Genomic DNA, 72,089 nt, shown 5'->3' with positions numbered 1-72,089 from the left:
TGTCTGCCCAAGTCTAAGGAGTTGAGAGTTTCTATGGATTTAAACAAGGGGGGATGGAGATGTTACCATGAAGTAAGTATGAAGAGGGCCAAGACTAGGCCACAACAACCACTACAACAGTGTGTATAAACCAGAGGGAGAGCAGCTGAGGGTCAGTAATTCCAGGTATTAACTTCTGCCTATTCTGCAACATAGAAAGAGAAAAACATTGATATTATGATTCTGTAATAATCATTAGTAAATTCTTAATTTCTCAGTTATATGAAGACCTCAACTTCAACAATATGATTTTAGCCTCAAAATAAGCCTTCTTCCTGGCAACAGAGCCCTACCCTGAGAGCTACACCCCAGAGGGACCCTTCCCTCACCTTCCACGGTGCCCCTCTGCCATATCACTGTTCACACTCACCACATGCCCCACTCCCATCCCCAAGACCACAGAACTCCCACTTCTGGGGCCTGCATGGGCCCTCTCATGGGTCCACCCTCACTCTCTGTATTAGTTTATTCAGCTGCTGGAATGAAATATACCAGAGATGAAATGGCTTTTTAAAAGGAGATTTAATGAGTTACCAGTTTACAGTTCTAGTGCCTAGAAAATGTCCAAACTGAGGCACCAACAAGAGGTTACCTTCAATCAAGACAGTTCTGTTGCTTTCACCTTCTGATGCCACCAGTTTTCTCTAAGTATCTGTGGGCCTACACTTAGCTCCTCTGAGACACAACTCTGGGTTCTGGCTTGCTTAGCACTTCATGGGAAGACACATGGTGATGTGTGCTGGGCTTGGGTTCCTGACTAGCTTCTGTCAACTCTCTCAGCTCTGGATCTCCTGGGGCTTCTGCATTTCCAAACGTCTCTATGGGTACTCCAAGCTTAGAACTTAGGAACATATGCTAATAGCTAAGTAGATCATGATAAAAGCATTCCTGTTGAAGAAAGACCAAGGATCTGAGGATTAGAATATACAAGCCCAAGTCATTGCTCTTCATTTACTGTGTGACCTCAGCCAAGTTGTTAGATTTGTCTGAACTTCAATTTTGTTATTTATTAATTAGAGGTCTTCACACCTGCCAAGCTTATTTCATAGTATGAGACCAAATAAAATACATATGAACATAAATAAAACATATGAATTAAAAAATCTGACAGTTATGAAGGAGGAAAAGGAAGAGAGGAGAAAGAGATGCACAATTAGGAGTGGAAGAGGAGGGAAGGGGAAAGCATAGAATGGGCTTTCTTCTTACTCATTTTTATACAAATTAGAGTGATAGTAGACCAGAAGAGTTTGAGTAGTGATGGGAACCAAGGCTTACATTCTCTCTTCAGCATGTCTAATACAATTTCTAGAGTTGCACATGTTTCTTGGGTTTATTTACTATCCTTTTCATGTCTACTTTTAAGGGATAAATAATCCTCAGAAGAGTTGGGTTACATTGATATTAGTTATCATTCAAGCTGTACAAAGCCCCACCATCTAAAGAATAAAGGCCAGATTTCTCTAGAAATGTAGGGAACTCCTGACTTGCCTCTAATCTCTCTGACAAATATGATTTCGCTTTCTCTAATCCTTCTTAACTACATTCAACTTCACCCCAGTTGATCTAAACTCAGAAGAGATGTTGAGAATTGCTATGGATGGAACTGGACTCTGAAATCTTGATATAGTCAGAGAGGAATGTGGATACAAGCTGGGAAGTTAATGCTGGAAGTTTGAGTAAAGATATTTAGGCCCACAGTCATTCTGTGGTAGATCATACCTGAAATGCTGCCGATCACCCTAGGAGATAGGTATTGCTTTATCTGAAGTTCAGAACATTGAATTGGTTCATAACTGCTAGAGGTGGACCTAGGATCCATACTTTCAGACACTGAAGATTGTTCTTTGTCTTTTATAGGTAGTTGGTGGTCAAATCATAGAGGTTCTTGAAATCCAAGCTAAGGAGCATGGACCTCTCCTACAGAATACGGAGTTCAATGGACATTTTAGTGCAGGGTCATGATTTGATGAAAGTTGTAACCTGGAGGTCTGATTCAGTGGTAAGAAAATGTTCACGGGAAAGCAGGTTGGAAGCAGCCAGGATCTGATTCACAAGGACAGCAGTAGGAAGAGAAGGAAGCAAGGCACATTTAGAAGAAGGAGAATTTTCAAAAGCAGAAGACCAAGGAGATGGGGATTGCTGGAAATTTCATATGCAGGAAGAAAAATTAAGACAAAATGGGACAGATCAGCAAGAGTTGTGAGCTTGTGTATGGTGAAGGAAGCTGGGATTGACCAGATATTTAGTTCTTCCTGGATATCACAATAAGGTGCTCCCTAACACTTTCCTCTGAATATTTAAGTCATCAAGTCTACAAACAAGAGACAGATTATCCATCTGTGGGCAAAATCTCAGCCACAATCTGTGAATTACATTGAAACTTGGGTACAGCTCAAATCCCAATCAAAGGGACCCACTATAATGTCTGAAAGGAAAGACCAGAAGGAGGTAATAATTTAGGAAGTGGGTTCCTGGTGGGTTGTGTCATACTCAGCAAAACAAAAGCAAACTTTTGAGATCAACTGAGAGGATGAGCAGAGCCTGGGACACAGAAATGGGAAGTCCAGAAATACAGACCAGGTAGGCACTGTAAAGAAACTTTCCCACCAAGATCACTCTTTAGCATGGAGTTTCCCCTGGTGGTGATGTGGGCATGAGGCTGTCCTAACCCAATGTCATAAACTCCAGCTCATTTCCTGGGCCACTGACACCATGCTCACTGAGCAGCCTTTTAGCCTCACATTATCTACCTATGGAGAATGAACATTTTTGTCAACATGTGCATTTTGTCACTGACAGGTCAATTTGTCACTGAAACTGAATCAATTAACATTTTGGCAGATGTCCATCTGACTTTTTGAGCTTAGCATGAATCCAGATATGAGGATCCTTTCCACTGACCTGATAGGGTTTTCAGATGTACAAGGGTGAATGGCAAGTTCTGGCACTGGACCATAATCTGATGCTTCTAGAAACATTCTACTGTAACCACATGTTCTCCTTTCAGATGATATCAGTCCATAATCTCTTGACTGCTTAGGGATGGTTCTCCTCCATGTGAGTTTCTTGATAGCTGAACTTGATCATATGTCTTATTCTATGCTTTTCACACACAAAGAACCTGATGAATTAGAAAACAAATAAATGACTGACTAAATGAACATTTGCTCATCTCCAGCCTATTCATTTCCCAAAAGTGTTCTAATTTTGATATCATATTGTTTTGTGGGTGAAATACTTTCTTTGAAGCTTTGCTCACACCAAAACAAGCACTGGTAAAAGCAATTTCTATAAACTTTTCACTGTGCTCCAACCACACACAGCCCTTTATTAATGACACTTCCAAGCTCTGTTACTGTGCTCAAACTGGCAAAAGGGAGTTCTGTGCTCACAGAATGTAATTCAAGAACCAATAAAAGTTGATTACATACATATGACATGTATGGGCTGGGGGTAGGAATCCTGGATGGCTTACAAAGTGACTGTCATGTTTCATCTTCTGCCTGCGGTTTTACGGGAGGCCTGCATGAAGCCACAAACATTCACATCATCCCTTTCACTAAACATCATGTAAAACAGAATCATGTTCTCATTCAAAAATACATCTGCAAGACCATAGTTCAGAGAGAGATTTAGGCTCGGTATCAACTTAAGCTTTATGGTAAGCTCACTAGAAACTCAGCAATTAATCAGAAGGTAAAATAGATCATCTTTAACTATGAACAAATAAAAGAAAATAGACTGTCAGTTCCTTGATTGGAATTGTAGCAGCTGGAGGTCCATGATCTTATGCAATGAATTAGTTTATTTTACTGTAAAATACATGCAAAAATAAAGCCACATTTTTTTTGCTTCCAAATCATAGCATTGACTGATTAGTATTAGTGAGAAGACTTTTTTTTACATGGGCAAGCACCAGGAAATGAACCGGGTCTCTCAGAAGACTTTTTTCATGGCAAAAGAAGATGCCTGGACATGTGGCCATTTTCCTCTGAGCCATGGCTGCAGTGATACCCAAAGCCTTACTCCAACCAGTGTTGAAATGCAACTACCTTTGGGTAGCGACAGGGCAACTGTCTGCCAGCCCCATAGCACAGCTGGGTTTGAACAGGAAATGAGGGAGACCTTCTCCAGGGAAAACTACAGGGAGTTTTTGGTAAGCAGAATGCAATTACCCTGGCTGGAAATTTGCCAGATTATGAGGTAAACACTAAACTGTTGGCAAAAGCATCATGGGACTTTCTCCAATATAGACTGTGTCTTAAAAGGAAGACAGAATGAGAACATAATTATGATCATATAATTATGTTGATGTTAGTAACTATAATATTTTTCAATAAAGATGCTTTAATTTCCCAGAGTTGAGAGTGAAAAGTGGTGGCTTCAACAATTAAAACAAAGGATTCACAATAAATGCTATATCAGCAGATTCATCTCGATGATTTCCTTCAAAATCAATGACATATATGTTTATAATTCCTTACTAAGTTCTGGTGACTGCTCTTTCTACAGGACAATTCCTTAATAAGTTCTGGTGACTGCTGTTTCTACGGGACAACTGCAAATCTAACCCACAACAGCATGAGATCTCTCTAGATCTTGCCTTGACTTTAGTTTTACAAGCCCTTTTTGCAGCCATTTCTTTTCTCTGTGTCCTCACAGCAATTTGAAAATATGTGTTTTGATGATCTCCAATTTTACAGATGAGAAAACTGAGTCTTAAGGAGAATAATCGATTTGTCACAACTGCATATTGAGAAAATCTCAGTGCTCTGCTTCATTGTGCTTCCAGAGCAAATTTGAATAATACATATCATCCTTTCCTTCTAGAAATGCTAATTTATGTTTCTTTGTGTATTTTTAGTGCCAGATTTTAAAATTACATAAGACATAGTTTTGAACTTGAAGTCATGAAAAAGTTCAATCATGACTAGTTGACTAGAAAATATATTTGATAATAAAATTTCAGTTAAAAAAAATGGGTTACATAATCCATTTTGCTAAACGTAGTCTGCAAGAATCTAATGAGAGTCAACCCTGAAATCAATCACTCAAGAAACTAAATTGTTAAAGTTCTTTTGAAGTACTTTCCTGATAAATGGCATTCTTTAACAGAGTGCCTGGGTAAATGCCATGCACTCATGATTGATCGTCAAGAATCTTGAGTTATTTTAAAAAGGATGTTTCATTTTTATATTGATATGCACTTGCAATACATGACACACAGGGATTCAAATTCCAGTTCTACCACAGTCTGAATGACCTTGGGTAAAGACCGTCATACTGCAGTGAGATGTCTGGAGGTGTAATGGGATTGATATTAAACACATAGCTGGGGGTGATTAAATGATACCTATGAAAATGCCCAGGATGACATCTGCCTCACAGCATGTCCTCCAAAGCTAAAAAAAAATAATTCCAACTGTATTTACAGTTACCTACCTTCAATCAGAATAAAATACTAAACGAATTCGCCAAACATACTTCTCAATAAATGTACTAATGTTTATCACAGTCCTTTGAAATTTAATTTGGGCATTGAAATCAAATGACTGAAAGAACTAAACCACAATCAGGATTTGTGAATACAAAAAACACTTAAAAAATTGGAATAGAAACATAGTAGAAAATTGTTTCAAATGAGCAGAGGCCCAAAGCACCTAAATTCCATAAAGACTAGTCCTTTCCATTTGACTGATTTTTACTCTATTCATTTATTTATCTAATATTTGTAAATGCCCATTAAATGTCAGGCAGTGTGCTATATAATTGAGAATGCAAAAAAGGACAAAAAATCTATATTTGCTGATCTCAAGAGACTCACAAAATAGCCATTAAACACCTATGAAGACATTATTTTCCTATGATAATTATGCTTATTGATAAATGACGGTTACTTAAGAACAAAGTCACTTGGAGATGCTTTTAAAGTTTCAAGATAGTTCCCAATACCTTGAAGTATCACAGATTTTTGGTTAAGAATCAATGAGTTAGAAAGGCAAAGATGGTACTAGATCGTAGATCTGTTTTACTCTTATGTTATAGGTATTTTTATTGCCTTGTTCCAGGGCTCCTCTTGTTCAGCTAGTGGGATTCCTGCATAAGAGAACCCTGGTCTTGGGTATAAATGAGGCAAAGCCATTTTCTGGTATAAACTTTGCATAACAGGGCTTGGTTCACATGGTATCTGAGAGAAATAAGTGGGACAACTCGATTCAAGTGCTCAACACAGTGCAAGCTCCAAAGTAGTTGTTGTAAACCTATTTGTTTCTCTTCTCTTATGGACCCAATCACTTTATGCTTTTAACCAGAGTTTCAGTTAATCTCATGAATTCATAATTGCACCTGCATAGATATTCAGAGTTCCATATTAAGACTAGAGGAGAAAAATCTTCAGGGCACTGTCAAATCAGAATTGTCATCTCAAGCATCTTGTCTCTTTCTCATAGTGGCAGATAAATGAAATTGAGAAAGAACAATAGAAAAATGAGGGAGGGAGAAACTGAAGAATAAAAATTTCAAATCTGGAAGGTTCCCAAACACCAACTGAAACTTTGTCTGCAATTAGACAATGCTATTTTCAGCTTTCTGATCCCAGTCCTCCTTTCCAATTAAATTGGTCTGCACATGTCATCAGATCCTACAGAAACATGTTTCTGCCTTTTGACTAAGCTGCATGGATCTACCATTAAATGTAGTAACTAAATTTCTCTCTTCTCATTGTGAAATTTATGACCTTTAGGAAAATGTGCAATGTTCATTATCCACTTAATATCAAACTAGAGTCATATCCAATTCCTGAAGCAATTTTGGAAGCTGAAACCAAATAGTATGATTAGATTACAAAATTCATTTTTGAGTTTCTAAATAATGTAGAACTCAGGACAAGAATCTAGGTATATTCTAACAGATTCACTGTTGCAACTTGGAAAGTCACTGGGTGTTTTTTTTTTCTATCTATAAAATGAGAGGATTAGACTTGGACTCCAGGTGTCTTTCAGCAACATAATTCATCAGTCATAGACAATGTCTTCTGTCCTGGTGCCCCTCAAAGTCATTATTGGACCAACACGATTTTCATATCATTTCTTAATTTCATGGGAGGGTCTCAAGCAACAGTCATAATTGACACTCATTTTTCCTTCTCAGGCTATGAAATGTTGGAGGACCTAAGGGTTTTCTTATATATTTTTTGAATGAAAGGGCTTTTATGGCTATATGACATTTTCATAGATGAGCTTGGTTTTCTTATCATAATAAACTGAAATAACATTAAAGCAATTAAAGACACACACACACACACACACACACTGAATGGAGTTAATGATATGATAGGGGCCATTTTCCTGTCCTTTTTATTGCTGAGCATCTTTGGGGTCAAGAAGTGGCATGCAACTGTGGTATTTCCATTAGGATATGGTGAATTGAGGAAATTTAACATGACTTAGAAGTGCATGTTATATAACACACATAATTTACATAACCTCCAATGTGCCAGTAAAAAAGAATGTATTTATCTGTGACTGGGCCCTTGAAAAATCCATCTAACTTCTTTTCAATTCACTATACATTCCTAATAATCCTTTCCTGAACTCCCAAGAATGGAGAATTTGGAGGCTGCCTTTAACATCAGGCACCAAGCCACACTCCTGCACACTTACCATGAGAGTGCACCATATTTTTCATTTCTCCAACTTGCATTGCCAATCTGTTTTAGCATAATTTACACATTTACACATTTGAGAGAGCAAAGCACAGTCATGCAACTTAATTCTAAAAAACATAAGCACTGAAGCCTGCCTCTGCACATTAGCTTTGCAAAGCATATGAACGCCTCTTCTGAGCCCCAATCCAAGGCACCTGCCTGTTTGGAATCAGTGTCTGAGGTACCTGTTACTCATCATTTCCCAACCCTGATTCTCTAGAGGAGGAATTATAACCCCACCCAGTTGACCTTTAAATACAGCTTGGGGTTAGCAAGCCTTGATCCTAGGTTCAGCCTACCTTCTGTGCCTATGGGTTCATTAGCACCCTGCAGACACTGGGAACACTGAGTAAGAACTCACTGCTACATGTCAGGGAAGAAGTAGGTTTTGGCCCAGCTTTTCTATTAAGTGCATTTTGAGTTGTCCTCCCACACTGATTATTCCTTATTAAATGGGCTTATAAAGCTCGAATGAAAACTTTGTTGGTGACTCTTTGCCCGAAGAGAACCTTTGGAGTTGCACAGATTTGGGTGAACTCTGTCTTGCCTCTTTCCTTTCTGGCCCTGTGGCCTGGAAGGTGGCCTCTATCTATCCCTCTGGGACTCCATTTCTTTTTTGATGAAGAGAAGTGAAAAGACCTTACTAACAATCTTCTTGTAAGGAATTCTCAGGAAAATGTCAGTTAAAGAGTGTAAGCACAGGACATCCTCAATTGAGACCAGTTCTCTTCCCGTCTCTCTTCTGGTGGCAGTGGTTTGCTGGCTAGAAAAAGGAAAAGGACAAATCATTTGCAGAAGAAAGTGTGTCTTGCATCTCTCAAGAACTAGGCTGTGAAAGGCTGTGACCCCTCTGACTGTTGCCCTGCTATCCAGGGTAACTGAGTTTCCCTCCCATTTTGATTGGGCATTTTCCTTAAAAGTAGTTATTAAAACAGATTTACTGGAGGGCAGGATGACATTTATATGGACTAGAGGCATTTCCTTCTTCATTTGGGGAGTAACCTTTCAGGGGTAGATTTAATTTAGGGAACACTTCATTAAGTGGGAACAAGGAATAGTCTTACAATGAAAAATGCCACCTTCTCAGAAGGGGGTGCTCAGTTTTTAAATATCTGGCAGTTAAGGGAATTGAGGATTTGGGGCAGGGGAGCCTTATTTAAGTTTAGTTGGTGGGTCTGGGATGTCTTTTCTTTTCTTTCTTGCTTTCCCCTACAATTTTTTTATTTTTTATTTTAATAAATAGTCATGCAGAAGTGTCTATTTAATATTGCTGGCAATTTTTAATAAATCATTGGCAATTAGGATCATGTAAATGGAGGCATTTTTGGTACTAATTCATGAACTGAAAACGTTCAAAGAGTGACAGATCTTACTCCTTCCCCCCCAAATCCACCTTCTGTTATTAGAGCTATTTTGAAATTCTTTTAAAGTTTATTATAAGTTGGATTTCAGAGGGAAACTTGAACGTTTAGCAGAAAATTTCAGGAAATACAATTGACGTCATTAATTTGGCCAATGTAGTAGCCTGGGGCAATATACATTTAGACGCTTGCAGCAATTATTGACCAGAGTTTTCCTCTCTGAACATTATCCTAGCAGAGCACAGGGATGCTTTTGGATGCTCTTTGGAGTGTCTTTGGCCCATCCTTTTGCAAGATAAGATTTTACTTGTGTTTCCTCAATGTGTTGTTATTTACTTTGTACCTTTTCAAGAGATTCCTCTCTCACTCTCCTGGTCATTCATTTGAGTGCTCTTCAGTGGCTTAATCTCAAAGAGTCTCTTTTAAACCAGAACATCAGACACCTCTCCATTTCTTCTCCTTGAACTCAAAGTATCTGTCCAAACATCAAGGGCATCTCCCACCTTCCCCTCTGGCAGGGCATCAAGCCAGGCAATATAAGGGATTGAAACTCCGTTCCTGAAGACACCCTCACTCACTCATGTTTAGAGTCTAGTGAGTGCTGCCTTAAACTCTATGTCATAAACTAGCCATGTCCTTGTTTCAGTGAAATATTCCCTGGATTAGAGAAAACTCTTCTCTAGCAGCACAGAAAATTTAAAAGGTTTTCTTTAACAAAGCCATTATACTCCAAATAAGGAAACATTATGGTTTTATATTATTTATTGGTCAAAAACCATCCTGGATTTAAACATCTGAATTTCTTGACTAATTAAATTTAAAAAAATCTATTGCTTACTACATGGTTTTTAAATCATTCCAGCAACAGTTTTTATTTTCTTTTTAAATCTTTAAAATTTGCAGAATTTCTAAAAACTCTTAGAGCTGAGTTGATGCTGTGAAAGAGGCACTCTTATATGCTAACAGCAGGAGGGTAAATTGGTATAATTTTTCTGGAAGGCAATTTTCCAATACACATCAGGAATGTTAAATACATTGGTACCCTTTGACCTAGTAATTCTATTTCCAGGAATCTATTCTAAGAAAGTAATCCAACAGAGATAGATATTTTTCCATGAATAGGTTTATTTAAGCATTACCTATAATCATGAAAAATAAAGAAAGGAAACTACAAAATGCCTCCAAACAGGTAAGCAATTAGGTAAAGTATTATATACCCATATTAGGTTATGTTAATAAAGGAATTTTAATGATTTAAAGAAAATGTGTATTGATGAGGTTAAAGGCAAAATGCAGAAGACAAAATTGTATGAATAGTGTGAGCTCAAAATGCATATGCATAGAAAATGTGGGAAAGAATTTATGCCAAAATGTTTATTATTGGTTATCTTCTGTTTTGGGAATCATAGGCAATTTTTCCCTTTCTTTATATATTTTTGGTATTATTAATTATTATTAAAAGGAACCAAGGCTCTTTGGGAAAATGACTGATTTCAAGCATGGAACATAAGACATACAAGATAAGCCCGAACATCTTGTCAAAGTTCTCAGAGACTGCTGGAGTTTATATGCAAAGGACTCAGGAACCAATTTGAAGGGGCTACTACTGGTCAAAGAGGGGGACAATTTGAATATCAAAAAATTAACATCCACATCCAGAATGTAGGAAACTTTAAAGGAAAATTTACCTAGTTTCTTCAGAAGATAAATAGCAAGTAGGATAAAAACAGGAGAAATAGGTAATTATAGATTAAAAGATACTTAAAAGACATAGCAACCAAATTCAAAATGTGGAGCTTGTTTGGATACTGATTTGAGCAAACTGGCTATAAAAAAGCCTTATGAAATAATTGGGATATTTGAATACTGACTATATATTTGATGACATTTAGGAATTCTTTTACTTTTAAGCATAATGTTAAAGAAAAAGAATCCTTATTTCAGGGATAAATAGTGATCTGATGCTTGGTATTTGCTTCAAAATAATCTAGAGGGCAGAGAGTAGAATAAGGGGAGTTTTGTTGATAAATATAGAAGTGGGTAAGGGATACATGAGGATTCGTTATAATATTCTCTCTATATTTATGTATGTTTGAAATTTTCCATAATTTAAAAAAATAACTGACTTTCAGAGTTGAGAACTATAAATTATTCTCCTTCAATTTTTTTAGTGATGAGTAACTGAGACTTAAAAAAGTAAATTAACCTGAGCCATTAGACAATTATCCTAATTTTCAAGCTGGTCATGAACACTGCTTCCTTTTTATCAGTTCCTGAATACATTATGATTGCTGAATACTAGTTTTAATTACTGTGCAATACACAAAGGTTACTTGCTGGGATAAATAACAAAACATAAGATTACAAATTCATTAATTCAGCAAATGTTTATCAAACCCTTACTCTGCATCAAACACTGTTCTAGGCATTACTTTCTCCAAAATAAACCTATTAGTCAACCATATAACCCTGAATCAAAGTTGTATTAAGACCTACCTCTAGGGTTAACAGTGATGTTCTATTAAGAAAGTTTCTCCAGCAGTACACCATTTCAGAACGACAGCCTCCTTCTTGCTGAGCTTTTTTCCATCTAGGTAAATAAAACAATGTTTAACATGTTTTCATTCCAAACTCTCTTTTACAGAGGTATTAATCAAAGTAAGCTTTAATTAAATTATAAATCATTAAAAAGTAGAGAGATCTAACAATTGTATATAAGAATTTCAATAAAAATACAGATTTTTTTTCTATTTATGTACAGCAGTAAATTACTGTTACTTCAAATATGAGGTAGTACATGTATAATAGTATAAAGTAAATTATTCTTAAATTTTAGGAGTGATTATAAAAATATGAACCTCTAAAATAATTAAGTAACTGTACCTTGACAGAAAAAAATAACTAAAGATAAATTCAAATCTTAGATGTACACTAATAAAAGTCAAGGACAGCTTTTAAAAAGTAAATAATCTCAGGCCATTGACTTTTGCAAACACCTGGATAATTTCTTTACCCTAGATATGCATTATAGATCATTAGGTGGTCTGAATCTGTCATAGCCAAAGCTGATTTTGCAAGATCTGCTTCATCTTTTCGACCGATTGGTGTGCTGAAAGGAGACTTCTCCGTTATCACTGCAGCTAGTGTTGCCTATCCATGAATAACCAAACAATTTATCATAAACAAGGTATATATATAGAAAACTGATTTGAAAAAAAAGCAAAATATAAAACAATCATATTATAAATTGCATGTTTCTTCTGTTCAACGTTTTAACATGTTTTACAATAACCAACTTGTATTTTTACTTGTAAGCTATTACTTTTAGTTTCACTTTGAAATTTTTTTTATATATTACTTTTACATCATCTATGAGAGGTAAGGAGGCTCAATAATATCACCAGAACTGGAGATATCATCACAAAACAGAACGTCTGTGTAAGTGATTTACAATCTGTCCTAGTTAAGAGGCAAATCCCAGAATCACAGTTCACATATCTTGACACCTAGTCTGCTTAACCTCCATTTCCTGCAATGCTTTCTAAAAATAATTCAGGCTACATAAGAATTTATTAGTTGTTACTGATGTTGTTATAGCTTTTCAGATGCATGGAATGTATAAATTCTGAGATAACTGAGAAAATAGAACTGTTGGCAGTTGCTGGCTCAGAAAGATAACCAAGAAAAAGGAAAGGAGGAAATTCTGATTTCACTTTTAGAAGTCTATAGTGTTCAAAGCTTCCTAAGAATCATCCACTACATATCTAAATAAACAAACATCAAATGAGTTGTTTGATAGCAAAAGTCTAGACAAGCCATACTCACAATGTAGCACCTGCATTACATTTAAGTAGATACATGAATATATTTTATGTATATAAATATAAAAAGTTTAATTATATTAAAAACTCTTATCAAGCATTCAGGTCCCTGGGTTTTAATGTTAGTCTAGACAGTCCTTTTGGGTAAAATAATTAAATGAATAAAAGCTAAAAATTGTTTACAGACTCAATAATTCTCCACTCAAAATGATATTTAAATGAAGCAGCAGCAGTGTCTGACTTACCACTGGGTCAAGGCAGCCAAATATGGAACCAAAAATAAGCATCTTGCCAATCTTGACATTCACAGGCAAAACTGCAAGATGTTGGCCCAATGGAGTCAGTTTAAACTCATTTAGTTCACAAGCTCCAATTTTTCGGAGTAAATTCATTGCATTGCTGATCACTTGAAGCTGAGGAAGATCTAAGGTTTCTGAGAGGAATTCTTCAGGAGAACCAAGATTACATCTCTGTAAGATTGAAAAGGAGTGATAAATTGGTTTGTAATCAGAAAGAATTATCACAGCCATAAAAAGTGGTCAAATTGTAACTAAATTTGAGTTTAGTAAAGTTTTGAGTCAAGGATAAATGACTCAAATAGGTGAGCAAGGCTATCTTACTCATTTTCTTATAACTGGAGGGAGAGCATTAGTGTCTATGTTGTGTGCTGGGGTATGGTGAGGGTGGGAGCACAAGGATGAGATGTTCCAGTCCTCATTTTAGGTTCTTTCTGCATCCTTGATTTTGATAGTCAAAAACCTAAAAACCAAAGGAGATATTAAATCTTTCAGTCTAGAGTCCTTGGGTCTAGGTTAGAATTTCTCAGTTCAGCTCTATCAGCGTTTTCGGCCAGATAATTCTTTCATGTAGGAAGCTGTCGTATGCACTGTAGTATGTTTAGCAGTATCTCTGGCCTCTACTAGATAGCAGTCTCCCAGTTTTAACAGCCAAAAATGTCTCCAGACATTGCCAGTGTGGTGGGTAAAATCACCCCCAGTTGTGTATGTTCTTGGTTATGAGGCTGAATTTTAATCTACAAAGTGTGTGTTTGGCAGATTCAAAGCACAGTGGGTCCTTATAAGACTATGGGCCACACATTAAAGAACAGTGAGCATACTTGAAAACCTAGAGCAACACAACATAAGATAATTTTAGGTCTCTATTTTTTTCCTAGAAAGGGAGTGAAGAATAAAAAACTCATCTGAGTTCCCTAGGGGATTACCATAATACGAAGACACAATTCCTCCAAAGGTACACGCAAGATTTCAGGAACAGAATAGTCCATAAAGCCTTCAAATCTGAAAAAAAAAATTGCTAAATACACATCAGAAATATACCACAGTCCAAATTCTGATTTTAAGTTTTTAGTGCTATTGTCATACCTTTCTCTTGTGTACATTCAGAAGCAGAAGCCATCTCTGACCCGCCCAGCTCTCCCCTGGCGCTGCAGAGCACTAGCTTTACTGACAAATGTCTCAACCAAAGAACTCATCTGACTGCTTTCATGGTACCTAAGGAAATATTTTAAGGGAGAATATGAAGATAATTGAGTTAAAAATGTAAAATGCTGGAAATATTAAATTTCCAAAATTAAACTTAATATAGGCTTAAAAAAAAAGTACATTATTATGGACCAACATTTCCTAAACCATCTTCCATCAACTAATTTAGGAAACACTGCATACTAAATCTCTTCATATTAAGTTAAAAGCTCTGAGAACCCTACAAGAAATAAACCTATTTAACCATTTCCTAAACTTATCTAACCACAGAACTTTTGTAATTTTGGTGGAATATTTATTAATTATGCAAGAAGAGTTTTTTGAACTAGCTTAAGAAATGCTAGTCTGAGTATTACAACTTAATGTACCTTTCATGAGATACAGGTGAACCCTGAAAATGGTTCCTTTAAAGGTGAAATTCTAAGATTTGAGGGTTTATTTTCTACTGAATAGTCATACTCTTGTGCCAAATATTGCCAAAGTTTCCTAACATTAGGGGATTGTATATAGATTACAATATACTACTAAAGGTGGTCCTCCTATTTATGCAATTTAAACATTAAGAGTGGCAAGCATTTATTTTTTGTTGTAAAAAATAACATATATACAAAAAAGCAATAAATTTCAAAGCACACCATAACAATTAGTTATAGAATAGGTTTCAGACTTTGGTATGGGTTACAGTTCCACAGTTTTAGGTTTTTCCTTCTAGCTGCTCCAAGACACTGGAGACTAAAAGAAGAATCGATATAATGATTCAGCAGTCATACTCATTTGTAAAATCCTATCTTCTCTATTATAACTCTACTTTCTCCTCTGATCTCTCTCCCAATCTTTAGGGATATCTGGACTATACCCATTCTAAATTTTTCATGTTGGAACAAGCTGTTGATAATATGGGATGGGGGATGGAACTAGTGATGTTCTGGAGAGGCTGGACCCTCTGGGTTTCAGGACTTATCTGGCCTAGAAACCTGTCAGGACATTGTAGGTTTCTGTAAAGTAATCCTAGTGCATGGAACCTTTGCAGAAACTCAGACAGAGCCCAAGGTATTCTTTAGGGTTGTCAGGAGTGGTTTTGATTGAGGTTTGACAAACTATGGTAAATAACAATATCTAGCTGAAACTTACATAAGCATAACCTCCAGAATAGCCTCTCGACTCTATTTGAACTCTGTCAGCCACTGATACCTTATTTTGTTATAATTCTTTACCCCCTTTTGGTCAGGAAGGTATTACCGATCCCATGGTGCCAGGGCAAGGCTCATCCCTGGGAGTCATAACCCACACTGCCAGGGAGACTTTCACCCCTGGATGTCATATCCCATGTAAGGGGGAGGGTAGTAGTAAGCATTTATTAAGTAGTAATCATTTTGTGGAAGAGTCAGTTAAATTTACGTATTATTTACCAGTTCTTGTGGCAGATACTTTCAATCTTGAAATTTTAATTTTTTCCATTAACATATGAGGAAACTGATATTCTTGAGATTACAGAGTAGATATTTAAATCTAAGTCTGACCTCAAAACCCATGCTTATTTTCTATTATGCTACAAGTAATGCTTTTGTTAAATAATGTTTTATTCTTTTTATTGATTTGTTCTTTTATTGAAATAAATTCACTGAAGGTTTCCTCAGATATCATTTTTCTGAAAGTAGGAATATACTGACATTACCCATGGTAAAACCCCATCACATGAGATTCTGACATTTAACTCTAAGACCTTTCAAAGTTTCTTACAGTTTTCTAAAACTTTTTACTTTGGGCAGGATTATGATATTTGGGATTTTTCTATTATTTCTCCTTGGAATTCAAGAGCTACAAATCCTTTTCAGATTAAAAATAATTTGATTTGGAAAACTCAAACTTACTTATTTTCTTTTGTTCTTCCAGTACCAATTACAAATACAACATCTGGAATGGTAATACCCATCTCTGCAATATTTGTTGCTAAAACAATCTGAAAATAAATAAGTCAAAACATTTAGATAACTTTCAGCAATATGCCATAATTTAAGCTTCCTTACATAGTTTGAGAAGATGAACTTTAAAAAGTGTATTTTCAAGTTTACTTATAAAAATTTATAATTTTATTGTATAATTTTAATGAACTCTATTTCAGTCAGCTCAGCTTAATTGGACAAGCTATAGACTTTTATTCCAACAAAAATACCCTTCTCCGAATTCTAGTCAGTTATCTTAAAAATGATATAAGTAGAACTGAAAACTGGGTCAAAGAATGGGGAAACACTTCAGAATTGTTGGGACAAAGTAGTACATCAAACAGTGAGAACTGGGTACTTTTGTGTCTTTGCTATTTAGTACCTTTGTAACTTTGGGTAAGTCACTTTATCTCTCTGGGCCTCAGTTACCTTAACTATGAATTAACTAGGTAGAAATAAATGATTGCGAGTTCTAAAATTCTTAATGGTGATGTTTGAATAGTACAATCTTCTGCAGTATTTTTTCTATTGTGTCCTGGCAGGTAAAACATTTAAGAATTTCTAGGCCAAATTCAATATGCATTACTTTATCTTAACTGTGTATTTTAATATTGAATGCTTGCTTTTCTTATTCATTTACCCTAGGAAATAGAACCCAGATTACTAAGCACTGGATGGGGCTTCTGAGATCATTTCAGTTCTGTAGCTTTCAAATTTTGTTATTGTTGTTAAGAGGTGGAACTCTTCTGTTCAAACAAAACTCTTAGAAGGAAGCTACATGTTACAGATCAGAACGCAGCCTCAGAAGCCCTGGAGTACCTCAGAGCACAGTTAGAAAACCATGAGTTTATTGCAACCCCTAAAAAAGGTGAGAGAAAGGCTGCCAAAGGCCACACAAATGACAGCCACTTAAGGATGAGACCTCTTGCATTGCAGTCCAGGCTTTTTCCTGTGAGTTCCATGTTTTCCACAGTTCTTACTTAAGGTTTTTTTCTTCCTCTGAGAGAGGGTCCAAAATCTGAGAAATTCTCTTTGCTAACCATCTTCCCTTCTGAACAGAGAAGACAATAAAAATACTGATGTGTTTCCCTAACCTAAGCTCTATGTCTTACAAAAATACCCTAGAAAACAATAAGCCATAATTCCAGGATTCAAATAGCTCCCAAAGTCAATGATGTCTCCTTGGGAAAAGTAGTGTTTTCATAACAAGCAACATTCATGCCTTCATTTTCAACTACCACTTCTCCAAAAAGTCTTGTCCTTTTAATAACACACAATATAAATATTCACATACTTGATTGGCTCACTTCTGAGTATTTAAGTTGCAGGGCATCATGTGGAATCCTCCAGGCACTATAATGCACTTAATATTAATAACTTGCTTTTAGGATAATTCATAATTCTTTTGTGAAATATCCTCAGGTAGATTACATATAAATTTGCTGTACTTAATTTTACCTTCCTGACTCCTGGGGAAGGAAGAGTGAATGCTGCAGCTTGATCTTGAGTTGAAAGAATAGAATGCAGAGCTATCACTTTATATCTGAAATTTAAAATCATAGTTCTTAGCAAGAGTTTCTCTTTAGAAGACACTGCAAAGAATAACAAAATTTATTTGCAAATAGGAATCAATTTTAAAATTTATTATGAAAAATTTTAAAAACAAAAATGCAGAGAATGGTCCAATGAGCCATCATACACACACACACACACACACACACACACACACACACACACACACACCCCATAGAGAAAATTTTAATATAAATTAAATGGAATACAGAGTTTAAAAAGTTAACAAAAAAACAATCTGATGTCAAAGTGATAATCATGACAGCATAATAAACCATATCAAATCAGACAATTCAGTATGCATGAATGATAAACTGAAATCTTGGGATGGGGGGAAGGGAGTTTGTACCATCTAGTGAGTTGGAAGAGGGGAGTCACCATCTTATTCCTAACCATAGGGTTCCCTCTGCTTAATCATTTAAAAAAAATAAAGCAAATGCAGAAATACTATCTAAAAACTTTCAGTAGACAAAATGCTTTAATAGAAATTTTAAAACAACAACAACAAAAACTTGGTTCACCATGCCAAAATTAACTAAAGGTAAAAAGTCTTCCAAAACTCTGATAAAGAGTTTTAATGCAGCAAATGTTTTTCTATTTTAAATCACAGTAAATATAATAAAGATGTATAATTACCGTTCAGAATAAAATCTTCTGTCAGTTGATAGGAAATCATACAATTGTTGGATATGAGCAAGGCCTGGTAAAAAGATCAATACTGCTCCTTCAATATTTCTAAATTGGGACTTCTATTTAAAATTTTAAAAAATACAATATTCAAAGTAAGAAGTCTAGAGAACAGCATATAAAATATTAAAAAAACATCTCTAGTTAGAAGAAAAGCTTATCAAAATAAATGGAGACATAGGAACAGAAATATACCTAAATATGCAAGAAGTTCCAAAATGAGATACAGGTTGATTTTATGGGGATTCATGTAAAGAATAGCATGCTGAGTGCGGCTGCTATACTTCTGGTAAAATGGATTTAAATCAACAGTTCCTCCAGTCTGAACTGGGATGTATTCCTACAAGAAACACAACCAGAGAAAGCTGAACAAAAATATTAAGCATTTTTATAAGATAAAGAAGGAAAAAGGAGGTATTTGCACTCATTCAAATCTAGTTTTCTATTGGCACCACAATTATTTATGTTAAAATTTAGCAGGTGTACAGTACCTATCAGTAGAAAAGGTATCATAAATTTTATATTTCTTATCATTTAGTTTCATTCAGCTCTTAAGTATAGTAAAACTTCTGAACTTGGGATGTACATATTTTCTTTAATAAAAGAAAAACATAATCCTTAATACATCAATCTGTGGCAACTGAAAAGCAGCCAGGCCAAGAGAGGTTATGAAAATAAGTTTATACCTACCTCATTCATTCTATGTTCTACTTTGGCTACTGGTTTCCAATCACATCTCTTCTTAAATACCTATGATTTTCTTTTTTTTTTTAGTTTCTAAACTAATCTTTTTTTCGGAGGTCTAGGGAAAAGTTCTAGTTTTTACTTTCTTGGTTTATTCTGCTTAAAATAAAAGTACCATGAGAAAAAAAAAGATAAAGTTAACTTTAACTGTGGGCTTCCATCAGATTGGATACCTGCTTGATATATAAGTGAAATATTGTGGATACAATGAAAATGCTGGATCCAGGACCGTTGGTTAGGCAGGGTAATATAGCTTTTGTGATATTTCTAAAAACATGTAATAAGGACTAACTCAATAGGAAGAATTGCACATGCTCTGGACAGCTTTATTGTGGAGCTTAGGTTTCCTCCTGCCAGGACAGAGGCTACTGAAAAAACCTAGATTTTAGGCCTGTCCTATCCTGACCACCTATGGTGTTGAGATAGAGAAAATCATTACAAATTTACTCCTCAATAATTAATCAGCACTGTGAAACTGCTATATAAAAGTTGATTCTTACTTATATGTCCTTGATTTTGTACTGTGGGTCTATGGGCCAGGATAGTATAAGAAGGAAACTAAAAACCACAAACCAAAGACTACAGTACAATGAAGCAAAGATTAAAGAAGTGACCCTTAAATATTGTTCATAATCACAGCTATTCCTCTTCTATCAAGTTATGCTTGAATTCATGAGTCAGCCACAGGATTTTTTTTTTTAAGAAAAAGTCTCAAATCAACAAATCTGATTGCATTTTAAAAATATCACAAATAGTTCTGGCATCTTATTGTTTCCATAGCTAGACAACTCTTAGATATTAAGTCTTATTCATCAGCCTGCTATACTGTTCCTTTCTCCAGAGATATAGATGCTGTCCCCAAATTTTTTGATATTTCTGGTTTTAACTATGCTGGCCCACAGAATCAAAGCAGCTGAATTTGACGCAATTTCAATGTAATTTCCTTCAAGAATTAACTCATCTTTCTGGGCTTGAGATACTGAACAAGCAATGCCTGGCCTCATCTAAACCCTATAGATACATTTTTAACCCCCCAAATTTATGATTTCAACAAGAGACCCACTCTCCTGAGTAACAACACTGATGGGGAAGTGAGCACACAGACCTCATCTTTTAACTGAAGTCCACTATAACACCCTTGATCATGTTCTATACATGACTATAGACAGTGCAAACCATCTGTCAATCTGAAGCCTCTTCTTTTTCTTTCCAAGGATACTGAGTTCTACACTGATGTGACTGAAATCCTTCTGCAACATTCCTCTAAGACCCTTCACAAAAACTGGGCATCCCTTCAAGATGGTTGCTTAGAACAGTCTTCTTTCTTGTGGTAGATGTGGCAAGGAGAGAACCATATGATTGTAGAACTCTCCTTGTACATTATACCCAAATCTTATTATTGATGTCTTTCAAAATGTTTTCCTTTTACCCGATACTTTTTTATTCCTCCTGCTTTGCTTGTAACATAATGGTTATTTCTTCTTCTTCCTCCAGAAATTTCTGACAATATTCTGAGTCTTTCTCCAGTACAAAGCCTGTTCCCTCTATTATATCTTCAAGATGGAAAACCTGTACAGATTAAGCCATATAATTGGGTGAACTCAAATTGCTTTCAGGAAGTATCATTTTAAGGGGATTAAAACCTTTTGAACGTCACCAAGCACTAATTTAGAATAATATGAAAAAGTTTTTTTCCCAACATTATTTGGGAATGAAGAACTTGGTTGATATAGATGGGTCAGTCCCTAGATGTCTCAGAACAAATTACATTATGGTGTACATTTTTATGTGTGAAAATTGGTTAAAAGAACAGTCTTCATCAGCTGAATCAAAAGGGTAAACATTTAGAAAATGCAGAAGAGAAAGCTTCAAGAGGACAACCCTAAACATGAGGAGCAGGAGGAAAGGGAGTTCCTTGTTCCAGGCAGCCATCTTCAATCTGGACATGGTGATTTTGATAGGCAAACATGGTTTATGTTCCACAGCCCTCAGGTTTGTCTTTGGCAGAACCCTCCTTCTGTCTCACGTACCTTCAGTCAAGGTAGCACCAGCCATCTAATTCCCAGAATGTCTCCAGGTCCTCTCTTGACTTGCAGAACCCTGTGAGTAGTTCTGGACTCAGACTGCACAAGGGCTGTTCTGGGGGGAAACCCTCTGGTGGGTTTGCAATTTCTTTTTACATATGTGTAATAAAGAAAACGTACCTCAACAGGGTAACTCCTTCCTGAAATTCTGAGAATAGGGCAGTGTGCAAAATATGCAGAAAACTTTTTGCTGTCCACTGTGGCACTCATCAGAATCAAGTGTAGATCAGAACGTTTTTGTAAAATCTCCTTCAAGATAATCAGTAGGAAGTCTGACTGCACACTTCTTTTGTGAAAGTAGTATAAAGTGAATAAAAAATAACCTAAAGTCTAGCAAGAAGCTTAAACAATCTGATACTCAAACCTAGTAAAAGTTAATCAATATTTAAGTATAATCAATACATGGTATACTGAAGGAGAAGCTATATGTTTTAAATAAGGCAGATCTTCAGAATTGGAAATAAAGTAACCCTCTAAAATTGAAGCCAGTAAAAATCATCATGTAATGTGTAAGATTAGCAATGAGTGTAGGACTCTACCCTCTGAGATGGTCTGCAAATATGTGGCTGATCATCCTTTTCTAATAAAAACATTTCAAAAGTTAGAAATCAAAGGAAACCTCCTCTGTATGATAAAGGGCATATATGAAAAGCATTGTACTCAACAGTGAGAGACTGAAAGCCTTCCCTCTAAGATCAGAAATGAGACACTGTCACCTTATTCAATGTTGTAGCTACAGCAATCAGCAAGAAAAAGAAATAGCATCCAAATAGGAAAGGAAGAAGTAAAACTTTCATTATTTGCAGATGACATGATACTATATTTGGAAAATCCTGAGAAATCTATAGCAAAGCTACTTGAGCTAATAAATTCAGCAAGGTGGCAGGATACATGATTAATGTGCAAAAATCAGTAATATTTCTATCACAAGCAATAACCTAACTGAAGAGATGATGAAGGAAAAAATTTCATTCAAACTAGCAAACAAAATAATCAGGTATCAAGGAAAAACTTAACCAGAGATGTAAAGGACCTATACACAGAAACTACAAAATATTGATAAAAGAAATAAAAGAAGATCTAAATAGTGGAAAGACATTCTGCACTCATGGATAAGAAGGTTAAATATAGTTAAGATGTCACTTCTACCCAAATTGATATACAGATTCAACACAATACCAATCAAAATTCCAACAACCTACTTTGAAGACTTAGAAAAAGCTGGTTATCAAATTCATTTGGAAGGAAAAGAGACTTCGAATAGCTAAAAATATCCTAAAGTGGGAGGACTCATACTTCCTGATTTTAAAGCTTATTATAAGGCAACAGTGGTCAAAACAGCATGGTACTGGCAGAAAGAGGTATTGACCAATGGAACTGAATCAAGAATGCGGAGATGGACCATCAAATCTATGGTCAACTGATCTCTGACAAGGCCCCAAATTCACAGAACTGGGACAGAACAGTCTTTTCAATAAATGGGCATAAGAGAACTGGATTATCAATAGCTAAAAGAATGAAAGAGGACCCTTACCTTACATCCAACACAAAAATGAACACAAAGTGGATCAAGACCTAAAAATAAGAGCCAGTACCATAAAACTCCTAGAAGAAAATAGAGGGAAACATCTTCAAGACCCACTAATAGGAGGTGGCCATGTAAACTTTATACTGAAAGCACAAGCAATGAAAGAAAAAATTGCTAAATGGCAACTCCTCAAAATCAAATTCTTCTGTGCCTTAAGGCCTTGTCAAAAAGGTGAAGAGGCAGCCAAATCAATGGGAGAAAATATTTGGAAACCACTTATTGGATAAAGGTTTGATATGTATATAAAGAAATTATACAGCTCAACAACAAAAGAACAAACAACCCAGTTATAAAATGGGCTAAAGATATGAACAGACATTTTTCTGAAGAGCAAATACAAATGGCTAAAAAGCCCATGAAAAGGTAAGAAAATTAAATGTTAATCATTTTTTTCTAGGTCACGAGATTACAGATAGTTTTATTTTCATTTTCTAAGTTTCTATACTGATTAAAAATCAATGAATGACTAGACTCCCATGCTGCCTTCTGAACTTCATGAATTCACAGACATTCATAAAAACTTTATATCAGGGAAAATTAAAAAATTATTTTCTGAATAATAGAAATAATAGATATGCTATATATCTTATGTACAAAGCAAATCACTTTATATATACTAAACTAGTATGCCATTTAAAATAACTCTAAAGTGAAACTCTTTGCATAATTCAATTTATATGTGCTTTCAAATTGGATTCAAGCAGGGATATATCTAAAGAGAAAATGACACATGGATGAAGATTCCTTGTCTTTTATAAGAATTAGAGAAGATCCTTTAACATCTACATGTATTAGTTGATGAGCAGTGTAGTGGTAAAAGCAGAGTAGAGCCAGACTGCCAGGGTTTGAGCCACCATCACCAGCAACTTACTGGCTGTGTGACCTTGGGCAAGTTATTTGACTTCCTTATGCCATTTCTTAAACTGTAAAACAGAGATAGTAGTACTTACTTCAATGGGTTATAGGGAGGTTTAAATGAATTAACACATACAAAATAAATGAATTAACACATACAAAGTATTTTGAAGAGCATCTAGCACACAGCAAGTATCCTAAGGTATTTATTTAATAAAATAAATGTATAACGAGATGTTAAAGGAGATTAAATAAATTATTATGTATAAAGTATATGGCATTTAGTAATCACAAAAGAAAACAGCTAGCATTAAAAGTAACATCTTTTTAATACAAAAATTTTAAAAACCTATCTAGACACAACTAGAGAATCTACTCACCTCATCTACAATAACATGAGATACATTAGTTAGAAGACCGTCTTCTTGAAGTTTCCTTAGCAAAACCCCTGTTGTACAGTAGAGTAATCTGGTAGATTCACTAGCTCGAGATTCCATCCGGATCTGATAACCACACAAGGAATTCTGAATGAGAAAGAACACAAGACTGAGAACAGTTTCTTCCAAGTGATCTGGGAAACAAGGTTTAAAAAATGAAGCATGGGGTGGGCAGCAGTGGCTCAGTGGCAAAGTTCTTGCCTGCTGTGCCAGAAACCTGGGTTTGATTCCCAGTACCTGCCCATGCAAAAAAAAAAAAGAAGAAGCATAGTGTTCATCTCTCTAATATATGGAACAGAGTAAATAAATCTATATAGTACAATTTATTATTAGATTTCCCTAGTTTTTTATTATATAATACTATAAAGCAGGGGTAGTTTTTAAGAAAAACCTTTGTGCTTTTTAACATGTTGAAACAGAAAGCTGTTAATCAGCATCAAATATCATTATTAAAAAAACATAACAAATGTTGAATTAATTTCATATTAAATTACCTTGGATCAAAATACTGAGATACTCAGAAACAGAATTTTAAAGCAGCTCCTACAGTTTGGTCTATTTTCCTGTCAACAGCTCATAAAACTTGCCACCATTAAAAAAACAGCTGCTATTATACCAGAGCTTACTAATGGGAATCTTGAAGTCACTTCTATTTCTATCACAACTTTTTACTCCTTCAGTCATTCCTTTGTTTTATTTGTATACGTGTCTGTCATTATGCTTAACCTTAGTTTCTTACAGGTGTCTTTTTATATCCCTATATTCGCTGAGAGAATCCCAGAAAATGTACTAAATAAAAATTATTTAATGAAGCATATCATCTTAAGAGACAAAAATATTAAGGACCATCTCTAGAATGAACAACTCAAATTTTAACAAAGCTAATTATATGAACAGGGAATTTATCATATTTGGTTCTAATCAACCTTAATTATTTCCATACTTTGTAGTCACTCTGGCTGAGGTTTGACCAGTTTTGTGTGCACTTGCATGGCAAATGCATGACAACAGATATTTAAGAACTTCTCCATTAAAAAAAAATACAGGATTTGAAAACAGTTTAGTATTTTCTTCTGTATTGTTTTTCCCTTCTACTCTTTAAAAAAGAATTACTGAAAATCTTTCAGGATACATTCCAAAGAAATGATTTACAAAAACTTGAGATAGAGGAGATCAAGAGTCAAATTTATTATTTTTCTGAATTCTTTGAATATTTAGTATGTAACATATTTGATATTCAGTTATGACATGTATTTTTTCTTTTATATGAGAATTTTAATGACAGAATTGCTAATAACCCTTTTCATATGTAAGACAGTAGTATATTACCACATCTTTCAAAGAAAACATCGGCAAACTTCCTTAAGTGTGTTACTGAACAACCAGTAACTGTCAAAGCTCATATATGGGGCAGGTTCCAATTGGATCCCCAAAGCAAAGATGAGTACTGTCACCATTCACAGAGACAGAGTTGAACAGCATCTTATCCTTCCTCCAGGTCCACTTTCACAGCCCAATTCTTCACACACCGTTGTGGCTAAACTCACTGCTGAGATTCTCCAGGGCTGGGTACAGACAATGTTACATTTACTTGTTCCCCATTCGGTTAGAAGCAAATCTTCCAAAAGAAAATGTGGTACTTGAGTACTTTTACCACTTCCTGTTTCACCTGCCACAACCACTACCCTGTGCCTTTTAAGAGTTTCGACAATCAAATTCCGGTGTTTGAACACAGGTAACTGTTTCCTTTCCTTTAGAAGTCTCTGATACTTCAGTGTGTTTTGCAACCTTCTGAAGAGGTTTCTGACAGGTTCCAAGTCTTCTGCACTTGCTGATTCTAAGGATAGTGCAGAAAAGTCCTCATCAGAAACTAAATTTTCCCAAGATTCCTCAGGATCTTCAGAATTTTCTTTCTTATTCTCAGAATGCTGTTGTTGCTGCTGTTGTTGTTGTTTCAATTTATTCAGAAGTTTGGCAATAAAAAGATCACACGGTTTATTGGTTTCCATTTTATTTAATTCTTCCTTTTTCTTTTCTGCATCACTCCACTCCAACCAAACATCTCGGTAAGTAGGAGGAAGTAACTGATGAACTGACTGTGAAAGGGGAAAAAAACACCCAAAAAACCAAAAACCAGTATATCATTTTCACTAACTACTGGATATCAAAATACAGCTTAGAACTTAGAATAGCTATCTTACTCTTAAAATGTAATTTGTCTCAAACCATGAAGTTATTAATTTAATATGATGTGTTCATATAATCAAAATTTATAAATAACATATCACATATGAGCTTTTTGGCTTGCTAATGCTGTGACCTAGAGCAAGTTCTTAACCTCTCTGTGCCTCTGTTTCTGCATTTGTAAAGGGGGATAATAATAGTACCTCCCTCATAGGTATACTGTGAAGTTAAATAAATTAATACATGTAAAGTGCTTATTCCTGGAACATAGTAAACTACTGAATAAATATTTATTTTTTATTCCTGCAGTGCTATATAAATAAATAGATGAATCATTAGGTATTTTTAAAACATACCTAAACATCATTACAAAGCTTCTTTTGAGATTCTGGCAGTCATCTAATGTACAGCTCAAAGTGTTTTAAGTGAACTGTACTAAGTAGAATCTGAGTTATCCTAATTTTGTGCTATAAAAGAGCCCACAATTATCTCTGTGACATTGATAGTCATTTCTACTAAGTCATCTCAGTTTTTGTTCTCTTATTTTGCAAAATGAAGGAAATGAGAAACATTAAGAACTTTTATTAGCAAAATTTGGAAAGAACTGCTTGGGATTCTACTTAATCAGTGTCTAACAGTTTCAGTGGTTCTAATTTCCCATAAAAAGGAACATATAAGACACATTTACTGTAAAGAGGACATGTTGACAATCTAAATTATAAAGAAAAAAAGGAACAGCATTGTATTCTCTTAAAGAACTTCCTTCAGGAATACTTTAACTTTAACTATTGCAAACTGGGAAGCTTATAATAGTTCATCTAGAATTGAAAACTGTAACCAATATTGATGATCTTTTTTTAAGTTGAAAAGATAATATAATATTAAAGGAAAATAACTGTTTAAAAACTTCCTTAATTCAACCACCCTATTAAATTAAATTAAAACTATTTTTAACCTGTAAATTAATCTCATAAAAAGTTGGGCCAAATTGTCTCTTTCAGACCTAAGGTCTAAGAAGCAAGGGGAAAGACTGAGCTAAATTTAGGGGTGAGAGGAAATCCAAATTATGAATGAGCAGAACCTAGGACTAATCAGAAGGAGTCAGTAAATAGAAAATTGGCCCAGAGGACCATAATTAAATACCTTATGTAGAAACAGTTTAAGCTGCCAAAGTATATTATGCCCATTACTCCACAAATGTTTTTTGAAGCATTTAGTTGTAGAAAGCCTCAACTGCCCTTTCACTAAATGATAAAGAGCTAAAGTAGCTCCCAGGTGCTGAGCTTGCATGCCATCCTCTGTTAAGATTGTAGGACACACTATCAAGACATCATCTTCAGACTTGATCACTCTCACCCTACAAAGAAAAAGATGAAAAAAATAAAAATAAAATGGATGAACTATAAAGAGAGTCCCAATACATCGAACCTAAATTTACATCAATTATTTAAATCAAATATTTCTCTGGAAGGCATGGATAATTTATACGTACTCTCAACCTGAGATATGAATTAGAGAGCTTCCTAAATATTAACTTAATTTATAGGAAACAAAAAGATATTTTTTATCTTACATTATTCTAAAAGTTCATTCAGTCATCCAGAGAAACATACCTGCATTTCCAGTATCTACCTACCGGAATTTTTTCAAAGGAAGGATTTGGACTCTTGGGAAGATTCTTCCTGACCCAATCAATTAGAAATTGTTTGGGAGATTTTCCAGTCCAGCTTCGAGTAGCATAGTCAAAATTTCTTACATCATGAAGTTCTCTCTTTTTATCTAAAATGACAGAGATAAAAATCATCATGTACACTCCTTTTTAACATGAAGAAGTTAGAATAGTCATTGCCCAAATATCCCAGAAGATCGAGTGAGGCACGAGGTATAACAGAGCAGTTAGGACTTAACAAAGGATTATGACTAGTGAATCATTACATAGATACTTCTTTTTAGTTTCTAGTGTATTAAAACACCCAAAGGAAAATACCTGAAATTGTGGAACTGTAACCCATATGATACTTTGAAATTTGTTCTACTACTACTTGTTAAACTTTCCTTTGAAATTTATCACTTTTTGGGATATGTTACATTTCCCAATAAAAATATTTTAAAAAAGATGGGAGAAAGATCAAAAGAGATGGTAGAGTTTTATAGAGAAGGGAGGATTTAACAAATGAATTTGACTGCTGAATCATTCTATTGATATTTTAGTCTCCAGAGTCTTGGAGCAACTAGTAGTGAAAACCTTAATTTGGGGAACTATAACCCATACCAAACTCTGAAATCTGATCTATAACTAATTGTCATGGTGTGCTTTGATACTTATTGCTTTTTTTGTATATATGTTATTTTTCACAAACAAGAAAAAGTCGATTGTGATGATAAATGCACAGCTATATGATGATACTGTAAACCACTGATTGTACACTTTGGATGAGTGCATGGTATGTGAATATATAATATATATCAATAAAATTGCATTAAAAACATTCTGTAGTAATATAAAATCTGTAAGTGATCAAGATCACTTTTGGGAAAAACAGTTCTAGAAGAAAAGACACATAGACATGCTTACTCTTCTAAAAGTGAGGTAAAGAAATTTGCTGGATAACACCATGGAAAATCCTGAATTTATAAAAAGGAGGAACTTATGTATTCTTATCAAATATCTGTGAAACCATCCATCTGATGAATTATTTAGGATACTTAGAATTATGTTTGGTATGCTATCCCATGCCTAGAGTAAACTTAAAAAAAAAAGTCATTTCTCTGCTTACCATCTGCCACCATAGCCATGACTGCAACCACAACCATATCACTCCATCACCACCACAATGACTTCCTGTTATGTATAAAATGAAGGTGAAATTATATACTACTGCCTAAAAGCCATCATGGTCCATCTCCACCCATCTCTTGCCATTCTTTCCTCATGCTCACTATGCTGTTTCCACCCTCCCTATGATTTCAGTTCCTCAAATGTTCTAAGTCTGCCTGGCCCAATGCAGTAGTGCTAGCCACATAATTAAAACTAAATAAAATTTTTGAAAAATTCAGTTTATCATTTGTACTAGCACATTTCAAGTGTTCAATATACACATCTAGCAAGTGGCTATCACATTGGACAGCACAGATCTAGCATATGTCCATTACTGCAGAAAACTTTGTTGAACAGTGCTGCTCTAAGCTCTTTCCCACATTAAACTTCCAATGTTCTATCCAAGAAGGGATTCTTATCTGGCTCTTTCCACCAACGTGTAACCAGGTCAACACCTAATCATCTGTTAGCTCTCAGAACAAGTATCATCAGCAAGGTCTTCAAAATCCAAATTAGAACTCCTTGTTAATCTCTAATTTTACAAGCCAGTTTTTTTTCTTCTTTTATAGCACAGTTTGTAATTATATATTTATTTGTGTAAACTTAGAAGTTATCTTTCCTACTAGATTACATTTGAAGAAGGCAGAGGCTATATTATTTTGTTCATTACTGCATACACAGTACCTGACATTGTATACAATAAGGATTAAATCTTTGAAAAAATGAATAAGATATTTATAGCTATTTAGATTAATTCAACAAACATTTACTGAGTAGCCACCATATCAGGCATCAAGCTGGGTCTACATCAGAGATTAAGGATGAATGAGACATGGTTCATACCCTTAAAAGAACTGATAATTAAGTGTGGGATCAGATTAATTATATCATAGTCTAATAATTATTACATTAGCTGTATCAATAATCTATTTGGGAATGCAGAAAAAGAAATTCACCATTTTACTTACCTCTGGTGGCATGGCAACAGTTAGGGAGGGCTTAAAGAAGAGGTGCCATTTGAGTAAAGCTTGAAGTAAGGGAGAAGTTGGCCAAGTAACAAGATGACCAAAGTCACACAGCCATGAAACAACATATGTTTTAAAGAATGATGTGGCTGGAGTATATAGCTGTGAAAAACTGGCAATATGGTAAAAGGCAGACTGCAACAGACTGCAAAAAACTCTTGAACATCACGCTAAAGGGTTTGGACTTGTAGTAATGATGACAGTGGGCTCAGAACAATGAAAAGTTTTTTTTTTTTGCATGGGCAGGCAGCGGGAAATGAACCATTCAAGGTTTTTAACAGGAAATGCACAATTAGGTATGCATTATAGGAAGATAACTCTGGGAGAATTACGGAGGGTAGCCTGGAGAGAGATAAGGCTGAGGCAATATATTCATGATTACAAAATACTATACAAACAAGTTATCTGAATTGTTATTTTTCCAAGACAACTTGTGGAAGCATAACAGTTTGGTGCAATATAAACTAACATAATTTCACAATTATACATTCCTTTACATTTCATTTATTATTGAAAAATTACTTTTAGGACTAAATTCTTTCACTTCACCTTCCTCTTCTTCAGTAGGAGCAGAAGATTTTTCAAATAAGTTAAAGTTCAAAGCACCTTCCCCTTCTGTGGCCAAAGGAGGTTTTTTCCTTTCATTCTGTTGACGTGAAGTCTTTATGGCTGAATTAAATACTGGATGGTCTTCTAAAGTTTCCATTTCTACCAAGAAAAAAGATGATGTTTAGTTTCATGTATTTGTTTTCTATGCCTTTTATTTTGCAAAGAGGGTTGGGAAAAATAGTTGGCATTCTTTCTTTTTTATAATACATTATTTAACAGATGCGGAAGACCTGGAAAAAAAGCTTCATTAACTATAAATACTCATGGAATTGTATCTACCTCTTCTTGGAAGAAGATGGTGTTTATGGTATAAATCAGTTAAATTATGGCCTTTAGGCCAAACATGGTCCAATGCCTGTTGTTATTGTTTTTTTTTTTTGTATGGGTTGTGAGCTAAGAATAGTTTTAACATTTTTTAAATTGCTGGGAAAAAAAAATAAAAAGGCAGTAATAGTTCATGACATGTAAAAATTATATAAAATTTATATTTCAGTGTCCATAAAAAATTATATTGAATGTAGCTGTGCTCATTTGTTCATGTATTATCTATGACTGCTTTCATGATACAACAGCAGTTAAGCAGTTGTGACAGAGACCATGTGGTACATGAATTCTACAATTATCTACTATCAGGCCTGTTACAGAAAAAGTTTGCCAATCCTTGGTATAAAATGCCAAATAGCAGACATGTTAAAAAGAGGCAATCTCAATCCTAGGAAGTCAAAAAAGGACAATTACATTTATGCCTCTAAGAATTTAAAAGTATTTACCTCTTTGAAACCTCCTTATTTTTTCTTGAGCCTCTTTTTGGCCTTGCTTGTTTTTTTCTAGTTTAAAGGTAGCTGCTAGCTCCTTTGTATCCAGAAGTTTTGCTGCAAGGTGCAAGTATCTTTCATTCTGTTCTGAATAAGATGATTATAAGGAAATAAAAAGAAAAGCAAGATTAATTTATCCATGGTCAATATACTGTACCAAAACTTCTGATTTTTAACTTTGTCTTTTGACCCAGAAATTCTACTTTTAGGAATTTTTCATAGGGAAATAATACGAATATGTAGATTTGCAGGTAGATGGATCTTTACAGCAACAATGACTGTAACAGAAAAATAGAAAATTAATATGGTACATCTCTACCGAGAAATATTATTCAGCCATTTAAAAAATGGTAGTGAAATAATGAGGGTGATCCACATGATGAAACTTCCTAAATGTGTTAAATAAGATAAAATAATCAAGAGAATTAAAAGTACGAAAAATGTTAATAGGAAAAATTGTGGCGAGGAGATGGTTTATGGGAACTCTGCTTTCTGCAGGATTTTCTGTATACCTACAACTACTCTAATTTAAAAAAGGTATGAGTTCCTATCTGTAAAAAGAAAAATTGTTTAATAATATACATCTAAAAGTTACTTTTCCCACTATGTTAAGGAAGATAGTCGAACAAGAAGAAACGGCTTCTGAGGAAAACTGCTATGACATGACTACTGAACAAAAGCTAGAAAGAGTTTAAAAATAAACTCAAATACTGTTTTTTTTTGGCTTATAAGGGACAGCAAATAAGCAGCAGAGCAAGGGAAAGAAGATGATGGCATATATGACGCTGTTATGAAAGAACTGTTACAAGGAAGGGAAAAGAGGCAACTAAGCAAGCACAAGTATTTGCATCCTGGGGCCATTTTGTGTAGAAGCTAACACACACAGAATAACAAATAGGAGGGCTAGCAACCTCCTCAAATTCACCAAAATTACTTTACATAATTTCCTTTCCATCTTTCCTATTTCTGCACTAGCAGTCCACCCACCTATGCATCTCTTGCCATCTTTGGTTTATTCTGACCTTTATTTTCAGTAAATCACCAATTTCTATTGATACTTGCATCAGAATGTCTCACTTCTGTCCCAATTTCCAAACTATGTCCTTATTATTTTAGAATGCAGCTGATGAAAATAGCTAGTAACATGGCCCCCCAGAACCAGTCTTTTCAATTTTCAAACCACTCGGACACTTCTAGAAAATCTTTCTAAAATGTCAAATTCTTCTTGTCAGTCACCTGCACCCAAACTTCTAGTGGCTCTTCACAATGAATAATGAATGTGCCAAACCCATTTTCTGGGCATGAAAATGCTCCACAATCTCAGCTAAACAAATCTATTCATTCCTCTCTGACAGTATTCACCTATACGTTCTATTTCTTTATCTCATCTATTTTTTAATGTCCAAAGGCTCCTTGCACAATTCCCCTTCAGTAACCTTCACATGATGTCACCTATCTGGACAGTATTTCTATCCTTCTTTTTTTGCCTACTTGAACTCTGTGCACCTTTTAAGTGCCATCTTTCTTTGAAGTATTGAACTAATACTCCAATAGAAAAGACTCTTCTTTCTCTGAAACTCAAGATAGACTTAAACTTTTAAAATTTCTATTAGTTTAATATTGGGACATAGCTAAAAAAAAACTTATATAAAAAAGAAATCTCCCTCTTACTTTACTACCTCAGTTCTAATACTAGTGATAGCTTCATATGTTATTTCTCCTTGCATATATCAGAATGCAAATATATGTGTGCATACGTATTTTTTCTTTTACACCAATGCGCTTATCACTCTAGACATGATGTTCTGTGACTTCTTTTCTCCCTTTTTAATAACAAACAACTTTATTAAGTAAGGTATCATCTACCTATAATACAATGTACTCATTTTCAGTATGCAGGTCAATGACTTTGATAAATATATACATCCATGTAACTGTCATCACAATTACGATATAGAACATTTCCACTGACACAAAAAATTCCTTTGTAATTCTTTATAGACATTCCTCTCCCCCATCTCTGGACTTAGGCAATCATTGATCAACTTTTGGTGACTATATATTGATTTCTGCATAGATTATTTTTCCAGAATTTAATCTAATCATATAATATTTTTAAGATTCTTCCATATTATTGCATTTAGAAGTAGTTGGCTCTTTTTTATTGCTGGATAGAATTCTATTGCTTATGCAGTATAATTACATTACATTTTGTCTACCCATTTACCTGTTGACAATTTTCTGGGTTACTTGCAATGATTGTAAAATAGTGACATTATGAATAAAGCTGCTATATGAACGTTTGTTTTTACAAGATTGTTTTTGAAGGATAATCTAATTCAAATTTCCTATCAAAGGTCCCCGCTTTTGATTACACTTTACATTTCAGTGACCCCGGCAGTTACTTATTTAAACTTCTGGCTGTTACTTATTTAAACTTCTACCTTGTATTTTTAGATAATCTTAAAATGTCTTTGTTTTCTCTAGCCAAACTATGGATTTACTCTGTAAAGGAATGTACCTTTTTTAAAATCACACACAGAATTCAACATACTCTTTAAACATAACATTCATTCAATAAATATTTGATGGTTATCTCTTTAAATATAGGAGAAATGTAATTAACATCTACTGAACACTTATTCTGTGCCAAGTTTTTTCCTAAGTGTCATCTTGTTTATTTTTCACCAAGAAGTCAGTCAGTCTCCAATTTGTAAAGGAGGAAAACTAAGTCTCAGAAAAGTTAAATATCTTGCCTAAAAATATCTAGCTAGAAGCCAAATACAAATGTCTACTCACAGGGTCAAATTTTTCCTCCTCTTAAACTTTTAGAATTCTCACTTTTCTTCATTTTGTTGTTCAGCATACTGCAAAATCCATTCTTTCATATTTACTTCCTTATTTTTTTCTTCCTTTTTTAGCTATGAAAGAAAACAAATATGTGAAAAACCAAAGTTAGTAAAAGGTATCAGAACTTATTAAGTGTCACTACTTTCAGAATTTCCTTACATTCTAAGATAGCAGACACATAAGCCTCAAAATTATACTCTTCATCATTCAGTGAGGGGCAAATGAAATGAACTTAACATTACTTTAAGATGTCTCAACTTAAAGAAGTCAAAGGATATGTTTTAAGGAAAAAAACTAGTGTTTTTCCTTAAAAATAAGAGTGGCTTTATGAGGATGATGCTTCCATAAATGTTTTATGATATGTAGAGTATTTAAGTATAATGCCTTAATGAACTACACCTCCATTATTCACATCTTCCTATAATTCCCTTTCACTGTGACTTAGGCTTGGCCAGGAGACTTGCTTCAAGTACTGGAACATTAGCCAATGAAATGTTAGCAAGAGTGATACAAGCAGAGGATCAAAAAAATTTTTACATTAGGGCTTATCTCTTGGAAACCAGATTCCATGTTAAGTCTGACCAAACAGTTTGTGAGAAAACCCAAACCAGTCATGTGAAGAGAGGAGTGCTTAGTCCGCCAGCCCCTAGGCATTCCAACATATTCCAGATGCACCACTAGTCATGTAAGAAGCCATTCTGGATGTTCCAGTCCTAGCAGATACCTTATGGACCAGCAGAACTGTCCAGCTGAGCCCAGTCCAGATTGCAGAATCATGAGAAATAATGAATTGTTGGGTTACACCATTACATTTTGGGATGATCTGTTATTCAGCAATAGATAACTGAAGTAGACATTGATCGAAAATTCTGACAAATTAATTAATGATTTTTAATAAGAAATGTTAAACCAACTTAATATTTATACTCATGAACTGCTACATGTGCTTCGTTCTGATTTTATACAATTTTAAATATTAAATTCTTAAATTACCTTAATCTTAGCATCTTTTTCCTGTTTTTTGGTTTTAGGTTGCAACAGAGGTGAAATAGGGGCTTGTATTTGAGGAGACTGAAATTTTGGCCTACTTATAGGTTTTTGCTCTTCAAATTCCTGACTGAATCCTTCAGGAAGTGCATCTTAAAATAAAAGAAACTATGTTAAAAGTAAATTTGGTTTCTTTTATCTATTAGTAAGAATCTGTCTCAAGGAAACAATTCCGAATGTGAATAGTTTTATTCATAAGAAATGCTTAATACATCATTAATTTCAGAGAGAGAAATTAGAAATTAACTAGACACAAAACAATAGAAAAACAGCTGGAACATTACTATATGCCCAGAATACAAATATCTCACTATTATTATATAATAAATATTTTTTCATGAAATGCAAAAAAACTGCTATAAGTTTAGTGAAAAAAGAATAACATAAAATAGTATATGTTGAAAAAATATGCACAGAACAACTGGCTAGAAATATCAAGGTGATGGTGTCATCTGTGAGTGGTAGGATCACCAATGATTTTTATTATTTTTTTATACTCTCCTGGGTTTTGATTAATTATTAATTGTGTTTAATTATTACACATGTATTAATTCTATAATCAGAAAAAAAACAAAGAAACAAAATACTGTAATTCCAAAGCTACTACCAAAAGCAAAATGAAATAATAATCACAAAAACACCCCAAACACTAAGCTATTCTTTGCATATGAATATATGTCTAAACCTCTTATTCTCAAATTACTCTTTAAGTAAAAATACTCTTTAAGTTCAAATAGATGCTTTCTTTTTATATCTTTCAACTTTTCTTTAAGAAGTGGCTGCAAATCTCTTCTACTTCTATTGTACTCTATTCTATTTTCTACTTCTACTCTTAAATGTCCTAGCTAAGTAGGAAGAGAAAAGTTCACACAAATTCTTTCAATGCTATCTTCAACAGAGCAGGTCAAATGCCACTTCAACTCAAGGCAAGAAACATTTACTGTTTGCCAACTATATGATAATTCATATAAATCATGCAAATAAAATTTCTCTATAATAATGTTCAAATGCTAGTTCATTAATCTCAGAAAATTTTGATAATTTCAGTTATCTGAACCAACAGATCACTCTGAACTTTGCCACAATAAATTTATTTTATGCTTAGAACTTTACACATTATTTTGAGGTCCAGCTTATTATAAATATCCTTAAAAATTAACCTTATCACATCATTATTTCATTAAGATAAATTCCTAAAAGCAGAACTGTTGGTTCATACATGCTGTGAAAGAATCTTACAGAAAGGCTAAATATACCATGTTTGTTCCCAACAGCAGTGTATGAGAAAGAGCTGTTATTGATTTTCTCAAGGTCTACCTATCAACTGGAGATGAGAGAGAAGAGATAGAGGAAGAAGGAGAAAATGTAAATCACTCATAAGGAGAGTAGTCTGTGTTCTCTACCTAGCTGGAATTTCTGGGAGTTATGAAAAAAAGGAGTATCACTATCTAGTTTAGTGACTACAAAAAAAAGACTTCTAGTAGATCACTGGAGATCCTAGTGTGATAGGGCTAAAAAAAACTTGCAAGGCTATTTGACACCTCTTTCTCAAACATTTATATTCAAATGATCTGAAACAGCTTTGGCCTAGGTATAGAGGACCTAATTTTCTTCTACCCCTCATTTTCTAAGAATAGAAATCCTGTGATGAACCTGGTTTTATTGTCAAACTAAAAGTGGACACATATCAGAAGATAGACAGCCCACGTCTATTTCACCCTCACCATGTTAGGCTCTTAACTTTTCATAAAAAGATCTTAACCCTTCCCACTCTTTGTTTGCCTGTCATAGTCACACAAGCTATTTGCACTCCAGGTACTTGCCAAAGATTACAACATTGATCCTCTGCATAATCAAATATTATTTATTCAAGGCCAGATTGTCCTATTTTTCTGAACCAAAAATCAGGAGATACAGCCTAATAGGTTGGAGGGACAGAAACACAACCTTTTTGGTATTACAGTCATCCTTGGAAATGTATGGCTTGAAAATACATGTATGACTAAATCACTGATAGTCCAAATTCATGGAATTAGAAATTGCAACTACCCTAGCAGAGTTAAAAAAACAGAAATACAGCATATTAATGTAATATACATTGCATTCTGGTTTACCAATTTCCTTATTAATAAGGATTAACAAACTTTGAGAATTTATGAGTTGTATTAGATACACTGTAAAATGTCTACCAACAAATGAAAGCAGTGCACAAAAAAATATAATTTTTCCTTGCATGGACCACAATGTCTAAGGAGAATACACTCAAAAGAGCAGAGAAAAGGTAAGAACAGTTAAAAAATAACTATAACTGAAAAAACTTTAAGTATTTGAGTAAAAAACTTGATATAAATACCCCATATACTGAAACTATTTCAAAACATGAAAGGAGTATATGATAATGTTGCTTACCATCTGAGAGGTTTAAACAAAGCCAATTCAATGCAGAATGAAGATCACCTCCATGTAAGAGGGTGTCATTGCATTTTCAATGTCCTTAGTCTTAAATGAAAATGCTTGTAAAGCCATGTATAAATCCTATACAAGGAAAATATAGAAAAGTCATCTTTGTCAATTTTCTTTTTTCATTATTAATTTATAACCCCATTAATTTTAAACTAGAAACTCTGAAACAAATTATAATTTCAAAAATATCTTTTTTTTTAGTTAAAAGAGTCAAATGTGCTCACTGTACTAAAAATTTGGGAAGTATAGATAAATGAAAAGATGGACTGAGAGAAATTATTCATATTTTCACCATCTGATGTCATTGTTTATAGTGTATAATGTTTTCTTTCAGTCATTTTTCTATGATTTTTCTATGTGAAAATAAGGCATTTTAATGTACTTTCTAAAGCATGACCTTTGGAGTCATGCTGAATTGGTTCAAATCCAGATTATACTCCCTACTAATGAATAACACCTTGGCAATACCTTATGTAACCTTTCCAAATCTCAATTCCTTTTTTAAAAAAATGGGGCCAAATATGCCTACCTCATAGGACTGTTATGTCAGAGAAATGTAAATAAAGTGTTAGCATAGGGCCTAACATGTTAGATGCTCAATAATATAATTTTCTTTTTTTTAACATGGGCAGGCACCAGGAATTGAACCTGGGTCCTCTGGCATCACAGGCAAGCATTCCTGCCTGCTGAGCCACCGCAGCCTGCCCACAATAATATAATTTAATTTGTGGAGTGTAACTTAGTTTTCATATCACCATTTTAATGGTTTTTACAGATGGAAATATGGAATCTCAGTGGAACTTGAAAAAGTAATTTTATCTTGTGTGAATCTGTCTTAAGAATACTCCATGAACTAAGAACTAAAGAACTAAGAATTGAAAAAATTTGGAAAATACCTGTAATTTTTTGGCAGTAAGTCTCCCAGAAATCACTCCCTTGTCATTATTTTGCTTTTTATGCTCATTGATCACTCCAATAATCCTTTGCTCTAGTTTGTTATTAATTACTACCTGTTGAGACCAAAAAGATCATATCAAATAGAAGCTAAGTTATTAAATATTATTCAATGATTAGATAAATAAAAGCAAGTAACACTTTTCTATATCCATACCAACCAATCCCAAAATCTCAGCAAAAATCAAATACAATAATCATGTTGTTTTGGACTACCATTCATTTGACCACATTTTTAATATATATTTAAGAAAAAATGGGATACAGAAAAAGCAACAAGATAACACACAGTGAGAAAAAAATCCATTTATAAAGCTTCTCCAAGCCATTTGTTTCAAAACATTGTCCTTGGACCACCCTTAAGATGCTTTCAAAAAGACAGATACATAGGCCCTATCCTAAACCTACTGAATTAGAATTCTTGGGAATGAAGCTCCAAAATCTACTTTAATGTGTAAGGAGTCCAAGCACAAAGCCTGGAAGAAGGAATGTCACAATAAAAGGGTACCTATCAAATTTAAAAAAAAACCTATATAAACAGTAATTAATACTTATGTTGGCTTCATTCCTAATTTCTCCTATTAGACATGTTTTTCTTGAGTTGTCTCCACAAATTTAACTAAAAGCAAACAAGCATCTACCTACAAAAATACCCTCCTTTCCTTATTACTTCTTAACTGAATGCCTACTACTATGTAAGCAGAAAAATATACTTGAAGAGTTCACAGTCTAGTATAGGAAACATACACAAAAAAGATATTATAACCCAGCATGGTAATCATTTAAAAAGATATATGAAATGTTCATGAAACAAGAAAATCTGCCTGGTGAGGTATGAAAGACTTCACAGAGGTCCACAGAGGTGACAAATGGAGAAGGGTATTCCAGGTAGGGAACACATGGACAAAAGCTTAGAGTCACAAAATCACATGGCATGTGGGGGAACAATGAGATGTTTCATGAACTAAAATTGTAAGAAGAAAAGTGTAATGGAAGAGAAGGTTGGGAAGGTACACTAGGTCAGATCTGAAAGAATATGTTTGCTATGTTTAGAAGTTTGGACTTCCCTAATTTTTTTATTTTATTTTATTTTGGACTTCCCTAATTTTTAAAAGCTTTCAGCATATGTGTTATAGTTCACTTTCATTAGGTATAAACTAGCTCTGAGAATACTACTTATGAAAATTTAAAACTCCCATCATTATCTCATATTTAAGAATAGATCTTTTTTTTTAAAGAGTACATTTCTTGAAATGACTGAAAATCTTGGTTACTCACTTTTAAAACAGATTTATCCAGATTTGCAGGACCACCAGAATCATTTGCAGAATTAAAACTATACATTTTCGAACCTGTGTATAATAGACAACAAATAATAAAGGCAATTTAATGATTAATATGCATTAGGGCTATTTAATTTCCTCAAAGATTGCTAAAAATTAAATATTTGATTTATGCTTTTCTCTTCACTTCACCCAGTAACTCAGTATAGTAGCTAGTAATTCTCCCTTTAAATATTCTAAGAAAGGCCATGGTGGCTCAGCAGGTAAGAATGCTTGCCTGCCATGCCCGAGGACCCAGGTTCGATTCCCAGTGCCTGCCCATGTTAAAAAAAAAAAATAGTAACAATAATAATAATATTCTAAAACATTTTACAAATTTGCATTCTTCTAGATTAATCAGTGTCTCATAAAATACATTCTATCAAAAAATGCAAATGCCTGTATATCCTATAAGAATAAATTCATTTTCATTTAATATTTTCAAATAAATTACTTTAATCAGATACTTTTCCTCCTGGCACCTAGGTGAAGTGAGACCTTAGAAGAATATAAAATTCCTGGCAAAGAAGACAGGTAATTCTGAAGGAAGAGCTCTCCTCACTGAGGGTGGGATGCTAAGGAAAAAGGAAGTGAGAATTCCAGTGGTCTATTGAATTGCAGGTTATCAATTCTGTTCTAGTTGATAGAAATGCTATACATTTTCAGTCCCCCAACAACAAGTAACCAAGAAGGAATAAACATTTTTAAATTTTTGTTCTCATGATACCTTTATATTCATAAAAATTACTGAGAATCCCTATGTGGGTTATATTTATTGATATTTATCATATGATAAACTAAAAGGAAAAACTAAAAATATATTAATTCATTAAAAATATAAAACTATTACACGTTAACATAAATAACACTTTTTGTGAAAATAACTATATTTTCCAAACCAAAACAAAAAAAATTTTGTAAGAAGACTGACATTATTTTCCATTTTTTGCAAATATCTTTAATGTCTCACTTCTGCATTCAATTTGTTGTGATATTATACACCAGGTAGTTATACACTAGTGAAAAACTGAGCATGAAAAAGTGAATAATATCTTCGTAATTATTACTATTAGAACAATTTTGACCTGAAGGAGCCCCACCAAAATGCTCTCAAGACCTCCTGGATTCCCTGAATCACACTTGGAGAACCACTGCTGTATAACAGAATATTTCTAGCATCTTATGAAACCTAGCTACTCTGCTTTCATAAACCTTAAAATAAGGAAAGTTTATTTTCTCAATTCACTTTAAGAAAGGCAACCTAAACATTAAATTTAAGGGTTACTTATTATGGTTTTAAAAGTCAAGGACATAAAATACTAGTTTATATAATTGGACAAAAGAAAGTTTTTGAGTAATATTTGAAAGTAACTACTTTTACATTTGGGCCACCTAAAGTAGGGACATTTGTGGTTCCCAGAATTACTGTTATGCCAAGGCTACCTGGAATATATTAAAAGAGAGTAACAATTCTGACAGTTTGGTCAGTTTCCTTATCCTCTAGTCTTGGCAGTTACCTTAATTCTAATAACCTCAATGATAAATTCATGTCAATAGTCAAAAAGGAGCATATATGTGAGTAGTCTTTATTTTGTGAGTCTTATCAGTTACAGTAGGTTTACTCACAAATGTAGCATACAGAGTTTTAGAGGCTCCCACACTCACTAAGGCGGCCCCAGTGATACTTCTGTTTTTAAACATACAGATGGATGAGCAGAAGCAAAAGTCCATTACCAAGACTATACTAAGAAACAGTTCAAAGTAGGATGTTTTAGTGACAGAGGTTGAGATCAGAACTTCCTTTAAAAATACCATTTTGTGTATTTGTTTGTTTTTGCTTTTTAGTGATTTAGTAAATTGAAAAGATTGCAGTAAATTTTCATTTGTCTCCTCCACTCCATCTAAGACTTCCAACCATATCACTTCCTTGTGGTCAGCTTATACTCTGCAAACTTTCAGAGGGCAAATAAGAGAAGAGCTTGAGTCCTCAAAAATCAGCAGGGGAATCTAGTCTTACTGCCACATTCACTGGGTGTCAATCAGGGTCTCTACTAGTGAATATGTTTCAATTTTAATCAACATCCTGAGGAACTGTAACAATAATGAGACTTTACTATAGAGGTGATAACTAATTAAATCAATTGAACAATTAAGACCCCTTTATTTCCAAATTCATCCTAAAACATGTTCATATACTAACTATGATTTTAAACCAGTGTGACTGAAAATCCCAGAATTTAAAATTCATTTTAACAATTTTTGATGGAAATCTTTCTAAAATGTTTTATATTTCTGGTCATAGTACAAAGTATAATAAGCAAAATTCAAAGCTTTTAGTTAGTTCTTATGAGTAGCTATTACTCTACCAAGGCTTGCAGAGGGTACTGAAAGGCTTAGTTGCTATTTACCCAACTGTCCAAGATTGCTCTAATTTTCTATTTGGTGATTCTTTCTTCTCCTCTACTGTAAGCTGCAAATTCTCAGAATTTCACCCTTTAGCATCTCCCCACCCCCAGCTTCTGATCTCTGACCTAGGAAAAAGTGAAGGTGTCAAAAGAAAACAGATAATTCAGACTTGTTAAATTAGTATCCCTAATTTTAAAAATAATTCTAGATTAATATGAGAAAGAAAGCTGGTTCCTACTCTTTTGCTAGGTAAAATACATAAGATTTGTGACAGCTTCTTTCTTCCTGCTTAGAGACCTTTCTCATAAGATGTGGTTTTCTGTTTCAGATAGTGAAAGTCAATGGAAGTCTGACTGGAAGTGTTGGTGTGCAGTACCTATAAAACAAAAGTACTATACATTTCAATTTTATAAATGAAAGTTCAAGGAACAACGCAACAAATATAACTGGCTCTCAAATATAATTATTGCATTAAATTGAGGCACAGAAAAACTAAGGGATTTTCTCAAGATGACTCAGCTAATAAAAAAAGCATCAACCAGAACCAGTTTCTTAATGACCAATATTCTTCCCTTTAGAACATATTCTTGTTATATTATGTTGCATTTTATATGAAACAAAGATGCTACTAAGCCACCATCACTAAGACATTCATTTTGAGTTACTAACGTTATGTGATAATTGTATGAGACAGATTCCCGTCTGACGAATAATGTATATCTGCAAAAAGGTTAACTAGTCAAGGATACAAACAGAAGCTCTGGTGGTAAATAAAACCCAATACCTGTCCTCATGGAGCTTATATTCTGGTGGAGTAATTAAGCAACTAATTACCCAAATTAGCTATGATGGGGACATAGAGGGTGCCAAGAGAATAAATGAGAGTGAATTGATACAATCTGAGTGGTCAGGGTCTGTGAGGAAGTACATAGTGCCAAAGCCACTCAACCAATCATTTAAAAATATAAGTCAAGACAGGTCTCTCCCATATACAATAATAATTCTCATCCCCTCCCTTCAACCCCCCAGCTTCCCACTGTACTTGGTCTTCTTCCTAGACTTCCAATCTCATTTAACACTTTCCCTCTCTCTCACCACTCCAACCATATAAATTTTCTTCCTGCAATATGTCATGCTCATTCCCATCTTAGGGCCTCTGATTTGGTAGTTCCCTCCACCTCAAACTCTTTGCCTCTAGATCCTACAATATCTGGCTGCTTCATATCATTTGAGCTTTACTGTCTCCTTCGGGAAGCCACTCCTACTTTAAATCAATTTAGGGCCCCTCTCCCCCCATCCCATTTATTTTTTATCATGACACTATTTTATGGCCTTTACCGCTATTATTTTATTTTTAAACATATTTATAACAGCTTTTCTGAGTTTGCTCATGAGTCCCCCAGGCTTAAATCTCCCTTAAAGATTGTAAGTCTCAACTCAGGTTTAAAGATTTTCAGAAACATAATCCATTCGTTGTAAAAAAAACATTGATTCAACCTCTTATTTTGGTTTCATTTGCACCTTGATAAAGCAGCCTTGCTAATTAAGCTCAAGGCAGTGGTACTTATATGGCAAAAGCAAGGAACAGAAAGAAATGCATGGGGGTAGAGGGTTGGGAGGACAGAAGAGGAAAGATGGAGAAAGGTCTTGCTATTCTTAGAACATGTCAAGTTTGTTTCTCAAATCCCCTGCCTCGAAGGCTCTTCACCTAGTTATGGGAATCAAACTTTTATCACCAACCACATTTGCTCAAATGTCACCTACTATGTGATGCCTTCCCTGATGATCCTATTTAAAAATGAACCTCTCCCCATTTCCCTCCCTATTCCTCTCCCAGCTTTATTAAACACGATAGCACTTACTACCATCCAATACAGAAGAGATTTTACTTGTTTATTTTCACCTCCCCCACCAAATAATTTAAGTTCCTTGGAAGAAGGGTTTTCAGTCTGTTTTGCTTCTGTGGTATCCCCAGTGCCTAGAATTTTTTCTGGTACAGCTCTTCAAAAGTTATTTGATGAACAAATGAAACAAAAAAACAGGAGTGGCAGAATATCCAGAATTGTGCCACGGGCCTTTAGAAGCAACAGTGAATTTCTACCTCTAGATGAGAGAACAATTTTGATAAACTACCATGTATAATTCATCTAATTGTTTGGAAAGATAGGGCCAGATGGAAGTGAAGTAGAACAATTACATTAAAGGGTTCAGAGATAATGGCTTTTTGTGTACTTTCCCAGCTTTTTTCCCTTACACAAGCCTATTACATGTTATTTTAAAAACTGCCAAATAAAAAAAAAGAAAAACCAAAAGATACTTGTCAACTTGCTTAGCAACAATATTTTATTTACAGCTATATATATTAATTCAGTTATTAAAAATTCCCCCCAAATTTAGTAGATGACCTCTCCAACTTCTTCTCTCCTGATATCCCAGCTCTATTAATTCCTTGGAATTTTCTCTTAACAATTAACCAAGAAATTTTTAAATGACTACCTATATAGAATTGGGATAAATATTGGGGAGATGTTAATACATAACCATGAAACAGTTCCTCTACTTTTGTAGGAGAGATAAAATGTATAATTCCTCACATACTATAAGGCAATATTAAATATTAAAAAGAATGATTCAAACAATGATAAATGAGCTATGGATATCATGAAGAATTCAAAAAGGAGCTGACACCTGGAGTTGGTCTCACAGGATTTTGGTAGATGGATTTGAGATAGATGGAATTCTATGAAGAGAAAATGGAAAGAATACACAGGAGAGATGAGAGCCAATGGCTGCATTCGGAACAGGGAAAAATCCACCAGATTTCCCTACAGGTGAATGTAATAATTAGCAAAAAGGCTGGAAAGAGGGGCTTGTATGCTGGCTGAATGGTCTGGATTTTATCCTGGGAAGTGTTACAACCACAGAAGTGTTTTTGTAAGATCAACCTGATGCTAACATGAAGGACAGAATGGAGGTTAAAAAAAAAAAAAAGCTGAACTAAGGAGACCGAGTAAAAGACTCTGATGGTACTACAAGAATTCATGACTGCCTAAGCTAGGGTGTGAACAGTACAAATGAAAAGTTAAAGGTATACACAAAAGATATGTAAATGAAGATTGTACAGAGTTCGGCAAAGTACTGTATGTGAGGAAGAAAGGAAGGCATCAAAGTAACTCCTGACCTTGGATAAACAAGAATATGGTAAAATAGAAACAAGAGGGATAAACTATTTGGAGAGAGGCGTTGTTTAGTATGTTGAATTTGAGACGTTTGCAAAAAATAATGCCAAAAAGTTCACGTAAATGTAGAAATGACAGGCTTGAGCTTGAAAGAGAGATCAGGCATACATGTTGATTGAGGATTCATCTACAAAGGAAAAGATAGAAACAATGGAAATAGAAGAGCTCTTCTAGAAGGGCTGAATAGAGGGAACCATACCACCAAGGACTGACACCTTGGGGAAGGCTCACACTTTGGGGCAAAGGGAAATCAAGAAATACAAAAAATGACTTCAGAGAATTGAAAGAATTCAGAAGACTGTCAGGAAATGACCCAGCTCAAAAGAGTCTGATTCACAGAGTAAAAATGCTACAGAGAATCAAGGAAAAATTCTACTATTTATAGCTTTGCAAGGTAAAGAAGTATTATCCATCTTCTAGATAAAAGTTTGATACCTACCTACCTATTTCTTCAGTCTCCTATTCTTTTCTCCTAGGCACTGCTTAGATTTTATGAGTTCCTCCAGAGACCCAAGATCTTTCTTGAACTCAAAATCTTTACACATGCTGTTTGTTACCTCTACCTGGAATACTATTTCTGCCATTCTTAACAGAGTTAACTCTCATTCATCCTTCCTGATCTCAGCTTAACTATCACTTTTTCAAAGAGAAAATCCATGATTCCTCCTCCTCCTCCTAGTTAATATTAGACTACCTTGGGTTTTTATTTGTGGAGCTAATCAATTACAGAGCAATGTTTGTGTGATATTTAATGCCAATCTCCCCCATTAGGCGAGCTCCGTGAGAGGTGCTGTGCTTTATTCTGCTAAACCCACCCTGAACACTCATGTAAAATACACAGTAAATATTCAAAATACATGGCTGCAGTAAAAACCACAGATAATTTTACACCGATATTCAGTGTGTAAGAACTTGTTATTCTTACTAGGTATTGACTTTTCCATAACATATGGATACGCTGTATCGGCAATGAACACGATATGTAGAGCAGGTAGAACACGGGGCGTCTCCAGGTTAGGTCCTCTGCACACTACCCATTCCTGCATTAGCCCAACTAGTAGCGATGATGGCTCAGGACTAAATCCTGATGAAATAGGAGCCAATGCAGTTCTTACTTTGTTTTCAGAGGAAGATAAGGTAGAGGTTAAGAGGGAGAGATCAGGCTGCAGCAAGGCTACAGTTTGAACTTTAGAGCCCCAAACAGCTTAGACCGATTTAAAGCCAAAGCACTCCATAGTCGCGGGACTGAAGTCTCCTTCCTTGGGACAAGCAGCAGGGTTTCAGGGCGGAAAGCTTAGGGCCGGGCGAGAGCTCATACCTTGCTTGGTTCGAGGATCCTTGGAGCTGGTGGCAGCGGCAGAGGGCGGCCTGGCCACAGGCTTCTTATTTTGGACTTTCCCCGCAGCGCCGGCCTCAGCGGATTTGGGTCTGGAAGCAGACACAGCTGCCCGGACCGCCGCACCTCCCGGCGTCTTGTGTTTCTTGTTCTTGCCGCCCGTGTTGCAGCTGTAGCAGAAGATCACTGTCAGCCCAAACCAGGGTAACGCCAGCGCAAACCTGTGAAAGCCACTTACAGTCCCGCGCCTCGGCACCGCCACCCTGCGATCGCCATCCCGGCTTCTCTGGTGTGGGCGGCGCTGCCTCGCAATTGGTCTAAAACCTCCGGCCGCCGCACAACCCTCCAGGTACCATCCTTGAGCCGCGTGGTGGGGTCCCTGTACCGCGCGTGAGCTACGCTTCCTCTTAAGCCTTAGAGCTGTCCATTCACTAGTGGTGAGGAAGGTCAGAAAGGAGAAAGGAATCCGGGAAAAATTTCCGGCGGTCGCGTGACTCGACCACTTTTGTCTCCCACAGGCCACCGTTGATCCCATACCTGGCGTCACAGTCGGTGCGATTGCGAGGCATCATTGGTAGGAGTGAGAGTCGGCCTCGACGGATTTGGCTCCGGCTGCTTTTGGGGATGAATTGTTTAGCGTCTTCGAGGATGACTCGACCACAGCGGCCAGAACCAAAAAAGACAAGGAGAAGGGGAAATGGAAGGGGCCGCCAGGGTCTGCGGAAAAGACCGGGTAAGGAGAACGTCCGAGATGAATTTTTTTTCTCTCTCAATACTGAGGGAAGACGACACGACTTTTAAGAAGAGACCGAGGAAGTAGGGTATATTTTGAATAGCATAGGGAGGAAAAGGAGGGACTGAAACAAAGGTTGGAGAGGGAAGTAGAAAGATTGTTGGTTTGGGAAAGCTGGTTCTTGGTGTTCCCTGGTGTCCCGCGCAGGCAGCGGGCACGCCCACCGCTGCATTTCGTGCACTCCTACGTCGCCGACTCCACTCCGTCTTCGCGGTAGCGGTCTTAATGGTAGACAGAATACCACTTAGGCTCTGTATTCCCAGCATCAGGACAGTGGCTTTAATAAGCTTTGAAGCTTAAGAAGCTTCGGATTAGTAAGTTGGAGGGGAAGGGGCCAATAGCCACAGAACGAAAAGTTCACCAACGTCTAGTTTTCTCGTCCTAAAAATGGTGATAATATTGCCTAGAAGATAAAGCGTGCAATGTCCTGGCAATGCTTAGCACATTGTAAACTTGCAAATGCTAGCTATTACTGAGTTTTAAGACAATTTTCGAGAAATTATCAGACAGTGTGAACTTATTTAGAGATTGATGTTTGTAATTCCCAGAAGTGTATCACACTAGTTCTAGCACACAAGGAAAAACTAATAACTTGAATTAGATAAGGTAAGCTAGTTCCTGTATAATCAACAAAATTTAACTCTTGACATTGGGTGATATACTTAATAGATGCTTGAGTTAAATTAGATACGGTTTTGCCCTCTGAATTTTCATTCTAGGTAAGGAGATAGAACAGATACAATATTTTTAACGTTTCTTATTGTAAAATGTATATCACAGGAAAGAAAGAAAAAGCAAAAATTTTCGAAGCATGCTTAAGTAAGTGATTACAGAACAGATCTGAGTTTACCATGTACTGCCATCCCACCATCTCAGATTTTTCCTTCTAACTGCTCTAAAACGCTAGAAGCTGGAAGTAATATTGATGTAGTAGTTCAGCAGCCATACTCATTGGTTAAATCCTATTTTCTTACCACCTCCTTCTCCTCTGATGGCTCTCCCAATCTATAGTGATTTTTAGGCAATTCCTGTTCTCACTTTTTCATGTTGAGAAAGGGTGTTGACACTAACGAATAGGGGAATGTAATTGATAATCATAGAAAGGCTGGTCCCTCTGGATTTATCTGACCTAGGAACCCCCCAGGAATTATAGGTTGCAGGAAGGCAGACTTAGTGCATGAAACCTTTATAGAGTTTCAGTTGAGCCCTGTTAAGAGTCAATAGACATGTACTTTGGTGTTGGGGTTTAGCAGACCATGGCAGTTAGCCCTATCCAACTGTAGCTTGAGTAAAAGTAGCCTCAGAAATAGTCTCGTGACTCTATTTGATGTCTCTTGGCCACTGATGCCTTATTTTATTACACTGCTTTTTCCCCTTTCGGTCAGGAAGGCATTGTCAATCCTATGATACCAGTGCCAGAATTATCACCCGGAATCATGCTCCCTGTTTTCAGGGGAATTTTCACTTCTGCATGTCATGTACCAGGTAGTGAGGAGGACAACGATTTCTTCCACTGTGGACCCTCAAAAAGGGACTCTACCAACACTTTTTAATTATCAACCCACCATAGTCTGACATGTATCCTGGTATTATATGAAGATGAACAGAATTACAAGACCTCATTCCCGTTCTGGACTCCCAAGAATTTGGATTGTTTGTAATGAGTGATTGAGAGAGGTTGATTTTGATTGGTGTTACTGAAAATTTAGGTTTTAGACATAATAAATCTCTGTGCCTTAGGGCTCATACAGTAGCTGAACGTCTATAGTATATATGTTATCATCTTTTACCCTGCATTCTAATTTACCTTAGACCTAGCCAGACTGGCTCGTTTTAAACTCTAATTGAGGCCTGATCTCTTTTTTTGGTTACTTTAACTGTTATTATATATAGCTATGCCAACTTTCAGGGTTGCAGCCCTCCATTTCTGGGTCTTAGGTGTCACAGAATTACTCAGAGTTTCAGAGAAATGCCAGCTGATGATTCACATATAGCTCAGTTTCTCAGAATCCAGAAATTTGTCTACAACTTCAGACCAAATGTGACTCCTATTAGGGCCCACAATCTAGGCTCTCGTTTTCTTGAAAGTATTTTTTTGAGAGAGACCTTGTCTTTTGTTTCTGGCTTGTTTTGCAAAACACATTGTCCCCAAGATTTATTCGGTTTGTTGCATGCCTCTCGGCATCTTTTTTGTAGCCCTACCATATTTGATCATATAAGTGTATCACAGTTTGCCATTCTGCTTCTTGGTCATTGTACCCTTTGGCATCCTCAGTCTGTTGGGCATTATGGATAATGTCTAAAAGAAACAAACCATGTCTTGCAGTATCCACATTTGGCCTACAGTCAGCAGGACTCTCAGTTTTAGACAATTTTCATTGGTCCATAGTGGCAAAGAACAGACACAGCATCACCAACTATCAGATAAAAACTGCCCCTTATCCCTTGTCCCCCCTCCCCCAATTAGTTGCCTTTGGTGTTGTGGACTACAGCATGCATTTTTAGTTTTCCCCCATATCCCTCTACTGACTGTTTGTCTACTATTGAACCTTTGTAATAGTTCACGCGAGAACTTATTTTTAATTGTAGATTCAATCTGTGGGATACATGGCACTAAATATCTCCTTTCAGTCATAGTCATCTTCAATATCATTGTTACTTACAACCCGCTAATTAGTTAATATCATTTCTATCCATTCCTTTGCATTTAGGTTCAACATCATTGAATAGCTTCCTGTCTCTAACTTTTGTGTACTTCAACGTCTGCTATTTTCTATAGTGTAAATGCTGAGATTACCTTCACCAGAGTGATAATAGCAAAGTCATATAGTTTCTGTCCTTTTGTATCTGACTTATTTCTCTCATCATTATGTCCTCAAGGTTCATCCACATTGTCATGTGCTTAAGGACCATATTTTGTCTTACTGCTGCATGATATTCTGTTGTACATATATACACCACATTTTATTTATCCACTTGTCTGCCAATGGGCACTTGGATTGATTCCATCTTTTTTTGGCAATTGTGAATAGTACCACTATGAACATCGGTGTGCAAATGTCTGTTCCTGTCACTGCTTTGATCTCTTCTGGGTATATACCAAGTAGTGGTATTGCTGGGTCGTAGGACAACTCAATATTTAGTTTTCTGAGGAGTCACCAAACTGTCTTCCACAGCAGCTGTGCCATTATCCATTCCAACCAACAGTAAATAAGTGTTCTGATTTCCCACATCTTTTCCAATATTTGTAGTTTCTGTTTCCTTAGTAGCAGCCAGTTTTATAGGTGTGAGGTGATATCTCATTGTTATCTTGATTTGCATTTTCCTTATAGCTAATGAAAGTGAGCATCACTTCATGTGCTTTTTAGCCATCTGTATTTGCTCTTCAGAAAATGGTCTATTCATATCCTCTGTTTTATAATTGTGTTGTTTGTTCTCTTGTTGATATGTATAATTTATCTATGTACGTAGGATATCAAGCCTTTATCTGATATGTTTGCAAATATTTTCACCCCTTGAGTTGACTTCCTCTTCACCTTTTTAGCAAGGTGTATCTTCTGTATCTTTGAGATGCAGAAACTCTTGATCTTAAGGAGTTCCCATTTGTCTGTTTTTTCATTCACTGGTTTTTTTTTATACTCTTAGATGTAAAGTTTAAGAAGCTATGTCCTGTTACTAGATCTTGAAGATGTTTCCTTGCATTTTCTTCCAGAAGTTTTATGGTACTGGCTCTTAACATTTAGGTCTTTAATCCATTTTGAATTAACTTTTGTATAGGGTATGAGGTAGTGATCCTTTCATTCTTTTGGCTATTGATATCCAATTCTCCCATGCCCATTTATTGAATATATCCCAGTTCAGTGGATTTGGGGGCCTTATTGAAGATCAGTTGTCCATAGATTTGGTGGTTCATCTCCACACTCTTGATTTTATTCAGTTGGTCAATGCTTCTGTCTTTGTGCCAGTACCATGCTGTTTTGACCACTGTGGCTATATAGTTAGGAAGTGATAGTTTCTCCCACTTTGCTGTTTTTAGTATCTTTAGCTATTTGGGGTCTGTAGTAGTTTGCTAGCTGCTGAAATGCAACACACCAGAGACGGATTGACTTTTAATAAAAAGGGATTTATTTCATTAGTTCTTCAGAGGAAAGGCAGCTAACTTTCAACTGAGGTTCTTTCTTACATGGGAAGGCACAGGGCAATCTCTGCTTTCCTTCTCTCCAGCCTCTGGGTTCCAGCAACTTTCCCTGGGATGATTCTTTTCTGCATCTCCAAAGGCCTGGGCTGAGCTGCGAGTGCCGAGATGAGGTATTCTGAGCTGCTTGAGCTGTGCCACATTGAGCTCTCTCATTTAAGCAATAGTCATTTAAGTCAAACATCATTCATTGCAGCAGTCACCCCTCCTAGCTGACTGCAGATGTAATCAGCAACAGATGATATTCACGTACCATTGGCTCATGTCCACAGCAACAGAACTAAGCACGTTCACCTGGCCAAGTTGACACCTGGACCTAACTACCACAGGGTCCCTTCCCCTTCTAAATAAATTTGATAACTAGCTTTTCCAAGTCTTAAAAGTAGGTTGTTGGGATTTGATTGATATTGCATTGAATCTTGAATTGACATCTTAACTACATTCAACTTTCCTATCTGTGAGCAAGGAATGTCTTTCCATCTATTTAGGTCATTTTAAATGTCTTTTAGCAAGGTTTTGTAGTTTTCTGTATATAAGTCCTTGACATTCCTGGTTAGGATTATTCCTAGATACCTGATTCTTTTGGTCAGTATTTTGAATGGAATTTTTTCCTTAATTGTTTCCTCAGATACGTCATTGTTTGTGTATAGAAACAGTACTGATTTTTGATCATTAATCTTGAATTCTGCTACTTTGCTGAATTTATTAGCTGAAGTAGCTTTGTCATAGATTTTTCTGGATTTTCTAAGTACAGGTGTGCTGGTTTGAAAGGAAGTATGCCCCCTAAGAAAAGCCATGTTTTAATATAAATCCCAGTTCATAAAAGTAGAATAATCTGTATTCAATACTGTATGTTTGAAACTGTAATGAGATCATCTCCCTGGTTGATGTGATTTAGTTAAGAATGGTTGTTAAACTGGATTAGGGAATGACATGTCTCCACCCATTTGAATGGGTCTTGATTAGTTTCTGAAGTCCTATAAAAGAGGAAACATTTTGGAGAATGAGAGATTCAGAGAGAGCAACACTACAAAGCAGAGAGTCTACCAGCCAGCGACCTTTGGAGATGAAGAAGGAAGACACCTACCGGGGAGCTTCATGAAATAGGAAGCCAGGAGAGAAAGCTAGCAGATGATGCCGTGTTCACCATGTGCCCTTCCAGCTGACAGAGAAGCCCTGTGTTCACCGTGTGCCTTCTCACTTGAGAGAGAAACCCTGAACTCCATCGGCCTTCTTGAACCAAGGTATCTTTCCCTAGATGCCTTTGATTGGACATTTCTTTAGACTTGTTTTAATTGGGACATTTTCTTGGCTTTAGAACTGTAAACTAGCAACTCATTAAATTCCCCTTTTTAAAAGCCATTCCATTTCTGGTATATTGCATTCCAGCAGCTAGCAAACTAGAACAACAAGATTATGTCATCTGCAAATAATGAAAGTTTTACTTCTTCCTTTCCTATTTGGGTGCCTTTTATTTCTTTTTCCTGTCTAATCATTACAGCTAGGATTTCTAGTAAGATGTTGAATAATAGTGGTGACAATGGTTTTCTTTGTTTTGTTCCCAATCTTAGGTGGAATGCCTTCATTCTCACCATTAAGTATGATGCTGGCTATGGGTTTTTCATATATGACTTTTATGATATTGAGGACATTTCCTTTAATTCCTACCTTTTGAAATGTTTTTATCAGGAAAGGAAGCTCAATATTGTCGAATTTTTCAGCATCAATCAATATGATCATGTGATTTTTCCTTTCATTTTATGTGCTTTATTATGTTGATTGATTTTCTTGTATTGAACCACCTTTGTGTTCTTGGTATAAACCCTACTTGGTCATGATATGTAATTGTTTCAATGTATTATTTGATTTGATTTGCTAGCATTTTGAGAATTTTTGCCTCTGTGTTCATTAGGGAGATTGGTCTGTAGTTTTCCTTTCTTGTAGCATCTTTATCTGGTTTTGGTATTAAGAGTGATGTTAACTTTATAAAATGAGTTACATAGCAGTCCTTTTCCCTCAATTTTTGGGCAAGTTTGAGCAGGATTGGTGTTAGTTCTTTTTGGAATGTTTGATAAAATTCCCCAGTGAAGCTGTCTCCTGGGTTTTTCTTTGTGGAAAGATTTTTTGTACTTTTTTTTTTTTTCATGGCCAGACACTGGGAATTGAACCTGTTCTGCTGACCCACCATGCCCTGTGTGAAGATTTTTGATGCCTGATTAAATTCTTTATTTGTAATTGATTTGTTGAGATCGTGTATTTCTTCTCAAGACATTATAGGTTGTTCATGTGTTTCCAGAAGTTTGTCCATTCTATCTATCTTCTGTAGTTTGTTGGTATATTTATAGTATTGTCTTATTATTTTTTTAATTTTTTCGGCATCCAGGTAAGGACCCCTGTCTCATTTCTTATTTTATTTGCTTTTCTCTTTTGTTTCTTTTTTAATCTACTAGGGGTCCATTAATTTTACTAATTTTATCAACCAACTTTTTTTTCTGATGCTGTTTTATTGTTTTCCAGTTTGTTTATTTCTGCTCTCATCTTTATTATTTCTCTTCTTTTATTTGCTGTTACTGGGATTAATTTCCTGTTCTGTCTCTAAATTCTCGAGGTAAGCAGGTAAGTCCTCAGTTTTTGTTCATTCTTGTTTTTTAATATAGGCATTTTGGCCAATAAATTTTCCTCTCACCATGGCCTTTGCCACATCCCATAAGTTCTGATATGTTGTATTCTCATTATCATTTGTCTCCAGATATTTACCGATTTTCCTAGCAATTTCTTCTTTGACCCACTGACTATTTAAGAGTATGTTGTTTAATCTCCATATATTTGTGAAATCTCTAGTTCTTGGTGGCTTTTAATTCCCAGCTTCATTCTATCATGATCAGAGAAAGTGCTTTGGATAATTTCAGTCTTATCAAATTTATAAAGACTCATTTTGTGTCATAGCATATGATCTATCCTGGAGAATGTTCCATGAATACTAATATCCTGGTATTTTGGGGTGTAATGATCTATATATGTATGTGTCTTTTAGGTCTAATGCATTTATCGCATAGTTTAGGTTCTGTATGTCCTTACTGATCCTCTGACAGGTTGTTCTATCTATCGTAGAGAGTGATATATTGAAGTCTCCCACTATTATTATTGAAATCTCTGTAGCTCCCTTCAGTTTTGCTAGTGTTTGCCTTGAGTACTTTGGAGCTCCATAAAGATTTATGATTGTTATTTCCTCTTGGTGAATCGTCCCTTTCTTTAATGTGTAGTGTTCTTCTTTGTCCGTTATGATGTCTTTACATTTAAAGTCTATATTGTCTGATTTTAGTGTAACCACTGCTTTCTTTTGGTTACAGCTTGCATAGAACATCTTGTTCTATCCTTTCACTTTCAAATGATTTGTGTCCTTGGGTCTAAGATGCATCTCTTATAAACAGCATATAGACAGATTAAATTTTTTAATATGTTCTGTCAGTCTGTATCTTTTTAAAAAATATTTTTATTGAGAAGTCTTCACATGCATATATTCCATACATGGTGTAATCAGTGGCTCACAATATCATCACAGTTGTGTGTTCATCACCATGATAATTTTTTAGGACATTTGCATCACTCCAGAAAAAGAAATAAAATGAAAAACTCATACACCTCTACACCTTACCATACCCTCTAATTGACCACTAGTATTTCCATCTAAGAAATTTATTTTACCCTCTCTCCTCTATTGTTTATTTATCCATTTTTTTTAACTCATCTGTCCATGCCCTGAACAAAAGAAGCATCATACACAAGATTTTCACAATCACATAGTCACATTGTATAAACTGTATCTTTATACAGTGGTCTTCAAGAATCAAAGCTACTGGAACGCAACTCAGCAGTTTCAGGTACTTCCCTGCAATCGTTCCAAAAATCTGTATCTTTTAATTGGTGAGTTTAGTGCACTAACATTTCTAAGTTGTTACTGTAAAAGCAGTTATTTAATATACCACCTTACCCTTTAGTTTTTAGTTTTCAAATCTGTATATTCATTTCCCTCTCTCCTCTTTTTTTTTTTTTAATTTTTTATTGTATAATATAAAATATATTAAAAGCAAAGAAAGAAAAAAGCAAGTTTTCAAAGCACTTTTCAACAAGTAGTTACAGGACAGATCCCGTTACCATACCATCATCTCAGATTTTTTCTTCTAGCTGCTCCAGAATATAGGAGGCTAAAAGGGATAAATATTTTTTGTCATCACATTTGACCTTTTTTTTTTGAGAATTACGTATATACAAAAAAGCAATACATTTCAAAGTACAGCACAACAGTTAGTTGTAGAACAGATTTCAGAGTTTGGTATGGGTTACAATTCTACAATTTTAGGTTTTTACTTCTAGCTGCTCTAGCTACTGGAGACTAAAGAAATACCAATTTAATGATTCAGCAATCATATTTGTTAAACCTTACCTTCTCTGTATAACTCCACCATTACCTTTGATCTTTCTATTCCTCTCTTGAGGGGTGTTTGAGTTATGGCCATTCTAACTTTTTCATTTTGGAAGGGTCTATCACTATTATGGGATAGGGAGATAGAAATTGCTGATGTTCTGGAGAAGTTGGGCCGTCCAGATTGGTCCAGTGACCCATCTGGAAACTTACCCTAGTGCATAGAACCTTTGTATAATCTTACGCATTGCCCTAGGTGTTTTTTAGGATTGGCTGGAATGGTTTTAGTTGGGGTTTGGCAAGCTATTGTAGGTTGCGGCGTCTAACTGAACCTTGCCTGAGAGTGACCTCTAGAGTAGCCTCTCCACTCTATTTGAACTCTCTCAACCACTGATACTTTTTTAGTTACACTTTTACGCCTTTTGATCAAGATGGCATTGTTGATCCCATGGTGCCAGAGCTGGACTCAACCCTTGGGAGTCATCTCTTACACCACCAAGGAGACTTTCACCCTGGATGTCATGTCCCACATAGGGGGGAGGGCAATGATTTCACTCACAGAATTGAGCTTAGAGAGAGTGAGGTCACATCTGAGCCACAAAAGAGGTCTTTGGTCATACCTATAGGTAGGCTTCGTTTCTCTGCAACCTATGTAAGCTTTAGAAGAGTAAGCCTCAAGATCAAGGGCTTGGCCTATTGATTTGGGTGGCCTTAATGTTTGACACAGTATCAGGGGAAGTCCTGATGGTAAAGTTTAATAGTTCTGTATTTTCTCTTCCATCCCTCAAAGAACTTTGCCAATACTTTCTAATTATCTGCTTAATATATTCTAGGATGTATCCAGGCATTACATTAAGCTATACAGGATTAAAGACCCTCATTCTTATTCTGGGCTCCTTGTATTTCGGTTGTTCAAATGAACTATCCAGACAGATTGCATTAGATTATGTGCTTAGAAAATTTAGGTTCCAGACAAAATAATCCTTTCTTCTTTTGGTCTCAAAGAATAGGTGCGGTTCTAAAATATAGACATTGTCTTCCTTACCCTTGTGCTCTGAATTACCTTAATCCTGACCTGTTTGGCTTTGTTCTTATCTCTGAATACCAGGGTATAGATATATAAACATCCTCTCAAAATCCAGAAGCAATAATTACCACTCTGCACTCAATGTGTCTGCTGTAAGAGTTTACAATCTAGGCCCCTGTTTTCTAGTAAGCATTTTCTAAAAGAGACCATAGAATACTGGTTCTTTCATTTCCAGATGTTCCACAGGTTCATTCACGTTGTTGCATGTCTCATGACTTCATTCCTTTTTGTAGCAGTACAATATTTGATCATATGTATACACAATCATTCCACAATTGTTCGCCAATCTACTTCTGATTCAGTTGGTGCGTCCTTCAGCCACCTGCATTCATTAGGTGTCAGGTATAATGTCCATAGTCCATCAACAGTCTCAGTTTTAGATAATTTCATTGTTCCCAAGAGAAAGGTAATCAATAAACACACCCTCACCAAATAGGAAATCTAAACCTCACCTTAACTTTTGTCCCTCCACCCATGTTATGCCCCTGCTATTACTGTTGTACTGCTGATGTTTTCCTGTTAAACATAGCCCATAGCATGCAATAGCAGTTTTCTCCCTGTACCCTGGACTTAAACACTCTTTGTACACGAATCATACCTTTGAAGTAGTTCTTGCAAGAGCTTATTTATAGTTGTAGTGTTAATCAGTGGAACACATTGGTCTGGACAGCCTCTTTCAATCATGTTCATCTTCAATATAGAATTATAGATCCCCTAGAGAACTGTCTTCACTTCTATCCCCTTACATTCACGTTCAGCCTCATTAGTTAACTATTCACGTATCTCTAGCTTCTGTGTATCTCTAAGTCTCCCATAATCTGTTATATGCCTCCGATTTTCCCTTTACCATGGTCATAAAAGTGGAGTCATACAGTATCTTTCTTTTGTGTCTGACTTATTTCACTCAACCTTGTGTCCTCAAGGTTCATCTCTCATGTCATGTGCTTCAGGATGACACTTCATCTTACTGCTGCATAATATTCCATTGTATGTATATACCAGATTTTGTTAATCTATTCATCTGTTGGTGAGCATTTGAACTGTTCCCTTCTTTTGGGAATTGTGAATAATGCTGCTATTAACATCGGTGTACAAATGTCTGTGTCACTGCTTTCAGCTCTTCTGGTATATCCAAGTAGGGTAGCTCAATATTTAGTTTCCTAAGGAACTGCCAAACTCTCCACTTGCGACTGCACCATTATACATTCCCACCAGCAGTGCATAGTGTCCCAATTTCTTCACATCCTCTTCAACATTTGTCATTTCCTGTTGTTTAATAGCAGCCATTCTTATAAGTGTGAGGTGATATCTCATTGTAGTCTTAATCTAAATTTCCCTTATCTCCGATGAAAATGAACATCTCTTCATTGGCTTTTGAGCCATCTGTATTTACTCTTCAGAAAAATGCCTATTCATATCTTTAGCTCATTTTGTAATTGGGTTGTTTGTTCTTTTGTTATTGAGTTGTATGATTTTTTTTATGTATACAGGATATCAAACTTTTGTCTGATGTGTGATTTCCAATATTTTCTCCCATTGAATTGGCTACCTCTTCACCTTTTTGACAAAGTCTTTTGAGGCCCCAAAACATTTGATTTTGAGGAGTTCCCATTTATCTGTTTTTTCTTTTGTTTTTTGTGCTTTGGGTATATTTAGGAAGCTACCTCCTATTACTAGGTCTTGAAGATGTTTTCCTGCATTTTCTTCTAGGAGCTTTATGGTCCTAGTACTTATATTTAGGTATTTGATCTACTTTGAATCCACTTTTATACAGAAGGTTAAGGTAAGGGTTCTCTTTCGTTCTTTTGGCCATTGATATCCAGTTCTCCCATGCTCATTTATTGACAACACTATTTTATCCCTATTTAGTAGAGTTGGGAGCCTTGTCGAAAATCAGTTGACCATAAATTTGACAGTCTGTTTCTGCACTCTCGATTCAATTCCATTGGTCAGTACTTCTATCTTTGCCAATACCATACTGTTTTGACCACTGTGACTTTATAATAAGTTTTAAAGTTCAGAAATGTTAATCCTCCCACTTCATTCTTCTTTCTGAGGATGCTTTTAGCTATTCGGGGTTTCTTTCCCTTCCAGATGAACTTGGTAAGTAGCTTTTCCAAGTCTTCAATGTAGGTTATTGGAATTTTGATTGGTACGCCCTTGAATCTGTAGATCATTTTGGGTAGAATTGACATCTTAACTATATTTAACCTTCCTGTCCCTGAGCAGGGTATGGCTTTCCACCTATTTAGATCTTTGATTTCTTTAACCAATGTTATGTAGTCCTTTATGTCCCTAGTTAAGCTCATTCCTAAGTACTTGATTCTTTTAGTTGCTATTTTGAATGGGGATTTTTTCCTTAACTGACTCCTCAGCTAGCTCATTGCTTGTGTATAGGAATGTTACTGATTTGTGCACATTAATTTTATATCCCGCCACCTTGCTGGATTTATTACCTCATGTAACTTTGCTTTAGATTTCTCTGGATCTTCCAAGTATCGTATCATATCATCTGCAAATAATGAGAGTTTTACTTCTTCCTTTTCAAGTTGGATACCTTTTATTTCTTTGTCCTGCCTGATTGCTCTAGCTAGGACTTCTAGCACAGTGTTGAATACTAGTGGTGACGGTGGGCATCCTTGTCTCGTACCTGATCTTAGGGGAAGGCTTTTAAGCTCTCTCCATTGAGTATGATACTAGTTGTCGATTTTTCATACATTCCTTTTATCATATTGAGGTAGTTACCTATGATTCCTATCTTTTGGAATTTTTTATCAGAAAAGGATGCTGAATTTTGTCGAATCCTTTTTCAGCATCAATCAAGATGATCATGTGACCTTTCCCTTTTGATTTCCTAATGTGCTGTATTACATTAATTGATTTTCTTGTGTTGAGCTATACTTGCATTCCTGGTATATATTCCACTTTGTCATGGTGTATTATTCTTTTAATGTGACATTGGATTCAATTTGCTAATATTTTATTGAGAATTTTTGCATCTATGTTCATTAGGGAGATTGGTATGTAGTTTTCCTTTCTTATAGCATTTTTACCTGGTTTTGATATTAAAATATTAGCTTCATAAAATGAATTAGAATTCCTTTTTTCCTCAATTTTTTGGAAAAATTTGAACAGAATTGTTGTTAGTTCTTTCTGGAATGTTTGATAAAATTCCCCTGTGAAGCCATCTGGTCCTGGGCTTTTCTTTGTTGGAAGATTTTTGATGACTGATTGAATCTCTTTACTTGTGATTGGTTTGTTGAGATCTTCTATTTCTTCCTGAGTCAGTGTAGCTTGTTTGTGCGTCTCCAGGAATTTGTCCATTTCATCTAAGTTGTCTAGTTTGTTGGCATATAGTCGTTCATAGTATCCTCTTATGACTTCTTTTATTTCTTCAGGGTCTCTGGTAATGCACCCCTTCTCATTTTTTATTTTGTTTATTTGCATCCTCTCTCTTTTTTTCTTTGTCAGTCTTGTTAGTGGCCTATCAATTTTATTGATCTTCTCAAAGAACCAACTTTTGGTTTTATTGATTCTTTCTGCTGTTCTTTTGTTCTCCCATTCATTTATCTCTGCTTTGATCTTTGTTATTTCTCTTCTATTTGCTTTGGGGGTAGTTTACTGTTCTTTCTCAAGTTCCTCCAGGTTTGCTGTCAAGGCCTCGATTTTTGTTCTTTGTTTTTTAATGTAGGCATTTAAGTCAATAAATTTCCTTCTCAGCACAACCTTTGCCGAATCCCTTAAGTTCTGATAAGTTGTCTCATTTTCATTCATCACCTGATGGCTGCTGATTTCTCTAGCAATTTCATCTTGGACCCACTGATTGTTTAACAATGTGTTATCTAATCTCCATATATTTGTAAATGTTCTCATTCTTTGGTGATTATTGAGATCCAGCTTCATCCCATTGTGATCAGAGAAAGGCTTTGATTAATTTCAGTATTTTAAAATGTATAAAGAACTGTTTTGTGCCCCAACATATGATCTATCCTGGAGAATATTACACTAGCAGTGGAGAAGAGTGTATAACCTTGTGCTTTGGGGTATAATGACCTATGTATTTCTATTAGGTCTAATTCATTTATCAAGTTATTTATCTTCTCTGTTTCCTTATTGATCTTCTGTCTGGTTGTTCTATCTATAGAGGAGAATGGTGTGTTGAAGTCTCCTACTGTTATTGTTGAAATATCTATTGCTCCCTTCAGTTTTGCCAATGTCTGTTTCATGTTCTTTGGGGCTCCTTGATTGGGAGCATAAACATTTATCATTGTTATATCTTCTTGGTGAATTGAGCCTTTAAGTAGTGTCCTCTTTGTCTCTTTTTTTTTAAAATTTTTTTTTATTAATCAAAAAAAAGAAAAGAAATTAACACAACATTTAGAAATCATTCCATTCTACACATGCATTCAGTAATTCTTAGTATCATCACATAGATGTATGATCATCATTTCTTAGTACATTTGCATCGATTTAGGAAAAGAACTAGCAAAACAGCAGAAAAAGATATAGAATGTTAGTATAGAGAAGAGAATTAAAATAATAATACTAATAAATATATATATATATGTATATATATATATATATATAAAGGAAAAAGAAAAAAACAAAAACAAAAGATACAAACCAACAAACAAAAAACTATATTTCAGGTGCAGCTTCATTCAGTCTTCCAACATAGTTACATTACACTTAAGTATTATTGTGCTGTCCATTTTTGAGTTTTTGTATCTAGTCCTGTTGCACAGTCTGTATCCCTTCAGCTCCAATTACCCATTATCTTACCCTGTTTCTAACTCCTGCTGCTCTCTGTTACCAATGATATATTATTCCAAGCTGATTCTCGAATGCCGGTTCACATCAGTGGGACCATACAGTATTTGTCCTTTAGTTTTTGGCTAGACTCACTCAGCATAATGTTCTCTAGGTCCATCCATGTTATTACATGCTTCATAAGTTTAGTCTGTCTTAAAGCTGCATAATATTCCATCGTAGGTATACGCCACAGTTTGTTTAGCCACTCGTCTGTTGATGGACATTTTGGCTGTTTCCATCTCTTTGCAATTGTAGATAATGCTGCTATAAACACTGGTGTGCAAATGTCCGTCTGTGTCTTTGCCCTTAAGTCCTTTGAGTAGATACCTAGCAGTGGTATTGCTGGGTCGTAATCCATTCTGCCAGTCTATGTCTTTTGATTGGGAAATTCAGTCCATTAACTTTTAGTGTTATTACTGTTTGGATAATATTTTCCTCTACCATTTTGCCTTTTGTATTATATATATCATATCTGATTTTCCTTCTTTCTACACTTTACTCCATACCTCTCTCTTCTGTCTTTTCATATCTGACTCTAGTGCTCCCTTTAGTATTTCTTGCAGAACTGGTCTCTTGGTCACAAATTCTCTCAGTGACTTTTTGTCTATAAATGTTTTAATTTCTCCTTCATTTTTGAAGGACAATTTTGCTGGATATAGAAGTCTTGGTTGGCAGTTTTTCTCTTTTAGTAATTTAAATGTATCATCCCACTGTCTTCTAGCTTCCATGGTTTCTGCTGAGAAATCTACACATAGTCTTATTGGGTTTCCCTTGTATGTGACAGATTGTTTTTCTCTTGCTGCTTTCAAGATCCTCTCTTTCTCTTTGACCTCTGACATTCTAACTAGTAAGTGTCTTGGAGAACGCCTATTTGGGTCTATTCTCTTTGGGGTGCGCTGCACTTCTTGGATCTGCAAATTTAGGTCTTTCATAAGAGTTGGGAAATTTTCAGTGATAATTTCTTCCATTAGTTTTTCTCCTCCTTTTCCCTTCTCTTCTCCTTCTGGGACACCCACAACACGTATATTTGTGTGCTTCATATTGTCATTCAGTTCCCTGATCCCCTGCTCAAATTTTTCCATTCTTTTCCCTATAGTTTCTGTTTCTTTTTGGAATTCAGATGTTCCATCCTCCAGTTCACTAATTGTAGCTTCTGTCTCTTTAGATCTACCAGTGTAGTATCCATTGTTTTTTCCATTTTTTCTTCTTTGTCCTTCACTCCCATAAGTTCTGTGATTTGTTTTTTCAGATTTTCTATTTCTTCTTTTTGTTCAGCCCATGTCTTCTTCATGTCCTCCCTCAATTTATTGATTTGGTTTTTGAAGAGTTTTTCCATTTCTGTTCGTATATTCAGCATTAGTTGTCTCAGCTCCTGTATCTCATTTGAAGTATTGGTTTGTTCCCTTCACTGGGCCATATCTTCAATTTTCCGAGCGTCATCCATTATTTTCTGCTGGTGTCTGGGCATTTGATCAGATTTCCCTGGGTGTGGGACCCGGCTGGTTGAAAGGTTTTTCTGTGAAATCTCTGGGCTCTGTTTTTCTTTTCCTGCCCAGTAGGTGGCGCTCGTGGCGCTCATCTGTCTGTGGGTCCCACCAGTAAAAGATGCTGTGGCTCCTTTAACTTACCAATCCGAATTCGCAGTCGGCCCAGGAAACCGCGCATAGAGGGGGGTCGCCGGCTGCCGCGACTTGGGGGAGTGCCAGTCCAAATTGCCCAGCTGGCCCGAGATGCCAAGCATGGCGGGAGGGCCCCGCTATCCAACGTTCCCAGTCAGACCGGGGAGCCACGTGTGTGGAGGGGACCCCAGTTGCCAGCCACCCCAGCCGGGAAAATGCGCGCCCCTCGGGTATCTCACCGCAGTGTATTCTCCCTGCCCGTTCAGCCGTTCCAGAATGGGGTATGCTGTCTTTTTGGTCTCTGTCGTGGCTCCAGGAGTTGTTTCGTATTGTTTCTGTTTCTTTAGTTGCTTTTCTGGAGGAGGAACTAAGACCCGCGCGTCTTACTAAGCGGCCATCTTCTCCGGAACTATCTAAATAGCATCTCTTGAAGATGTTATTTGCAGCTAAGGAGAGGCCCATCGGAATGAGCGTGGGTCTCCCATTTGGATGACAACAGTCCAGTACAAGCAGGGAAATGCAGACGGAGTGAGAGGGAGCCACTGGGAGGCACCAGAAGCCAGAACTCAGTGGGCAAAGGAAGAGCAAGGAGGGATCATTTTCGAGCCATGAGGCTCGAAAGCCAAAGCCCCTCTTTGTCTCTTATGATATTATTACATGTAAAGTCTATTTTGTCCGATGTTAGTGTAGCTACTCCTGCTTTCTTTTGGTTACAACTTGTGTGGAAAATCTTTTTCTAGCCTTTCGCTTTCAGTCTATTTGTATCCTTGTGTCTAAGATGAGTCTCTTGTAAGCAGCATATAGCTGGATTGTTTCTTAATCCATTCTGCCTATCTGTATCTTTTAACTGGTAAATTTAGTCCTTTAACATTCAAAGTTATTACTGAAAAGGTGTTTCTTGATTCCACCATCTTATCTTTTTATTTTATTTGTCAGATCTATATATTCTTTTCCATCTTTCTCTTTGTCTTTTTTAAATTACCCTTAGTGTTACTCTTCAATTCTGTGCCCTCCTCCAGACTTCCCTCTCCTGTCTTTTTTTTCAGCTGGCAGAACTCCTATTAGTATTTCTTGTAGGGCCAATCTCTTGTTGACAACATCTTTCAGGACTACTTTGTCTGTGATAGCTTTAATCTCCCCCTCAAGTTTAGTTTGGTATGCACTTTTTTTTCTTGTTTATTTGTTTTTTGGCATGGGCAGGCACCAGGAATTGAACCCGGGTCTTCAGCATGGCAGGCAAGAACTCTGCCACTGAGCCACCATGGCCCACCCCACCCCCTCAATTTTAAAGGACAGTTTAGCTGGGTACAGAATTCTTGGCTGGAAGTCTGTCTCTTTCAGGATCTTGAATATATCATACCACTGCCTTCTCGCCTCCAGGGTACTAGTTGAGTAGTCAGAATTCTGTCTTATTTAATTTCCATTTATGTAGTAGATTGTTTCTCTCTTGCCTCTTTCAGGATTTTCTGCTTCTCTTTCGACAGACTGATTAGTATGTGCCTTGGGCAAATCCCGTTTGGATTTATTCTGTTTGAAGTTCTTTGGGTTTCTTTGACTTGTATATTTATGTCCTTTATGAGGGTTGGGAAGTTTTCCACCATGATATCCTCAACTACTCTTCCTAGCCCAATACTCCTCTCTTCTCCTGGGGCACCAGTGATTCTTATATTTGTGCGCTTCGTTTTGTCTATCAATTCTCTGAGTTCCCATTCATTTTTTTCCATCTTTTTTGCCATTTGCTGTTTTGAGTCTTTGAAATCAATTATCCTGTCCTCTATATCACTTATTCTTTCTTCTGTCTCTTCAGATCTGATGTTGTGTGCCTCTAGTATGTTTTTTATTTGGTCAACAGAGTCTTTAATCTGTGTTTTCCACTGTTTTTCTATTTATACTTTCAAATTCCTCTTTGTGTTTTTCTTCTGTTTTCTTGATCTCCTTTGTATGAACATCTTATTTTATTAAGTAGAGTTGTATGAACATCTTTGATTAGTTCCAGTGTCTATCTCCTCAGCTGTTTTGATTTGGTCTTTAGGCAGGGCCATATCTGTCTGCATTGTGATATGCTTAGTGATCTTCTCTGTCTTCATTGCTGGTAGATATCTTGATTATTTACTTTGGGAGTTGATTTCTTTTAGTAGTCTAAGGCCTTGTGTTTGTGGGATGGTTGTACAGCAGGGAGCAGGGCAAGGGGTGGAGCACTCAGTATGGTGATTTGTTTCAGGACAGGTAATGGGCCTAGATTGGGGGTGTTACACTGGTGCTTGTGAACATGTGTGCCCAGCGGCCCGGGAGAATATAGCTGTGCAGGTGCACTGATCTGGGGGACATAACCCTGGTGTGCACTGGTCTATGGCATGGGGCCTTTTGTGTGCGTGCATAGAGCTGTGGCAGCAGGTTGGTATTATTCCTTCATGGATTGGGGGCATATGTGACCCAGCTGTGCAGGTCGGCTCTTAGAGCTGGAAAGTGAGGCTGAGGGCTATGTGCACACAAGGTTCTAGGACTGCTGTAACATGTAGTTTCCAGAGCTGAATGACATGATTGGGGGTCCGTGTGCATGCATGGGCCTGGGAGTGCTATAAACGGATGTGCTGAGGTCAGGGAGGGTGGGGTGAGGCTGTGCCACACAATGGGCAGGGGAGTGGGGGAGGGATGGGAGGCATCCTAGGTATGGAGTTTAGTGCCTGTGATATTTATGCACTGGTAACACCCTGTAGGGAACAGGGAGGGGGGTAGTGCTTGGGAGGGGTGTAGGAGAGTTGGAATGTGCTGCACTCTGGGTGGGGATGGGGGGCAGGTACGTGCACTGGGGACTGGTGGGGTGGGGCATGTGGAATTGGAGTGGGTGAGGTGGTTCAGGTGCATAGGGTGTGGGGTGAGTCGCTGGTCATGGGGCTGCCCCGGTGAGGTTAGTGCACCCAAGGAATGCGGCCTGCTTACCTCCGAGTCCTGTATACCTGTCTGTGCTCTCCCACAGGCTCCGCTGTTCTGTGCCTCCACTTCAGGCTCCAGCCCTCTGCCTATCAGTTCCTCGGCCTCTGCACTCAGGGCTGCCACATGTGGTGCAGAAGGTTCTCCCAGGTCAGCCGCACTCCCAAATTGCTGCCTCAGTCACCCTCTTATCCCTTCTCTATTTGTTCATTTTTAGAATTTTTTAAAATTAATTAGTTGTCCCGCTCTCCAGTATTTTAGATATAAGCCTTGGTCATTATATATGTTTCATTTATCTCCTCGAGCTATTTGTCTTGCCTCTTTCTCTATTAATGGAACCTTTTGATTAACAGAAATTGTTAATTTTAATGCAGTTCAGCTTATTAAACTTCTGCTTTTTTGGTTAGTAATTTTCATGTCCTGCTTATGAAACCATAAGGATAATTTTCCTGCTTTATCTTCTGGAAGCATTGTTGTTTTTACCTTTGATGATTAGATCTAAAATCCTTATGGATTTGGGCAGATGGCATTTTTGTGTGTGTAAGATGAGGTTCTCATATCCTTATTGGATATGCGGTTCACCAAGTACCATTTATTGTCACTACTTTCAGCCAGCCATTGCAGCCATAAAAATAAACTTCCTCTCAAATAGTAATATTATGCCATCAGAGTAAGCATTAAATGCTTACTGAAGGTGCTCATGTAAATATCTAATGGTGGTTTGATTTTCAAATTTTAAGAAATTTATATTAATGGTTATATTAATGTGGGGTTTGAAATATTTTAAACCAAAGTTCCAAAAAATTGTGAGATCCAAAAGGAGTAATATTCAGTTTTCCTGGTTAAGTTAGAGCATTTTGGGCTGCAGCCAGTTTTTATTTGTAGCACTCATCTGTTTAAATGACTTTTTCTGCTAATGGTGTTTATTTCATTGTGTCATCCCTAAAGTTAGAGCATAAACTGTAGAATTAATTTTTAGATGTTTATTTTTCAGGAAATGTATTGATAGTAAATTTCAATTGGATTCAACTAATAGTGGAAAAAACAAGAGAGATGAAGACTTTGAAGGCACAGATGAATCCATTTTGGAAAGAAACCCAAGGTAGAAGAGTCAGTAACTGAAGACTTAAGTTAGTATTTCCATTGTCATAAATGTTGGGAGCTCTTAATTTGGGAAGTTTTGAAAATTGCTTATGTTTATGTTTTGTAAAAGTTTTTGCTTAGTGAAATGAAGATAAATATTCTTTATGTACTCTTAGAAACATAGATATAGGACATTTATATAAATTTGGGGGCATTGGGAGACTAGAACAGACTCATATATATATATATTTTTAATTGTAAACAACAAACATACAAACATTCTTCACATGTTTACAATCAGTGGCTCATAATATCATAGTATCATCACATAAGTTGTGTATTCATCACCATGATCATTTTTTTAACGTTTGCATCTCTCCAGCAGAAGAAATAAGGAAGAGAAAAGAAAAATCTCATACATCCCACGCCCCATACCCCTCCCTCTCACTGCCCACTAGTACTTCAGTGAATTCAATTTATTTTAACCTTTGTTCCCCCTATTTTGTATATTTCTTACCCATATTTTTTACCCATCTGTCCATACCATAGATACAAAAGAGCATCAGACATAAGGTTTTCACAGTCACACAGTCACATTGCAAAAGCTATATCATACAATCATCTTCAAGAAATGTGGCTACTGGAATACACCTCTACATTTTCAAGTACTTCCTTCTAGCCACTCTAATATACCATAAACTAAAAAGGGGATATCTGTATAATACATAAGAATAACCTCTAGGATAGCCTCTTAACTCTGTTTGAAATCTCTCAGCTGCTGACACTTTATTCTGTCTCATTTCTCTCTTCCCCCTTTTGGATGAGAAGGTTTTCTCAGTCCCTTGATGCTGAGTCACAGCTCTTACTAGGATTTCTGTCACACGTTGGCAGGGAGGTTTGTATCCCTGGGAGTCATCAGACTCGTCTTTAAATACTTTGGAGTGTATTTAGAGAAAGGATCTTGAAGCCTGATTTTTTTTATTTAAAGGAAAAAGGACATGTTTCTTTTATTTGTGAAATACAATAAGAAGACAATCCCTGGAGAAGAGTGAAATAAAAGGAAGGAATAAAATTGATCCATTTGAAGGAATCAGGGAAAAGGAACATGGGGAGGAATTAAATTATCAGTGTCCCATGCAGCAGCAAATGGAATGGCTGTGAGCCTCAAGACCCCTGAGGCAGTAGAGTGGCCCATGGATATATGTGGACAAATTAGCTGGTATTTCTCTGATTTTGAAAGATGAAACTTTCTATAACTTAGTTTCATTTCTTATGTTGACCTATTTTCTGATGGTGGCTTTGTTTCTCCTTTCTTGCATCTCCTATGTTATCTTGGCACTACCATGAAGAAATTTACTGTTCTTAGAAATTTTTTTTAACTGATTAGCTGTTGTAGCTAGCAAAATTGGCTATTTAAATGGTGGTAGATGTGCCATTGGAATATTTAAGATGCACTGTGTGCCCAAACCAGTAGAATAGGTTACAAATAATATTGATATTTAAAGTCAGTGCTGTTTATTGTAGTGATTCTCAGGTTTTATCCAAAATATGATATTTGTAAAAATTAGAAGTATATAAAATAAGAGAATAATATAGTCCAGAATTACATCTATTTTTCTTCAGTTTATCTATAATCTATGTCCTTTCGTGGTCTAAACAGAGAATTTAGCTGAATATAATTTCGAAAATCATATAAGAATCAGACACACTACTACAAAAGTAGGCTTGTTTATTTTATACTTTCTGTCATGTATTAGTTTTTATAATCACCTTTGTGTTTTGATGTAGTGATGGTGCTTTGTAGAGTTGTTTTTTATTCAGGATAGTTATTGGCTCTAACCTGATATAATTGTTTTAATAATCCATCTAGCAGTCTATTTCATCTGTATTTGTTATCAAGAATATTAGCTGTTTTGAATTCTTAACATGTAAAATATATAATGTGAAATTTTTTCAAATATTCTTAACAGTAAAAGTTCTTCCAGTTTGGAGTAATTATAATCAAGCAGTGTCATTTTTCTTAACAATGCATTTGGGAGACTTACCTAATTATAGAAAAATAATTTATTTTTGTGTAACTTAAAATTTTTTTCTTTTTAAGTTTGGCAGACCTGATGCCTAGAGTCAAGGTACAAGCAGTTGAAACTGTCGAAGGGTGTACACATGAGATAAGCACAAACAGCATACACTAGTTGATATTATAAATATTTAATATTATTTAATATTAAGTTTAGTATATTATAAATATATTAAAAATACAAAGATCTTTAATATATTAAAATACAAAAATACAAAGATTTTTCTTTGAAGTGTTTAGTGTAACAGTCAACCAAAAATTTAGCCTTGAGGATCTCTAAAATATTAAAGTTTCGGTTGCATGCACATAGTCTGGTAAAGTTGCTAGGTCTTTATAATCACACCTGAGATCACATCCTCGCCCACCACTTTTATTAACTACAGTCCTGGATAATTTCTTTCACTTCTTTGAGCAGTGTATTTTAATTTGGGAAAATGGGATCTACTTAATAAGTTGGTTGTAAAGATTATATGAAAAATTGGGTAAAGTATCCAGCACAAAGTAGGTGTTATGCTTGTTCATTCCTGTACTCCTAAGATCAAGTAGCAGAAGTTTCCTTTTTCCCATCTTGTTCTGTTTCATGTCTTGCTCGTGCAAATTGCCTTTTCTTTGTAAAAGTGCTCACTAATAATGTATATAGTAGCCATTTAGCTGTGAATGTTTATAAACTTAGGACAGGGAACTTTGACACTGTTTCCTTCTATTAAGCCTTATATCATTATGGTAGAACCTTACAAGTTCTAGTTTCAGTTAGTTGGTGAGTCTTATAAAAAGTCTCTGTTGAATAAGCAAAGAAATTCCAAATGAACAAAAATGACTCTTGATATAGCTTTAGGACCTTATCTTTTAAAATCCCTGTTTTTCTACTGAAAATCCCTTATGTTCCTTCCTTTAGAAATAGCATTTAGGTTTGCAAAATTAATCATTTTTACTTATTTGCTGAATACTTATACTGTATCCTGTTTGATGCTCTGAGGTTCCAAAGGACAAAACAAAGCAATAGGAGAAACAAGCCCTACTCCCAAGAGATCAGAAGCTCTTATCCTCTTTCCCTTCTAATCCTCCATTGTCACCTCCTTTCACTTTCTTAGCAACTAACTTTACTTTTTTCTTCATGTAGAGGACTGAAGAAATTGAGTTGGAGTATCCTCTGATTATAATCTCTTTCACAAGCCTGTCTGCACTAGTCCTGTGTATCAAAGGAAATGATACTTTGCCTACCAAGCTAAGAAGGATTGCTCTGCCAGTGCTGTTGCTCCTGCCTCGACAGACACTTTGATTATTCCATTTTCCTTTTCTATTTCTACAGTCTCATTTTATTCTCTTTGCCTTTTTCTATCAGTTTATAAACATGGAAAAGCTTCTCTTTTGTTTTAGGCTACTTACGGCTGCTGTGTTATTTTTCTTCTTCTTTTTTTTTTTTTAACTTTTTTTATTGTATAGTATAACATATATACAAAACAAAGACATAAAAATAATGGTTTTCAAAGCAGTTTTCAACAAGTAGTTATAGGACAGATCCCAGAGTTTGGCCTGGGCTATTATACCATCATCTCAGATTTTTCCTTCTAGCAGCTCCAGATATAGGAGACTAGAAGGAATAAATATTTGCTGGTCATCACGATAGACTTTTTTTCTTTTTGGTGAAAAATGACGTCTGTAC

General features: G+C 35.8%; 2 long non-coding RNA genes across 4 annotated transcripts in view; one reads left to right on the top strand and one right to left on the bottom strand.

Moving 5' to 3' along the window:
* LOC143672711 (uncharacterized) overlaps nt 1-5,026 on the bottom strand; it is a 34,876-nt gene extending 29,850 nt beyond the window's left edge. Inside the window, exons 1-2 of the long non-coding RNA XR_013169959.1 lie at nt 2,941-5,026; nt 1-184 (exon numbers count right to left, since the gene is read on the bottom strand). The exon at nt 1-184 is cut by the window's left edge and continues 191 nt beyond it. This is a non-coding gene — a long non-coding RNA (uncharacterized LOC143672711). The remainder of the gene's footprint in view (nt 185-2,940) is intronic.
* Nucleotides 5,027-47,923: 42,897 nt separating this feature from the next.
* Nucleotides 47,924-71,809, top strand: LOC143672709 (uncharacterized). Of its 3 annotated transcripts, XR_013169952.1 has the most exons (4): nt 47,924-48,139; nt 67,313-67,416; nt 68,261-69,568; nt 70,451-71,809. It is a non-coding gene; the product is annotated as an uncharacterized LOC143672709 (long non-coding RNA). The 3 variants fall into 3 exon arrangements; XR_013169954.1 differs by lacking the exon at nt 67,313-67,416; XR_013169953.1 differs by lacking the exon at nt 70,451-71,809 and having other exon boundaries at nt 68,261-70,443.
* Nucleotides 71,810-72,089: the final 280 nt, after the last annotated feature.

Source organism: Tamandua tetradactyla (genome assembly GCF_023851605.1).
Source record: "Tamandua tetradactyla isolate mTamTet1 chromosome 1 unlocalized genomic scaffold, mTamTet1.pri SUPER_1_unloc_2, whole genome shotgun sequence".
Taxonomy (NCBI): domain Eukaryota; kingdom Metazoa; phylum Chordata; class Mammalia; order Pilosa; family Myrmecophagidae; genus Tamandua; species Tamandua tetradactyla.
The sequence above is the reverse complement of the archived record's forward strand: the minus strand, read 5'-3'. Positions and strand labels throughout refer to the sequence as shown.